The sequence below is a fragment of the Berghia stephanieae genome, chromosome 1 (genome assembly GCF_034508935.2).
Source record: "Berghia stephanieae isolate SIO BIC M18660-M18661 chromosome 1, UCSD_Bste_1.3, whole genome shotgun sequence".
Taxonomy (NCBI): domain Eukaryota; kingdom Metazoa; phylum Mollusca; class Gastropoda; order Nudibranchia; family Aeolidiidae; genus Berghia; species Berghia stephanieae.
Window position 1 is genome coordinate 24336127 of NC_088360.1, and position 62618 is coordinate 24398744.

Consider the following 62618-nt stretch of genomic DNA (forward strand, 5'->3'; position numbering starts at 1 on the left):
TCACAAAATAGAAACTGAGATATTCTCCAGCTACAGGGGCCTATTTGCTCTGAAGGACTTTGAAGAAAAGAACAAGTTCATCAAAATAATCTGACATATTGACTTTTCTAGTAATTTGCTTACTTGTGATATTGAGCAATTTTTATTAAGCAGATAATGTCCTTTTTTTCTTTTCTTTTTTTACATTTTGTTGGATTATCCTGCACGGAGAAATTACCTATTGACTTTATCCTCACCCCACTCCCCTTCTTATTTTTCAGTTCAGCAACTGTAGTGGACGAGCTTAGAAAGGTGGCAGCAGGACCTCGATACATTTCCCGAGCATTGGAGACTGTTTTATCTCTCATGGCCAGATAAATTGATTTGTTTTATTTGTTGTATAACTATTGACGTGATACTTGTTGAATAATTCAGAAAAGTGTTGATAACAACAAGAGATGAAAGTGCCAGAAGACAATAGAGGATAAAAAAAGTTTGAACCCCCATCACCGCTGCGAAAATTGTTTATTCTCTATTGTCTTCTGGCACTTTCCTACTCACTTCATCTCTTGTTGTTGAATGATATTTCTTATCATTTGTCATTATTCACTTGATGAGGCTTATCAGATGTATACATTATAATATGAGGCTGTACGAAAAGGTCAATTCCAAGACAAAGAGAAATCAATATTGAGTTATTTTGAAAACGTGTTAGGTTTTTATTTTCTTCAGATATTCTGGGTTAAATTTAAATGATAAAAAATAATTTAAAAACTGAGGACCTGCCACCACTCAAATTGAAGCAGAAATAGCTTTTTTTAAATGCGTAAAAGAATCAACTTTGTCTCTCAAAAGGATATTTTTGTTATGATGTAGCAGCTAAGCTGTCTTTTTTAAAGATTATTTTTCAATATTTAAAACAGAGAATCTGATGTAAGTTAAACTTTTCAACAGCTTTCAAAATATCTGAACAATAATGATATATTTATAAAGAGGGAATTCAGCATTACTGCAGATCTAGGGGCACTTTGGCAAGAGAAGAAACCATACATGCTACACATAATGGTATAAAAATAATGTGATCTCATATATAACTCTACTCGACAGGCAAATATATTTGTTTATCTTTTATTGTCTTTTGTGTTGAATGTCACCAAATGACCTTTTGTCACAGCCTCTTATACAGTTTCACAATGGGCACTTTAGAAAATTTATATCAATTGAATTTTTTTTGTATATTCTGTAAATACACTTTTGCTTTGCCCTAATGTTCTGTGTATTATGAAAATCAACACCGATTCCTTGGTGATAGACATCAGACAGGTTTTCAGATAAGGTAATATTATTAAGAAAGAAACTCATGGATTTGTATGATACTACTGTACCCAAAGGTATTTTTGCAACATTCAACAAAACAAAAACCAAACGCATCAGTAATAAGTTATTCTTGAAAAGTTGTGAAATTTAGATTTCATAAGTTTGAGATAATTGGATTCAGAAGTCTGATGTCACGCCGCCCGGCAACGGCGGCCATCTTGGTTCTAAACAAAGAAAATCATTACTTTTTATTCTTCATGCTAGCTAGAACTTTTCATATGCCTAGTGATCAGAATGTGTAAAAGTCAAAACATGATCAAATTTATGGGGTTTTTTTCCTCTGGATATGCTTTTATGCTCGCCGGAGAAATATTTCATACGGCGTCCGCCATTGTTCCGATAGTTTAGAGCCAGTGTTACTAAGTTACCGTGCGTCATTAGGAAGGAAGTGACGTTACGACTGTTGAAGAGTATTGAGGAAACAAAATCCAAAACTCACAGTCCAGCACCAAATGAATAGCAAAGATAGCATCTCAGTCTCAAAGGGTCTAAAATAATTGTGGACAAAGTGAAACATTTTTCACACTTTAAAAAGCAATTATTGCTGTAATTATGGAGGCTTATCCTCAATTTTTCGACTATTTCTCATTATTTATCCAGGTAATGCTTATGAAATCTAAATTTTATCAAAAACTTTTCATTAAAAATTAATATTGATGTGTTGTTCTGGTTGAATGTTACAAAAACATTCTCTAAGCACAGCCTCAAATTTGAAATCATTTAACAATGACTTTGCTTTTTTAAAAAAAAAATCAATCTCAATCATGCTTTTTCTCTGAGTTACATGTAATATTATCTTTCACTCATTGAATACGACAACTAGTTTAAATTTAATTTTCTTTTTAACACTGGTGAGATTTAAAACAAATTTGCTTCTGCTACCATCAACAATCACAATCGTAATCTGCCTTTAACCAAATATATTCACTATCCTGTTGTAGCTTGCTTACTTATAATATATAAATTCTATAACATACCGCCAATTGGGGTAACTTAGCCTCTTTGGTTTTGGACCAATTAGAGAATGTTTAGTTTTGTGGCCGTTTCCGTTGATAAGAAATCAAATCTTCAAACAGAATTTTTTAAAAATTATACCAGGATTGAAGAATACCCAAATGGCTCTTTCCACAGAGGCAAAGTTACTCTGATTGACAGTATCTATTGTTTATAATGGTTATGTCATATGAAATAAATATCCCTTCATGTATTCTTGATCTTATTGTTCACTTCTTATCCTGTTATCATCTCTGGGGTTGGGTCTTTTGACCTCCCTTGGTAGGCGGAGATATCACTTTTGCTGTGTCTTTTATCCCCCTTCTTGATGGGGTTCCTGACCTCCCATAGTGGGTAGGGAGGTACTTGCCGTGTCTTCTATCCTCCTGTCTGTTTTCCAATTGCTTTCTATCTTTGTCTTGTAATGAGATTACTTGGTTTTGTCCTGGCCCAGTCAGATGCATAGTTATTGTTTTGGGAGATGATATTATTTTCCTTGTAAATTATATCTTATGTATTATTATATATATTTTGAATGTATAATGTAAGCATTTGAGTGTATTCCTCTTTGTTGGATCTTGGATGAGACTTATAGGTGATCTCAAACTAAGTACATTTCATTGGTGTGCTCTTGGATTATACATCTGATCCCTATGTGTTCCCAGTTCCCCCTTGTCATACTTTCTCTTGGGTGCTTCATTTGTAATTTGAAAATTTTTTACTATCCCATTTTCTTCCTTTTTACTGGCGCTGATATAACCTAAATGTGTTGTAAGCGCTGTAAAAACCCTTAAAAACACAAACATTATCCCCCTTTATCTAATTTCCTTTCCTATCTTGCTTTCTGACCTTGTCTTATAATGAGGTCATCCTGACACTGGCCAGGGTCCTTGAGAGGGAAACTCTGAAATGTATGGGATTGGTTTTGGACAAATTTTGTTCCTCTCACTGGGATTCCTGACCTCCCATAGTGGGCAGGGAGGTACTTACTGTGTCTTCTATCCCCCCATATCTGTTTTCCAACTCGCTTTCTGTCTTTGTCTTGGAATACCATGGTTGAGAGGGAAACAGTCAAGTGTATAATTATTTTTGGGAGATGATATTTTTTTCCGATAAATCATCTCTCTGTGTTACACTTGAGCATGCAAATCTTGAAATCACGGAAATCTCAAACTCTGTACATTTCCCCCGTTTTAATCCCTCTATTTTGTTAGTATTGGCAACATGGAAATCTCAAACACTTTCCGGGGCAACATGGAAATCTCAAACACTTTCTGGGGCTACACGGAAATCTCGAACACTTTCCGGGGCAACACGGAAATCTCGAACACTTTCCGGGGCAACACAGAAATCTCAAACACTTTCCGGGGCAACACAGAAATCTCGAACACTTTCCGGGGCAACACAGAAATCTCGAACACTTTCCGGGGCAACACGGAAATCTCGAACAAACTGGACTTTACCTTGCAGTCTGTTTAATTATTTTTTTGCGAATTGTTTATGTTGAATGGAAAAGAAAGATGCCATCGCTCTCTCTGTAGCGCTAAGTGTCAGTTAATGTGTTACGCATGCGTGTGTGTGTGTGTGTGCATGCTGAACTGAGAGGGTCTTACGCACCCACACACCACCCATGACTCCATCGTTAGCTCACTTTATGGTACTTAATCTGAGGTGCCAGTACCATCGCAATATGACCAGTATCACAGGGATGGCAGACTTGGCAGTAATTGTTACGTATTAAAATGATACAAACAATTACGGGTGGAGTGAGAACAATACCCTTCCTCTCTCTGCTATGGGTAAGAGTAAGAGGGTGTTAAGTGAGGAGTGATAGTAATAGTAGTGATTTTAGGTACCGGATTCGTAGGTAATGACGTCGAGTGCCGAGTGTGTAATCCACAATGCGATATGCTGGATTTTGTCTTTTTATCAAGCACACGCACTGGGAATTGTCATTCCATACAAGACAAGACGCACTAAACGCAACGCCAGTAAAAACTCTCTCAGGGATGTAAATCTTTCAGAATTTTTCTGAATTCAGAATATTTCAATTCATAAGAAAAAAAATGAAAATAAAAAGAATATAAATAGATCAAATTGATAAAACAAAATATTTTAACAAAAACGTATTATTAAATACTACTGTAATATAATATGGTGCATATAGGCCCAGGCATGACAAGCACTTTCTGTGTGCACTGAAACACTCCACTTGCTGTTTGGTTGCGGAAGAGGTTATTTTCACTACAAACGTGATAACGTTATTTCCAGGCCATGAATTCAGACAGAAAATTTCTGACTGATTCTGAACTACATGGCAGTAATAGAGGTTTTTCAGAAAAAAAAATTCTGAAATTTTGTTCGGTAAATAGCCACTTTGGCTACATATCGAACATAATGTATTGAGCAGTAAAGTTAGGTGCCCCAAACGTAAACAAAGGTCGAGAAGCACGTGGCAAACCACATGTTCCTGTCTTGACAGCTCACGTTCCAATGTAAATAATAGAAAAAAATAACCTTTAAAATTTGGCTGTTAGGTGGCAAAAGAAACACATATTCATAAATACTCGATCATGCATCAAATAATGTCTAGATATGGATATTTTATGGAACAAAAGGTAACATTTTCTAAAATTTATCAAAAGTTACAGTCTATCTATTTTTAGACCAGAGCAAATTACTGCGCTGGTGTGAACAAAACGAGAATTATTCGGAGCCTGATTTTCATAATAATTTAGCCTTATATTATTATTTTTGCAACTGTTAGATTTTATGTAAACATATTTTCAATACTGAAAGTGTATTGCCTACAACTCAAACTACAAAATTGGGAGACCTATATTGTGCGTAAATTATTCCGGTCCCTAACGGAAGTCACTAGCAACTTGTTATTGTTTACGTTTGGGGCAGCAAACTTTACTCTTCTATAAATACCACTACCGGATGTTTTGTTTTCCTTTTTCGCAAATCAATGGATGCTTGTTGAAGTGTGGCGGAATTTGTGAATTTCTTCTTGGTTGAAACCCGAAGCTAAGTTGATATTTTTAGCAAATCTATTTTGTTACTGTAGCATGTGTTTGTTTTAAATTTATGTTACATTGATTTCTCTGGTTTTGGATTCGTAATTCTGATACTTAGATAAGATTCTAGAAAATTCTAGGACGATCCAATCACGTTGTTTTGTTTGGGTCTTAGTCTTAGTAAGAGAGTGAACTTACAGAATCAATCACAATCAGTCAATCAGATCTCGGCATCGGGTGATTTTTAAACTGAGAATCCTCAATCTTTATTTTAGATTCACCACTTTTCTTCACTTTAGTTCTTTGTAGTTATAAATTTAGACAGGCGTTTTTGAAAATGGCATCAACAAAGGTGACTGAATCAAAATCAAAACATCGATTTTCAAGTTACATCAGAAAGATAGAGAAGGATGGGTTTGCATGGTGTTGCCTTTGTAAATCTGAGATTAAATATAGTGGAGGTGGTGTTCGATGCCTAAAAGTTCACTCTAAAAGTAAATCACACGAACGTAACAGAGCCATAGATATTTCAAATCAAAGACTCCCAGCAGCCATGCAAGCTACCAGAGACAAAATAGATGGAACATTTTCATCTTCTAGTTTGACAACATTGCCTCTCCCATATGGAGCAGCTCCTAATTTAGATAGTTTAGGACTTGCTAGGGAAGACTCCACTGTGCCTACTGGCCCCAGGCCAGTTTCACAAAAGGATAGAATTACTCACCAGGAGGCTTTCCTGTGTTCTTTTATGGCCGAGCATACTCTACCGCTTTCCATGGCACCTCACCTTATTCAATTTGCACAGGAATTAGCAAAAGATCAAAAATCATTAGCTCAAATGCACATGGAGAGACAAACAGCCACTTACAAGCTCCGCTATGGCTTATCTGAACTGGAGCATGTCCGCCTGGTCAAAGTCTTGCAAAATAGCCCCTTTTCACTTAATATTGATGAATCAACTTCTAAGGGGTCAAAAAAGAGAGTTCTTAATGTTTTAGTTTGTTATTACACGTATTGTAGTCATTTGAAGAAAAGTGTTTGTGATTTATATGCTAGCATTGAAATGACAATTGTAAATGCAGAGACAGTGTTTGAGGCTGTTAGGAACCAGTTTTTAAAAGATCAGATACCTTTTACAAATTTGATTTCAGTGCTTTCTGACTCAGCTGCTTATATGAGGGGCTCATTAAATGGCTTTCAGACTAGATTAAAGGAAGTTGCACCTCACATCATTGATATTGATGGAGATGTTTGTCACCATATTCACAATGCTGTGAAGAAATTCACATCAATTCTTGATAGTAAGGGGATGCTTATCAGGCTCTTGGATGATTTATTTGGTGACATGATTATAGTTCAGATATACGAGATGACTTGAAGGAAATTTGTAGACTGATGGAGTTGCCAGAGCACACTCCCATTCAGAGAGCTGGACATAGATGGATGTCAATTTATGATGCCTCAGTTAGATTCTTAGAGATAAAAGATGCCCTTACAATTTTTTATTCAGTTTGGCTCACTGTAGAAGAAAAGAAAGAACAACAACAAAAAATATCTGCTCTTCTTAGACATGTAAAGAAAGACTCTAAGACTAGGATAATGCTCATTTTACACAGACTTAAAAACAAAAAACTTACACCAGCAGGTAGGGAGAGAAAAAGGAGGATAGTTTGCAAACTCTTTATGAAATCAAAAGAAAGTTTATTACTAGTTAATACCATTGTCAGCAGGTCAGAGGTGATATCAAACCCCCAATATGAAATACTAGGTCCGGTAATAAGAGCTTGTCTTTCTATCTTCACAGGGCCTAGAGTAGAATCATCTTTCAGTGTAATGAATAATATAATCACAGGCACAACAAACAGATTAGATGTAGGGACTTATGAAGCCATCCACAAGATTAAATACAAATTCCTTAAATGTGAAAAGAGCTGTGTAGAGTATTTCCATAGAGAAGATCCTGTACATAGTCCTGTCGATTCAGCCCTTTGCTACTACATGCAAACAGCTGGAAAGAGAATGAAGACTAAACATGAAAAGCCAGCAAAGGCAAAGGTTTCAAAAATTAAAAAAGTATCAGTCCATCAAAGAGCAGATGAAGTAAGGATAGCAATAGAGCAAAATAAGCCCACTGGTCCATTATCTAAAACAGAAGAAAAAGAAATTTCAATGCCTTCTTTGAAAAGGAAATTTGTTGATACTGATGTTTGTAGTAGTAGTAGTAGTAGTAGTAGTTGTGATAGTAGTAGGCTTACTTGTAGTGGTGGTAGCAGTGATAAAAGTATCATAATTAAACAACCATCCAAGAAGATGAAATCAGGTGATGATCTTAGATCTTTCTTTAAAGGAAAGTAGAAATCTCCACTTCATCAATAGGTCTTAGTTTTATGCAGTATACATATTATCATAGTGATAAATTGGCTACACATACTCTACTAGTTAAAATTAGCTTTTTACAAATACATCTGTAGTTTCAATTTTTTTAAAAGGAGTGTGCGAGTTGGTTTCAGAATTTTTTATCATTTGCCATTTACATCCCTGCTCTCTTCATAATTTTGTAAAAGATGGCTGAGAAAAGAAAATTGAATTATCTCACTATTGACTCTTGACAGAGTTCACAACAATAATGGAGAGTCATCATTATCATAATATGACTTGTATCAAGACCACCCACAATTACCTCCCTCATATCCTCTGTAAAATACTCAACACAGAAAACTCGAAAACATGGAAATCTCGAACAAATTGGCCCGGTCCCGACTTGTTCGAAATTTCCGTGCTCGAGTGTATGTAGATATTTTGGTTTATTCTTAACATATGATTTGTAAACATTTGAGTGTATTCCTCTTAGTGGGGACTTGTGCCAGTGTCTGGGTAAGACTTTTAGGTGACCTCAAACGTTGCGGTGCTTTAAAACCCTTAACAAAGAAACAAGCTCTAACAAACACAACACAAGAAATAAACAATCTTCATTTTGATTAAATCCCATGTATTTATATTAAAATATAACAAATTAATCATGAGTGAAAGTTCAGTTGTGCCAGCATTTTGGTTCAAATAATATGACTGCCAGCTGGTATTTGGCTAGCTAACAGAGGTGAATATGGTTTGTTTATCTTTGCAGGTCATTGTTAGGTCATTTGAGATGGTGGCTACTTGTTATAAATTAGCATCTTTCTCAGGCAAACTGGCTTAGCCAGTCTGTCTTTCATTTTCACGCAAATTGATCGCTGTGAACTTTCATCCATGCTTAAAAGATAACAATAACAAATTCGTATTTATATTCATTAACACTCATGCACATAACGCAATGCATTCAATTTGCACACATTTTCTCCATCTTCTCATTCTGTGACTTTTGTACTATGCATAATTACAATTATAATTATATCAAACAAATTTGGTAGCTAGCGACATGATTTTAGTCAGGTCACCACCCTTGCCCCTCAATGCAGATGGGATAGGAACAGTGACACGGTTCCCAATGGGATTACCGTTGTCATCTACCAGCACAATGTTATTGGTGTCAGTCCTGGGTACATTTGGTCTCTGCTTTTGTCGCAAGCCGACAATGTACGCCCTTCTCATCTCCCCTTTGACTGTCACTAGCACTTTATCTCCCAAGTAACCAACCTGAAAATTGAAGAAGAAGAAGAAGAAAAAAAAAGAAAAAAAGTTTTATCTATGACCCATATTTCATCATATATATTAGTCCATTTAAAAAGTAAAAGACAACAACTTAACCCTTAAAAGGCTCATACAACTAAAATTTTCCTACACTTTATCTCCCAAGTAACCAACCTGAAAATTGAAGAAGAAGAAGAAAAAAAAGAAAAAAAGTTTTATCTATGACCCATATTTCATCATATATATTAGTCCATTTAAAAAGTAAAAGACAACAACTTAACCCTTAAAAGGCTCATTCAACTAAAATTTTCCTACACTTTATCTCCCAAGTAACCAACCTGAAAATTGAAGAAGAAGAAGAAGAAAAAAAAGAAAAAAAGTTTTATCTATGACCCATATTTCATCATATATATTAGTCCATTTAAAAAGTAAAAGACAACAACTTAACCCTTAAAAGGCTCATACAACTAAAATTTTCCTACACTTTATCTCCCAAGTAACCAACCTGAAAATTGAAGAAGAAAAAAAAAAGAAAAAAAGTTTTATCTATGACCCATATTTCATCATATATATTAGTCCATTTTAAAGTAAAAGACAACAACTTAACCCTTAAAAGGCTCATACAACTAAAATTTTCCTACACTTTATCTCCCAAGTAACCAACCTGAAAATTGAAGAAGAAGAACAAGAAAAAAAAGAAAAAAAGTTTTATCTATGACCCATATTTCATCATATATATTAGTCCATTTTAAAGTAAAAGACAGCAACTTGTTTTAACCCATAAAAGGCTCATACAACTAAAATTTCCCTACCTCGGATCGCTGAAGTAAGGAGCAAAACTAACTTATTAGTGGCAACTCCAAACAACTATGTGGTCTAGTGGTATGACATTCGCTTTCAGATCGGAAGGTCATGGGTTCGAGCCTCGTGATCGGCGCATAGTTGAGTCCTTGGAAAAGGCTCTTTACTCATATTCTCTCACCATACTCAGGTGTAAAATGAGTACCTGGCTGTTAACAGTGTTGTCTTTGTCCGAAAAATTGTAATATCGCCGAACAGGCGTCATGTCCCATCCTACATGTTAAATGTTGCTGTTGACCAGGGACCCTTTGTAAAGCGCTTTGAGCACATTTAGTGGATATTGCACTATATAAAGCTCAATGTTGATTTTAATTTTAAACCTATTTTTCAAATCATACATACAGCAAATCTGTTACTAGTTATGGAAACCAACATGGTAAGGCAATTATTTAAAAAGTCAATGGGCTAAAACCCCATTTAGTTCCTGCTGACAGCTTCAATTATAATCCCACACAACACAGATAAAACACCCATTATTTTTCAAGACTTTGGCTTTATTAAAACATTGTTTCTATCAGTAAACACTGAAATATAGGAAATCTAATTTTCTTAACAAAGGAAATCTAATTTTCTTCCGTGTGGAATTTCCATTTCACAGCCAAAAAATTCTCGCAATATCAAATGCTCTTGTTTTTGAGATGTGGACTCCAATCACAAGCAAAAATCTAGAACATTGTATTACTGGTGGTGAAAGTTGTGTCTACATGAGAACTCCAGAGACAAATGCATAACTCATTGACAACCCTCTTCTCCAGTTGCCAAAAAATAAAAAGTGCAGAACTCAGCATCCAAAGTAATGGCGTCTTTTGGATATTTTTCTCTTAGTCTTAGATATTTAGCCAAAAGGAAAATGTGTTAACTCACTCAAGCCTAGAGATTTTTGCTACTTTTCAAATTGGACACTCAAATAAAATTGGAAAAAATGTATTTAAAATAAGTATGTGCATAGATAGTTGTATTCAACTACCATTAACATGCAAAAAAACTAAAAACATTAGCTTTGATACTACGCCTATAATTTATCTCAGAAAAACGTAACAAATAGGCATGGGGTAAAAGTAACTCAGGGTATACTACGGATATAGTCGGTTTTAGGGTTGAGTGAGTTAATGCTATGCTGCAAAACATCTGATCGACAAAGAAACAAAATATGCCACAATAGGCCTGTATAACGAGACTCCTCAATGGAGGCATTCATTTTAAGTCAAATTTAGAAGTTAAACTTAAAATTCAATATTAAGTATCAGGTTCATCTGAACATAAAATTGTTATCAGACAATTGGTCACATATCAAACAAAGAAGAGTGTCAATTGTAAAAAAAAAAAGAATAACTTATGACAAACCTGTCTATCATTATAAACTTGAATGACACGGGGAGGTTTCCCTATCTCAGCTGCAGCTTTGCCAATAGCACTGTTATCAACGATTCGCATGCGAGCCAAGTTTCTTATTTCATCTAGCTTCTTTGTAGTGCTGGGGACAAAAATATAAAGCATAGAATTTATAAAATAAAACAAGAAATGATTCTATAAAACTATTGTCAATAATCTGTCATGTTTCACACGATATATCTTGTTGACACAATGTGTATGTATGATTTCAATGGTGAAGACAAACCAATAGTCACTCTCTTCTGAGCAGTTCTATCAGGGCAGGCATGGACTGAAATAATATGTTGCTTAAATCCATTATTAAAAGTAACGGATAGGTTAGTTTTTTGTCTTCCTTTGCTTTCTTTTTTCTTTTTTTTTTTTTTTTTCGTTATCGGTACAATAAAATGACCTGGATTTGTTGCCAAGAATTTCTGTGTTTCAGATGTGTCCAAAAGAAATTTTCTCTTGCTTCTTTTATTTGAATTGAGATTTATATTTTTTTTTGGACTATTATTTAGTAAAGTGGGTTTTTTGTATTTTTAAAGTAACTTTTATGCCCAAAACTAACTGTCTGTAAGTGATTTCTTTGGCAATTGCCAGCTTTATTAGAGCATACACAAATTATCGTTCATGCTTTGGTAACCAGCAGGTATGATTATTGTATTCCATTGCTCTTGGGTGTGCCACCCAAATTGATACAACATTTGCAAACTATCCAAAGCAGAGCCACAAAACGGATTAAAAAATCGAATGACCCTACGAAAGAAATTCAATATAATCTCCATTGGTTGTCATTTGGTGAAAGGATTGTTTTTAAAACTTTTTTAAACAAAACTATTTTATTGTCATTAATCAAATGTTTTTAGTTAGAATAAGTTATCAATGTTAGTGAGGAGTATTGGTGTATGTGTGTGCATGTTCCTGTGTAATATATCTATGTGCGAGTTTGTTTCTTTATATTTAAGTGTTCTCAAAATAGTCAATGAATGACAATTAATATTGTAAAGAGGTGCTGACCACTTATATGTAGAACTTGAGCCCTATATAAGTAACTTATTATTATTTTAGAATCATGTCAATATCTTCCACTCACCTGAAACAGCAAGTTGTGGTTATCCTTTCAGCTGCAGGTTTAATGAATGTTAAAGCCGCTTGTGACATCAACATAGGTGTCGCCATCATTGATGATAGTTGAAACTGAAAACACATTAAAATCTTATGATAATAATGATATGTAGATTGTAAATGACTTTGTTTGTTTTTAAGGGTTTTACGGCGCTCGCAACACATTTAGGTTAGATCAGCGCCAGTAAAAAGGAAGAAAATGTTCTAGAATTACAATAAAAGCACCCAAGAGAAAGTAAGACAAAGGGGAACTGTGAAGAAATAGGGTTCAGATGTAGATTCCAAGAGCATACCACCAATGTACTTAGTTTTAGATCACCTATAAGTATTAGTCTCATCCAGACAAAAGCACAAGATCCAACAAAGAGGAGTTATTTGTAATGATGCTGTAGTTGGTGTTTTTTTTGTTTTTAAGGCGCTTGCAACACATTTAGGTCATATCAGCGCCAGTAAAAAGGAAGAAAAGGGTAGATTGGATCTTTTAAGTTGCCATCTCGGGCCCAGATTCAAACATCAGATTTATAAAACAGACTACAAGACCACGATGTATTACACATTTTGCTGGATGCTCTTAATTTTTTTTTCACCCCCGATCAGAAGGCTTGGCCAATACGTAAATAAAAAAATGGTCAACAAATTTTCTGTTTTGTAATACGAGGGCATAGCATCCAAATAAAATCCACCCTATAACGTGTTCATTCAAGAAATATTGCAGCACCTACAAATATTTACATGGCAATTTAGCGCCAGTTAATTTCTAATTATTTTAGCAATGCTTGCAACAATGTAAGTCATCAGCGCAAATAAAAAGGAAGAAAAGTGAACTGTAAAAACATACAATCTCCCTTAAGTAAAAATTGACCCTTCCCCTCCCACTCCCTGCCAAGCATCTGGATAAAACCAGTGAATCTCATTCCAAGGCAAAAAACAAAGCAAGTTGGAAAACATAATATTGGGGGATAGAAAACAAGCGACCTTCTGGCCCATTTGGAGAGGACAAAAGACCCCATCCAGAGTGCTATTTGAAAGAAAGCACTAGTTCAGCAAAGGAAAAAGAAAATTATGCTACTTGTTCAGAACTTGCACCCGTTTTGTTTTTGTTTTTAAGTGTTTTTACGGCGCTTAAAACACACTAAGGTCATATCAGCACCAGTAAAAAGGAAGAAAATGGGAAAGTAAAAAGTTCTAGGATTACAATTAAATCACCCAAGAAAATGTAAGAGAAAGGGGGAATTAGTTCAAATAGGGAACAGATATAGATTCCAAGAGCACACTATCAAAACAGTTTGAGCTCACCTAAAAGTCTCATCCAGACACAAGGACAGGTCCCCACTAAGAGGAATACACTCAAATGTTTACAAATCATATATAATATGTAAATAAAACATAATACAGTGCATAACAGAGCACCATCTCCTCCCATAACTATACATTTGACTATTTCCCTCCCAACCAGGGTAGCCGGCCAGGACAAAACATAGTAAAGTAATCTCATTCCAAGATAAAGACAGAAACCAAGTTGTTTGTTTTTGTTTTTAAGGGTTTTACGGCGCTTGCAACACATTAAGGTCATATCAGCGCCAGTAAAAAGGAAGAGAATAGGATAGTAAAAAGTTCTAGAATTACAATTAAAGCACAAAAGAAAAGGTAAGACAAAGGGGAACGGGTTCAAATAGGGAACAGATGTAGATTCCAAGAGCACACCGTTAAAGTACTTAGTTTGAGATCACCTAAAAGTCTCATCCAGACACAAGCACAGGTCCCAACTAAGAGGAATACACTCAAATGTTTACCAATCATATAATATAATATGTAAACTAAACATAATACAATGCATAACAGAGAGATGATTTACAAGGAAAAAAATATCATCTCCCAAAACTATAACTATACATTCGACTGTTTCTCTCCCAGTCAAGAAACTCTGGCAAGGATCAGGACAAAACTAAGTAATCTCATTACAAGACAATGACAGGAAACAATTGGAAAACAGGTATGGGGGGATAGAAGACACAGCATGTACCTCCCTGCCCACTATGGGAGGTCAGGATCCCCACCCAGGAAACCAAGTTGGAAAACAGATATAGGGAGATAGAAGACATAGTAAGTGCCATCCTGCCCACTACAGGAGGACAGAAATCCCATCCAGTAACGTGCACCTGCACATGCTAAGTAAGAGGAATAGATTCAAGATACACAAAATAAACAAGAGTTCAATCAAAATTTATTCATACATGAATGGGCAAAGCATAATATAATGACACAATAAACGATATTTAGGCGATATCATTGGACATAATAAAACTATCATACACACATCTGTTCCAAGCATAAGATATTTAAACTTTAATAAATACTTTATAATTTGTAAATTGTTTTTGATGTTTTGTTTTTGAGGATTTTACGGCGCTTGCAACACATTAAGGTCATATCAGCGCCAGTAAAAAGGGAAAAAATGGGATAGTAAAAAGTTCTAGAATTACAATTAAAGCATCCAAGAATAAGGCAGAAAAAGGGGAATTGGTTCAAAAGAGAACAGATGTAGACTCCAAGAGCACACTATCAGTGTACTTAAATTGAGATCACCTAAAAGTCTCATCCAGACACAAGCACAGGTCCCCACTAAGAGGAATACACTCAAATGTTTACAAATCATATATAATACATAAATAAAACATAATAGAGTGCATAACAGAGATGATTTACAAGGAAAAAAATATCATCTCCCAAAACTAACTATACATTTGATTGTTTCCCTCCCAGCCAAGGTATTCGGCCGGGGCCAGGACAAAACCAAGTAATCTCATTCCAAGACAAAGACAGAGAGCATGTTGGAAAACAGACATAGGGGGATAGAAGACAGTTTGTACCTCTCTGCCCGCTATAATTTGTAAATTCCTTTCAAAGATACAATTTATAACAAGATTACTTATCCATTACACAAAGGGATGATGATAATAATTTGTTTGTTTAGAGTTTTACGGCACTTGCGACACATTTAGGTCATTCCAGCGCCAGTAAAAAGTTAGAGTTACAATTAAAAGCACAAAAGTAAGACAAAGGGAAATGGCACAAATAGGTAACAGGTGTAGATTCAAAGAGCATACTATCATTGTGCATGGCTTGAAATCACATAAAAGTCTCATCCCGACACAAGCACAGGTCCACACTCAAAAGTTTAGATATCATATGTTAATAAAAAATACAATACATAACAGAGAGATGATTTACAAAGAAAAAAAATATCATCTCTATAACAATAACAATAACAATACACTAACGGTTTTCCTCCCAGCCAAGAACCCCGGTCAGGGTCAGGACAAAATCAAGTAATCTTATTCCAAGACAAAGACAGGAAGCAATTGGAAAGCAGATATAGGGGGATAGAAGACACAGTAAGTACCTTCCTGCCCACTATGGGAGGTCAGGAACCCCACACAGGTACCCTATGCTAGAAATTATGTTGTTGCAACTAAGTGGTCATGCAACCTATTATTGCAAAATAGAAAAATAAAGATTAATTGAAAAACAGCCATTCTTTGTCTCCTAAGTCCATAAAACTTCCTAATTGTAATATATTATTTCACTAGAGCTAATTGAATGATTCAAGAATACAAAAATGAAATCTAGATACAAAATGTCAAAAATGACATAAGGAACCACAAACTCACAACCTTGACAACAAAAATATTCAAATTACATGTAAAAAGTCAATAACTATAAATCTTTACATATATATCACATACTGCTGGGTGGGATATTATAACAGGGTTGCCGATTTATGAAAATGCTCTTTCAAAAAATGTGTGCCACGATACTCTGACACATGACCAAACACTTATTTAATGAAAATACTGACAAACTCACTCCAAATCCAGAGTGAGATGGAAATCCACAAATCCAAATAAACTTTAAAAGAAACAAAAATCGTTAGCTAATGCTCAAAATAAAAGAAAAGTTATAATACAGACAATGCAACACACAAAATGAAAGAGAAGTCAACAGAAATTTGTAATTTTACACAAAACTGGCAAGCCTGTTATGCAATGGAAACATGCATACAATCATCCGACATCACTTTCATTCCAACATTCACACCTGGCAAACAAATGATCTAACCATCACACTAAACCCTAAACGAAACCTATGGTACCAATGCGGACAATACTTACACCTCACCCATTCCATTAACACCATTCACACCCACAGACTACGCTCTAACTCTTCCTCACAACATTTATGACAGATAGACTCGTCAGTGTCAACTGCAGTTGGTACTGTTGGAATTGCGACATCTGTCAAAACGGTATTTGGTTATGTTGTCACTATCACCTGTCTGTAATATACCCCGGACTTGAGACTTGTCCACTGTCTTTAGTCCGATGCGAGTGAAGTCAGTCTCTACATTGCTGTCGATCCTATGTCTCTTACATTTCGTAAAGTTCTGTCTGTTCCTGGGTCTGTCTTTAGTCTTAATTTTCTGTCATAGACCCAGTCTTGTCGGAAGGGGTCATAGACCTAGTCTTGTCGGAAGAAGTCATAGACCCAGTCTTGGCGGAAGGGGTCATAGACCCAGTCTTGTCGGAAGAGATCATAGACCCAGTCTTGGTGGAAGGAGTCATAGACCCAGTCTTGGTGGAAGGAGTCATAGACCCAGTCTTGGCGGAAGGAGTCATAGACCCAGTCTTGGCGGAAGGAGTCATAGACCCAGTCTTGGCGGAAGAAGTCATAGACCCAGTCTTGTTGGAAGGAGTCATAGACCCAGTCATGTCAAAAGCAGAAGACACTTTCTCAGTCTGAACCGGCATTTCAACAATACTGAAATCTTTGTCTGAAGAGACAAGAGATAAAAACTGTTCCAGCTGCTCAATTTTATGGTTGAAATGCGATTCTCCCATCAACTGGAATACAGAATTTATCCGACTTGTCACTGCAGACACAATTCTGTAGCGTCCTTCCTGTGTGCTTACCATCCTACGACGGGGCACAATATTAGTCTCATGATGCATGTGTAATGGTCTGTCACGGTTGTCTGTAAGTAATTGTCTAGATTTCAGAAACCGAGAACCAGCGAACATGTTCAAAGAATAGAGAGGTAGACCAAGTACAGTTTTCAAAGAGAAAATATGTCGGCATGTCAGGTGGAATTGAGAAAAAAAACTACAATCACATTCAGTAAGATTTGTAGTATAAGAATTCTGCTGTCGCGTATCTCCGGCCACTTGAAATGAATAAGTTGTGTCAGAAGTTGAGGGAGTAGGTGTGTGGGTGTATGTAATACTTTTTGACAAGTGATATTGGTCTGTGATGAGTTTGGCTGCAAATGATGTTAGTAAGTCTGTGATTTTTTGTAAATCTGTGCTGAGGTGTTTGACATTGTAGTGATGTGTGATGTTGAGTAGGTGTGTGGTCATGTCTTTGGTCCTCACATGGTCAGAATTGTATGTCAACAAAAATGAAATAAAGTCCGAAAGTCGAGTCTGGGGTCTAAGAGTCTGTTTAATCTTACCATGGTAACTCTCAATGTAGTTTGTCGTTGTCCCAAAAAATGTCTGGAGGTCAAGAGCTGCATGAGTCGCCCACATGTCTGTAATATTCCACCAGTTCGTGCGGAAATATTCTACAGTCCGGTCAGGTGCATCTCGTTGAATCATGTCAGTCAGTTCATGAAACCTATCCTGTGACTTAGTTTCCCTCTGCTCTTTGAAATAACCCAGGAATGTATCAACTTGCTGTGAAGAGAGCCCATGACTTTTCAGAGCTCTCTTCACCACAGTCGACGAATGGAAAGAACAGAGTCGAACCAAGGAGGAAGGAAAAGGTTCATGAATTGCAGCAATTTCTGACAAGTCCTTGTCAACAAAAAACACAGAAGGACCACAAACATCTTCAGACATGACAGACTTCAAAAATGACAAACAAGATAGAAGATATACACGACTTTCATTCCTCACAAAACCATGGAGCACAGGACGACCATCACCTTCAGCATCGATAGAAAAGACATTAACAAGGGGATACAAATAACGATTAAGACTGTCCTTAACATCCATAACAAAAACATCGCAGTAACGATCAAGGTCACGCTTCATGCTCGCAGAAACAAAAAACAGATACTCAAACTCACCACTCTCACTCTGACCAAATTTCGTAAACCCCCCTTCCTTCCTAATATTCTCTAACACAATCTCGACACTCTCATTATCACTCAATCTCACCCCAGCAGTCAATTTTTTTCTCAAATTGGTGATGTCTTGAGGCAACAACGTTATGTTTTGGGCCCCTTCAATATACTGCCTCAGGCCCCTGTTGCTGACACTGGCAGAGGCCATGGCCCTGATGGTGTCGTTGATGCGTGGCTTACGGTTCTCCGGATACACCGCAGCTGTCTGAAAAAAAATTAAAGAAAAAAAATTATTAAAAATAGAAACATACGAAGCTCAAGGTACCGCGGTCATTGCTCTGAAGACAGTACGACGATGGCAGAAAAAGGAGACATGGTGATGGCTGTGAATGATGTGATGCGCGGACCAGTGCCTGTGATACCATAATTTATAATGTGTCTTTTTGTTCAGTCTCTGATGTGCATTGTTTGTAAATATCTATTTTATCAAATGGCATTTAATAATAAAACAGATCACATCTTGATTAGCTCGTGATTTGTCAGCAGGCTCAGTAATGATCCTGCCTATAGAACCAGGCCTGCCAAACAGCCAATTTCGACTTTAAATGTGACCAAAGAGAACAGGATCTGACAAAACGATACTAACATTTTGACACCCCTTGAAATTGGAACCTTCTGGGTACGAAGCAAAGTCAACAAGGCAAGATATGGTTTCCCCAAACTTTTTTTTGCATGTCAAGGCGTTCAAGAAAACTGTGCTTGAGAGTATTTATCTTCCACAATCTTTGAACGTAATGGCTTGAAAATGACAGTGCAAGAAATTTCACATGCAAGTACCTTTCTTACATTCATTAGAGAGTGCAGTATTTGTTTACCGACAATCTCTGAACTTAATGGTTTGAAAATGACAGTTCAGGAAATTTCCCATGTAAAAAAAAAGCCTTCTGTAAATTCATTAGAGAGTTAGAGAGTGCAATTCAGCAATCGAATTGCCGAGCAAATAGATGCTTCCCTAGCAATTCTTCAGCAAGGTATTCTCAAATCCCTTGCAATAACATCTTCCATTTTGGACGATGGATTCGAGTATTTACAATTGTTCAAAGACTTTTGGGCATTCAGCTCAATACTCTATAGGAAGAAACAGAGATGGAAGACCAACGAGGGCCATAATGTTATTCCCATGCAGGGAATTTTTTAAAATTTGAATTACAAGAAAAAAATTCTGTATCAGTCTAAAATTGGTAATACAACATTATTTCCACCAATCTTTCATCAAAATATTTAACCTCTAGAGCAAATTTTTTTTTTTTTTTTTTTAAACCCAAAAAACAAAGAGCTGAAAATAAAATCGGAAAAACTTGACAAAAATGGGACCATAATTCGATTCTGTAATAAAAGCATGTCACTTACCATTGCATCCACTGGATGATTTTCATGTGTATGGTCAGCTCCAGTGATCATTAAAACATGCTGACCATTACACTCAGTCGCAATGATTCTAACATAGGCTTTGCAGCCACACTTTAATGTTCTGAAGGAATAGAAAGACAAAATATAAATATAAATATAAATCACTATGCAATTATCAGATCTGTAAATGCTGGAAATAGTCAGAACTTCAAACTTAGATAACTGTGCAAAAAATGCAGTCCCTTACTGTAACCATAAACCAGCCTCTCGTCACATTTGTTACGGATCTGTAATTTTCTACACATAATCACAGAAAAAGTCACCACAAAAAAACAATAATAATACTCAGGTTGCAAGTGAAAATTTTTCCAGATTCACCTGGAAGAACAAAAACCAAATAGAAATTTAGAAAGTATAATGGAGAACAAGGTTACTTTGTTGGCATTGTAACTAACTGAAATAGTGTGATTCATTTGAAACACTCTTTCTAATTTGTTTTTTTTTTCTGTGCACATGTCGCATTGACCTAAATATAGAGTTGACAGTCATTTTGGAACGGGTAACACCCTGGTTCCCAAACCATGCAAAGTACTGGGAATCAAATTTTTAAGAGCCAAAAGTGAATCAAAAATGATAAATTCAAATCCATATTTACCTTTGGTTGGGTCTAATCCCCTTGCTTTGAGTTGCTCTTTTTTTCCCCTGTTTACAAGCGTAATGTACGAATTCATACTGTAATCGCTCAAACTGAGGGTGGTATATTGGCAACTGGAAAAAAAAAAGAAAAAAATGAAATATATAAAAATTTGTGATATCAAATGTAGAAATATTTCCGATTCATGGATGTTAGCACCAAAGTATCGAAAAACCTTTCTTATGGGCAAATTGGGTCACAATTTGACTCCCACTGCTGCTACTCACTAAACAGCCTAGTATAAGTAACGCATTTATAACAAACAAAAGGATTGACATTTACCTTTCTCGATGATTTCCTTGTATAAAGAATATTGTTTGCAGCCTGAAATTCCTCCAATGTCTTGTGGAAGTCCATAAAAGACAGGAATATTTCACCTTTTTGAAGAGCCATTATCTGGATCATCATGAAAGACAAAAAACAAAAAACAAAAAAAGAACATATTAATTACTGGGCAAGAAAAACAAGACAAATTTTTAAATCTTGAACAAACATAAACTCAACCATTTTAAACTATTAACACGACTTTCAAGAAAGCATTCAAAATCTAACACAATGTCATCTCAACGTGGACTGCTGTGAAGCATCTCTAATTAGCTTCTAGCCTAGTGACATCACAGAGATTCAAGTCCATCCAGCTGGAGCCAAGAGATTCAAGTTGATTACTATTAAGCAATTTCTGCTTCTCTCCCACATAAAGACAAAATTCAAGGTCTTATCATTGTGATATGGATACATAGACACTGCATTATAACTAAACCACATTTTATGCTGCTGTTTGAAAACTGATTATTTTTTACAGTGCCTGCAGTGGTTCTTTGAATTTGAAGACATGGCTTAATTAAACAGCAATCAAATGGAATTATTACTTCTAAACTATATTATTGCTGCCTCATTGCAAACTATAATTTTTGACAATTCAGAGAAATTTTAAAAGGAGTGTCTACGTACAAGGTAACTGGGCACCTCGCCTCAGGAACTATGTACACGGTAGCTCCGGTAACTGGTTTGTCGCTACAATACAAGTGATGGATGGACCGCACTCTGTGTGTGTGTGTGTGTGTGTGTGTTATTTTAAAAAATCAAACTATACAATTTAACCCATTAAAGATGAGATTCAATCTTACTTTAACCTAACACCAGATCATAGTCTTAATGTTACCATTCAATAAAAGACAAGCTATGCGATTATAGCTTAATTGGTGGAAACGATTTATTCTGCATTAATAGGAAAACTATTATCTGGATGAAAAAAATCAGTGTTACTGTTAAGAGGTTAAAATTGCACGAACGACGTGACGCATCGTAAGGCACCTCCGTAACACCCCTTTGATCTATATCATCAGGCGACCCATTCTTTCATCTAATAATAGTAATAATTATTTTTTTTAAACATTAACAAAAACAAACAAAAAATATATATAATAATAATAATAATAATAAAAATAGTAATAATAATAATAATTATTATTATTATTATTAATATAGTTTATTTATTGGGACTTTGATAAAATTTTCAAACTCACAATATCTTTAATTTTACCCAGTCAGGGGGATGGGACTTGAAAACAACATAAATTTGATGCCTTATTTTTTTCTCTACGACTAACGGTTCCAGAGTTATTTATATTTTTCTGTTGAAATTTTTAGTCAATTTTTACAGAGAGAATAATATGTGATCTCACTGCTGCCTCAAAACCAGCATCTCGTTTGGGTTTTGCAGTCAACATGGCCGACCTATTGTTTTCAGTAGTTTTGTTTTCAATTAAAAAATAAATGGCAAGTGTTGAGTATCATTTTAAAGGTAAAAAAAAAAAAGCTTTATTTCATACAAACATTTTCGCGTATGGAAAGAATGAAAAAAAGGAAGGTTAAATGAAATTGGAGAAAATATGAGGTTTTAGTCCCTAAAAAGTGGGGTTGATGGCGAGGAAAATAAAATAGTGAGCGAGTGTATCAATTTTGATGAAATTTGGCAGATATATTCAATTAATTGGCTATCGATATATCAAGTATAATTACAATATACATAATTTAAAAAGTTCTTATAATTCAAAAAATGTTAATTTTTTACTTCATTCGCTTCACTTTCTTAAAAATACAATCAGGAATTAAGAATGAAATACATCGTTAGAGAGCTTGTTTTGTGCCCTTTAGCTCATTAAAATGATACCAAAATTAGTCACATAGGTTCACAAATAACGCCATGGTGACCAAAACAGTAAAGGGCCAAAAATAAAGTTCCAAAAAACGAGTTTTACCTTAAACAGTGAGCCTGTCGGCGGCGACTGGAGTTATCAAAATGCCTTTAGCAGTTATATTTTGCGCCCAACCTTCTGCCTCTACTCTATTACTATCGTGTAGGAACGTATTTATTGTTGTGTTTCAATGTGTTCCAGTTTGTTGTTGTTTGGCTATTAAGTTGTGAATTGTTCTCATGTTGGGTAACCTTGGATGTCATGGTGAGTTCCATTCACTGTTGTCTCTGTGTTGTTTCTTCCCGTGAGTTTTTGACGTTACAATAAATAAAATTGGGTATAAAAACGGGGTTACATTCATATTCATATTCATATCCGAAGCTCTTTTTACTACGAAACGGATAATGGATATTTGATTGAAATTAGTCAAGTGTTTCTTTTACCGGATGAAATTACCCGGACTAATCGTGTAACTACCCACTCATGTGGAGATACATGCCCTATTATTTATTTTATTTTTCATCGTGAATTGTGAATGAGATGTGTAAAAATCTATTCACGACAATTGTCTAAATAAAGCTCTCGACTAACTTGCAACTGAAATTAATATCTATTATTTGCGCTACTGCAAATAAATAATACGAACGCTATCTACTAACTAATACTAATAGTAACGAATACGAACGCTATCTACTATTCGCAGTACTACTGAGTACTACTCCACTCACTTTTCTGAATTAAAAATTCACCCCATACACCGGAGCATACTCAATGTCTCAATCGTTTCTATGTTATATGTTTGTGTTGAGAATATTGGCTATTAAGCTTAACTGCTGGTCAAAATACTTCGCGATGGTGGTGGGCGAACGAATCGGCGGTCCCAGAAGTGGGTGAGAGAGGGATCTAGAAATGACTTGGGTTTGAAACGAATATATTTGTGTTCGTGGATAGCTCACACGGTAGAGCCACGCTCTCACCTGCCAGGCGGAGTTGTCGTACCAATAAGGTCGCAGGTTCAAACCCCACCACCGCCGCGGAAAATTTTTATTCTCTATTGTCTTCTGGCACTTTTCTACTCACTTCATATCTTGTTGTTACCAACATAAGTGCCTGCTCCACTCACTTTTCTGAATTAAAAATTCACCCCATACACCGGAGCATACTCAATGTCTCAATCGTTTCTATGTTATATGTTTGTGTTGAGAATATTGGCTATTAAGCTTAAATGCTGGTCAAAATACTTCGCGATGGTGGTGGGCGAACGAATCGGCGGTCCCAGAAGTGGGTGAGAGAGGGATCTAGAAATGACTTGGGTTTGAAACGAATATATTTGTGTTCGTGGATAGCTCACACGGTAGAGCCACGCTCTCACCTGCCAGGCGGAGTTGTCGTACCAATAAGGTCGCAGGTTCAAACCCCACCACCGCCGCGGAAAATTTTTATTCTCTATTGTCTTCTGGCACTTTTCTACTCACTTCATATCTTGTTGGTACTGAGAATAGAGGAATTTATTATTCGCAGTAGTACTGCGAATAGAGGAAATCACTATTCGCAGTACTACTGCGAATAGCGGTGGCCTCTAAAAATAATATAAGATCACGAATAATAAAAGATATCTAACATTTACCTTGAAGATGACTTTCTCGGTGATGAAAAATGGCAGAAAATTGCTAAACTTTGCTTTTGGTTCGGAGATACGCGAACCGTGGAAAATGGAGAATGGTCGGCATCGGTCGAAATGAGAAACGGAAATGGAAAAACTGTAGGAATTTTCAGAGACGGGAGAGCGCTCCTACTACTGCGAATAGTGATTTTACCGTGAAAATCACTATTTGCAGTACTATTGCGAATAAGCACTTCGTTTAATTTCAAGTTAAAATGATTAAAATTAGGTAGACAAACTGACTCAACTCAATATAGATAGACATAGGCATTTAACTTTAACTCAAATTGTACCGATTAAGCATAAAATTCAATTTTATGCATAAAACTGACATAACACTATTTTGAGATGATTCGTCACGTATGTTGTAGTATTAGTTTAGTAATTGACTTTTGCTAGGGTTATATTGCAGCTGGTACTAATTTTTGTTGTATCCCTGTGCGGGTGAGTGTGTGTGTGTGTGTGCGTGTGTGTGTGTGTGTGTGTGTGTGTGTGTGTGTGTGTGTGTGTTAACATTGGGCAAAGATCAAGGAAGTCTACATAACAACTTGTCACGAGGTATTGGGTGTAAAGAAATCGGAACATAAAGAATGGTTAATGAACAGACTTGCAGAGAAAGCAGAAGCAGCAGCGACAGGAGGACACATGAAGATCCTTTATCAAACTACCATGACACTTGCTGGAAAATATGGGAAACCAGAGTTACAGGTCAAAGACCAGCGGCGTGGCATGCTTACAGTTTAAAGTGGTGCCAGACGAAAATGACTTACACATGCTACATGTGTAAATATAAAAGAAAGAAAAAAAAACAAACTTACATACTTGTAAAGTAAATTTGCATGGTGATGTTTCTATTCCTGCAAATCTTTTCAATAGTTTGTTTATATAAATCACGAACGAATATATTGATTGGAGTTTGGACACTGAGGGAAATGGCTAAAGGGACACATGCAGACATTGAATGTCAATCGAACAAAGGGTAATTTCAAAACTTACAAAGCGTAAGAATGTAAACAGCCCATGGCCTATTAAAAGAGTACTGTAGTTACGTCATGAAACAGCCCCATTCCACTTCGGAAATCAAACATGACACCATATAAGATCTCTCTCTCTCTCTCTCTCTCTCTCTCTCTCTCTCTCTCTCTCTCTCTCTCTCTCTCTCTCTCTCTCTCTCTCTCTCTCTCTCTCTATCTATCTATCTACCTATCTGTGTGTGTGTGTGTGTGTGTGTGTGTGTGAGATGAACGCGCACGCAGACACACACACAAAGTCAAACACGCATATTCACGCGAAGATCATGCATTTAGCATATAGCATCACTATCAAGAAATGTTTGACTTAACTCGTTCACATTCCTTCATATCAATTTTTGCAGCAATAATAATAATAATAATAATAATAATAATGATGATGATGATGATGATGATGATGATGATGATGATGATGATGATGATGATGATGATGATGATGATAATAATAATAATAATAATAATAATAATAATAATAATAATAATAATAATAATAATAATAATAATAATAATATAATAATAATAATAATAATAATAATAATAATAATAATAATAATAATAATAATAATAATAATAATAATAATAATAATAAAATTAATATATACAATAATCACGACACAGAGAGAGAAACAAATGAACTTGTTAATAATCGTGATTTCGATAATAATAAAGATGGTCGAAGTTACCATACTATGACTGGGACGTAAATGACCAACATTAGCTATTTTTCCCCAGTCCAACAGAGTTGGAGCAAAAATTTCTCGGCACCTGAGGCGGTTTTTTTTCTCGTATGTGAAGATGGTAAAAATTCGAGCCAGGTATTCAATGTGGCAACATTATAGTACATTATAGTAATAGCCTTAAATGGTGCCAGCAACAGTCCGCTCCTTGCAATCGTTTGAGTGGGGAGTGGGGAAATCCAGTCACTCGCTCAGCCATGGTACACAGTCGCTGACAGTCATCAACGGACTGTGTGAATCGGGAGAAAAGCGTGGATAGAAGGCGTTGTGACAGAAAGGGAGTCTGTTTCGCACTGTTGATAAAAAGAGATATATACCATTTCTCAGTTTTATATATTTTAAAAAATGCTGTTATCCATTTTTAAAACATGGATGTGGTGCCAGGCACCATTTGAACCAATAGCCACGCCCCTGTCAAAGACAAAGATGGAAAAACTATTTTTGGAAAAGGGGCTCAATCTAAGCGATAGAGGGAACATTTCAGCTGCCTTCTTAACAGACCAACACCAGACAACCCGCCGGAAATTTTGCCTGCAAGGAATGAGCTACCAATTAACTGTGATCCACCATCGATAACAGAGATTGTGGGTGCCATTATCAAGATGAAAAGGGGAAAGCTGCTGGACCAGACCAGATTCCACAGGAGGCTCTAAAAGTTGATTTGATGCTGAAAGAAATGCTGAGGCCCTTCACCCACTATTTGAGAGAATCTGGAATGACAGAATAGTCTCAAAGGATTGATAGGAAGGCCATCTTGTCAAGCTTCCAAAGAAAGGGGACCTCAATAACTGTAATAATTGTCGAGGAATCACTCTTCTCTCTATCCCAGGAAACTTTTTTCAATCATATTATTCTAGAGAGAATTAAGAATGCAATAGATGCTAAACTGCGGGAAGAAGAGGCAGGTTTAAGGAAAAACCGTTCAACTATCGACCAGATTGTCTCTCTGCGAGTCATAATGGAACAGGCTATGGAACTCTCCTTTTATTGTCAACTTTCTGGATTACGAGAAGGCTTTCGACAGTATTGAAGAGCAACATTGTGGAAAATTCTGGCACATTATGGACTCCCTGAGAATTTAGTAAACCTCATTAAGGAAATGTATGAAGGATCAAGTTGCAGGATTGTGCATGAAGATTACCTTACTGACAGCCTTGAAATTAAGACTGGTGTCAAGCAGGGATGTTTGCTCTCATCATTCCTGTTCATCCTTTCCATTGATTGCCTAATGAAGAAAACCTCCCCCCCCCCCCCTGGACACAGTTGGATGATCTGGCTCTTCTGTCCCAGATGCAAGCAAAAGCCACAATTCAACCTGCAAAGTCAAAGGTCTTAAGGATAGTTATACGCCAAAGGGAGCCGATCAAAGTAAAAGATCAGGAACTTGAAGATATAGACACTTTCTACTATCTCAAGAGAATAATTGACAAGGATGGAGGCACGGAAGCAGAGGTGAAAGCACAGATAGGAATTGCAGGCTGCATTCACATCTTTGAACAGAGCTTGGAGAACTAAAGACTTCTCAATTCGACTAAAGCTAAGACTTTTCAACTCAAACGTGAAGTCTGTTCTATGTATGGATGTGAAACTTGGAATGCATCGCAGACATGTATAAGGAGGATACAGGTTTTCTTAAACAGATGTATGCGTAATCTACTCAGAATAAAATGGATGGATAGAATTAAGAACAAAGAAGTATGGAAAAGAACACAGCAGAAACCTGTGGGAGAGGAAATAGGAAGAAGACAATGGAGGTGGATTGGACACACCCTTAGGAAGAAGGACTCCACTATAACAAAGAAAATATTGGACTAGAATCCTCAGTGCAGAAGTTCAAGGGGAAGGCCACGAGGAACATGAAAAAAATTAAAGAAGCTGATATACAGAGAAGTGATAAGACATGGAACGAGATAAAAAAGTTAGCTCAGGATAGAGAAGGATGGAAACTGTTTGTCTGTGGCCTGTACGCTGACCCAGGGTGAAAAAGGCAATGATGATGATGATGATCGGGTAAAGATTTGAAGAATTATTTGATATGCTATGAGCACAAGGATACAAACAGATATATATATATATATATATATATATAATATATATATATATATATATATAAATATATATATATATATATATATATAATATTATATATATATATATATATATATATATATATATATATATATATACATTATAATTCAGGACACATGTTCATTAAGAGCTTTAAATTTTAAATGTTTAACGGCTTGAATTGACAAAGTTTTGTTAACTTAGCATTCTGCTAGGGCCAGGAGCATTCTAATTAGAAATATGGTTAGGTTTATTTCTACTTCATATTCACAAAGTGTTGCCTGGTCTCTGGTGTGTAGCAAAGTGTTCAGCAACTTGAAAATCAAACAATAAAAATGTCATTGCCTTTGCTGACCCTCAGTCGACTCAGCTGACTGCACATGAGCAGTGTAATATAAAAAATAACACTCCCTTGTTCCAATCGGGAAGAGAAGAGTTGGTATTGACGTGCACATATTTGCAGGTCTGGTAACTGAACGCAATTATTATGGGCTTGTTTTAACATTGTTGTAATGGACAATATTTTGCATTGGTTTGAGAGTATTTCCATTACAACAATGAGCCCATTAACCATTTTGGTTATTAGACCTGCAAATTTGTACATGTTGGTTGGTATTTAAAAAAACTATACAATATAATATACTAAATCCGTTCCTAAAACATCTATCCATGCTAGCAGTATGAATATTCAAATCATATTTTCATATTGCCTAAGACTAAGACTGGTTATGAAAAATCAATGTTGCAAAACGCATGTTAAAGATTTCTAAAATATATTGAATATTTAACAACTGAATTTGAAACAAATACACACAAGTGTAATGGCACTGCAACTAAAAAGAAAAAATCCCTTTGATTCGTTATAAAAAGAGAGGGGTCTTATTATCATACCATAAAAACAGACACCTGAAAAGAGAGGGGTCTTATTATCATACCATAAAAACAGACACCTGAAGTAAAATATTTGCTTTTTTAAACTGTTGCTATGACTGAAATAAATATTATTTCAACAAGAATTATATGCATTTCACCACACAGATCATAAAAAGATGTTAAGTTTGATAAATAATGTAATTATACCTACTGTACTTCAAATAGTCTAGAAAATGCGGGATCTCTATTTGCACCTAAAAATGTTAACATTCTTATTGTGATAGATGGTCATAATACAACAACAAAATGAATTGTATTTTATTGTTTTAGATCATGTAAAAGTGTGAATTTTGGTATATATTTACAATATGTTTTACTTCAAATCACAGGGATTCGATTTGCTTCGAATACCTACTCATAGTGACAAAAATCAGCATGCTTCAATAATATACAGTACAACTCAGATCCAACTAACTCGGACTCAATAAACACCTTGCTTTCATCGAACTGAACCCCCCACCCTTTTTTTTTTTAATTTTGTCTTTATTGACTTTAGTAAAGTACCTCTTATTGAAACTAATCTCAGATTCAACTAACCAGTAGTATTGGCAAATTCACTTCTTTTCTTTTTTTTAAATGCTCCTATTTTCTACTGAAGCATTCAGTTGAACTTCAAAAACTCAAAATCTATGTCGGCATCAGGATAGAATGGAGACTACCTCAGGCCTCATCCTACCATGTGTTGGGGGGGGGGGGGGGGGTTGGATAATTTGTGCATGAGCTCTGCCAGGGATACGGAGAGAAAATTATAAATTGATTACAGGGGAAGGTGGGGAGGGGGGGGGGGTGACCCTAGAACGACCGAGCAGGCACTTATGTTGATAACAACAAGAGATGAAGTGAGTAGGAAAGTGCCAGAAGACAATAGAGAATAAAATTTGCGCCGGTGATGGGGGTTTGAACCCGCGACCTTACTGGTACGACAACTCCGCCTGGCTGGGGAGAGCGTGACTCTACCGTATGAGCTATCCACGATCCCAAACAAGATCGTCTCTAACCCTAGTCATTATTAGAGCTCTTTCTTTCCAACTACTTGAAATCACGGGTCCAACACACACAACCTACGTGAAGTTAGTTGGCCAGCAATTAAACTTAATAGCCAATATTCTCAACACAAACATATAACATAGAAACAATTGAGACATTGAGTATGCTCCGGTAATTGGGGTGAATTTTTAATTCAGAAAAGTGAGTGGAGCAGGCACTTAAGTTGATAACAACAAGAGATGAAATGAGTAGGAAAGTGTCAGTCAGAAGACAATAGCGTTTTTGTACACCTCCAAAGGAGGTGCATAAAAACGCCATTTAATTTGTTTAGGAATAAGAACTCTTGTCTGAGTCTGATGTCTGGCTGCGGTCTCTAGGTAAATAAATAAAGGCTGCCTCTATTCTCATTCCCCCCCCCCCCCCCCCCCCCCCCCCCCGGCCGATTGGATTACCGAAAAAAACGTCGCAGGCTTTTTGCGATTTGGATTTGATTTATTTATTTTTTATAAACAAAGCAAGGTAGCGGCAAGGGCCTCGTTGCCATAACAATTTGTTGGTTGGCAATTAGCATATTTAGTTTAGCACTCACCTGTATATCTGATCACAGCTTTTGTAAGTAATTCAAGAATTTTCAACAAGTGTTCCTTTGCAACGACCTTGTTCTCCTACTTTTACTTTCGGTTTGAAGTTTGAATTGATTGATGACATTTCTTTTATACACGTATTCTGAATTCTAACAACAATCAGGACACTACTTCTTTCTGTCGGTTCATTTGAGGGGGAGATATACACTTTTGGGAAATAAACCGCATTTTCTTATGTTCAACATAAATTTTGATTTTTTTATCATTATGATGTGTTAATTCTTGAGATCAATAGGCTGCAAAAGAAACATTGGGTTGTACGGAAAATATGATCTTGAATAGTTATTAAATAGAGAACTTATCATTCGGCATTCTGGTATGGTACTGTGTATTGAGTCGATCAGTGGACCAAAAACACAGCTGTGTATTCAGTCCACTGGAAATAAAAATATCTTAAAAGGACAAAATATCGCCTATACTTGTTACCTTAATCAATACGGACCACGTTGATACTGAGCCTATTATAGGCATCATCAGAAATGGACAGGCATATAAATTATGGCAATTCAATGGCTTAATGATATTATTTACAGCGTTTTATTTACTCTCAGGAAGTCTTGATTGAGAATTGTTCGAAATCGGGCGCCTGAAATAGATCTCAAGTCTCAATACCGATATATCAATTATTGACGAGATTCTTACCGTGGCTGCCAGATGGCCATGGGCCTGGCCAATTTGGCCAAAATTGGCCACAAAGAGAATATTGTTTCTACGGTCAATTTGAATTAACATTTATATATATTTTTTAAATTTTCCTAGTCCCTTAGAATTTTTGTGATTATCAAAACCGATGAGATTTCCAAGGAGATCAGAGTGTTAGTATTGTTTTCCCAAGTAAGGTTCTATTTGGTCACTTTTCCCCCCCCCCCCCCCCCCCTTCCGGTCCGAAGGCAGGTCTCTAATCACATGACCACACGAATAGGAATAGCTTTTCTAACTGATGAAATAATATGGACAAAGTTGATATTTTGTCTAAAATTTTTGACACTTTGAGGTGTTCAAACTACGTACGGAATTCACTTGGTCATTGCTCTTTTAAGAATATTTGTTTAAATTATTCAACTCGGAGGAACGTATCTGACTAAATCTAAATCTACGTGTACATATTTGCGGTTTCGATAACCGAACGCAATTATAAGCTTCTCTTAATGTTGTTGGTTGGAGAGTATTTTTCATTTGTTTGAGAGTATTTTCAGCACAACAATGAGTTCATAACAATTTGGGTTATCAGACCTGCAAATAAGTAGATCTACATGTCGAACAAATTCCTTCCAAACGTTGAGTATTTTAGCGCAATATCCACTTAATGTCTTTAAAGTGCTTTACAAAGGGTACCAAGCCAACAGCAACACTTAACGTGTTATAGGGCGAGACATAACACCAATAAGGCGATATTACAATGGTTTGTTTTGTTATTTTTTTCCGACAGAGACAACGCTGTTAACGTCCAGGTACTCAGAAACTCACACTTGACTACGCTGAGAAGATGTGAGTAAAGAGCATTCTCCTAGGACTAAACTTTGCGTTGCCCAGAGCGGAATCGAACCCGAGACCCAAGTGTCCGAAGGCGAGTGTCATACCACAATACCACAAAGTTTTCTAACAATGTCAAATGAAAAAAAAAATGATTGCCATTTCTCGTCCCACATGGTACAGATTGCTGTTTATTTGGGACCCTTTTGTAAAACACATTGAGCTCGTTTAGTGAATATTACGTTGTAGAAATGCTCCTGTTTCGGTGTCCTTTTGTTTTGTATCGTTACGAAATCGACCTTTTGTCACAGCCTCAGTTATGACATTCTCGAATAATCTAATCAAATTACGTTCAATGGGCATGATCGATTTCATTCCCTTCCATGTGCTCGAGGTCATTGGTCACATTGGAAAGCGTGCTCAAAATGACCCACATAGTGAAAAGTATTCACAGCTTAACATCACGATTGGTCATTTTGTTCAGCTTGACACACGGGTAAATTTACAATTTTCATAAACAAAGCAGCGTGTTTACATTTGTTAAGGAATATCCAATTGTATGGACAGCAACAAATCATGTGATTGATGACTCTGTTGGACGAAAACATGAATATAGATCGCTCCCATTAGTTATACTATAAAAGTAACAGTATCCAAGGATTTCAAAGCTCGATTCAAGTCATGTGAAACAATATTAACATCAGGGCACGAATATCATTCATTGTCGTCAAGGGTTTCGAATTGCACAGAGGGTGAAACAGAAATCATGAATATTGTTGTTATTATGATCGGACAATCACCAAGTGGAAAACATATCTTATGGAATCCCTCCGCGACAGGTGCAACTATCGAACAAAGGTAGGAATTGATGCTATGAGTTTAGTTAAAATATTCAAAACATCCGTCATCCGGATATGACGTACCAACACACAAAATAACTATGTGCAGCGGCGTGGCATGCTTACAGTATAAAGTGGTGCCAGACGAAAATGACTTACACATGCTACAGGGGTAAATATAAAAGAAAGAAAAAAAACTTACATACTTGTAAAGTAAATTTGCATGGTGATGTTTCTATTCCTGCAAATCTTTTCAATAGTTTGTTTATATAAATCACGAACGAATATATTGATTGGAGTTTGGACACTGAGGGAAATGGCTAAAGGGACACATGCAGACATTGAATGTCAATCGAACAAAGGGTAATTTCAAATCTTACAAAGCGTAAGAATGTAAACACAGTGGCGTGGGGCCATTGGATCGAATGGTACCAGGCACCGCACCAATCTTTTAAAAAATCATTAACAGCATAATTTATTTAAAAATAAAACAGAGATTTTAACTCCACTGTCTTTCGCCCACCCGCCAACAACCAGTGGCGTGGGGCCATTGGATCGAATGGTGCCAGGCACCGCACCAATCTTTTAAAAAATCATTAACAGCATAATTTAATTAAAAATAAAACAGAGATTTTAACTCCACTGTCTTTCGCCAACTCGCCAACAACATACTGCCTTTTTAGTTTTCACTCTATTCAAGATTCCGAGTCACGCACTGCGCCGACTCGTGTGTTGGTGACATCACTCCGCGAAGTAGTGACTAAATCAAACACCGTGGTGCAAAGCAATCCGAGCTCCAATTAATGCTATATCCATTAGTATCGCGACAGCTGATTGAGCGAGAAACTAGGTCGAATTATACTATCTTCAAATAGCGGAAAACCCCTCGACTTGTGCCAGGATCTGAGAGCTCCACCGTTGGACTGGGGGGATGCGCCAAATTAGGTTCAAAGTTCAAACACGTTTATTTTAGGCAATTGCCAATGTAGGGTAACTTCAGCCATCCAAAATATTACATTAACTGTCAAAAACACTGATCATTGTTAAGTTTATTTGTAAGCAGCAAAGAAAAACATCATAAAACTTTAAAATATGACATACCAAACCCCCCACCTCTTTTTCACGATTATTGAATAAAGTAATTCTTTGCAACGAAGCATTTGGACGAATTTACCAACATTTTTCTTGCTTGTAGTGCCGAGTTGATGGTTACGTGTGTATGAGTGTTTATTTGTGTGTGTGTGTGTGTGTTGGTGCGTGTGTATTTGTGTCAGTCAGAGAAAGAAAGCGAAGACTGTCAACAGTTATACTTTTGGTGTGTTTTTAGATTTTTAAGTACTTAAGTGGAGTGATTTTTTCTTTGTGATGCTTTAAGATCTGAATCTACCTTTTATTTGTGCAATCATTAATCGTATTCCACTGATTTCCATTATTTGAGATATACTTTGAAGTTTTGTTTTGTTAAACAATGAATTGCAATGAATCAAGTTGACTCTTTACTTCACCGACCGTTTGGGAGATTGACACTAGATGACAAATTAGAAATAAAAAGACTAGTTCCTCACCAACCAACTGATTTTGAATTAACACAGGTGTGGAAATCTCGAAAACGCTCTTTTTCAGTGACATGGTATGACAGGCATGAATGGCTCACAGTTAGTTTAGTCTTTTGTTTTTATTGTCTACTTTTTACAGATACAACAAACACTGACAAATCATGGACATCTATAGGCTATAGTGACCTTAACCACTTCCATCGTATTTCTTAACCTCCTGAACGTTGTTTTAGCACCCTTAAAAGAGTGAAAAATTTTTGTTGCGAATTCAATGAAACAGGAGCGGTTAAATTCATTAATGATTCTGTCAATTCACAAAGCTGAAATAGATGCCATTCCAGATTTCAATAAACACATTATAAAAAGATTTGCAGAGATGAAACATCGCAGTGCAGATTTTTTTTACAAGTACTAAAAGTAAGTAATTTCTGTCATAGGTTTTTTTTTTCTCTTTTGATTTACATTTATAACATATTGATTGCATTATCTACCAAATCCAATCCTTTAAATGGTGGACAAAGAATAATTACAAAGACCTTTTCATACGGGACTTGTATCTCAGTGTTGTGGCTTGTTGTTTTCATGAATTATTTGTTTTTGTAAGTTTTGTCCACTCGTAGAAACCATCGACCCTCCCCCACCCTTCCATAAAAGAGAGTTTTTAATATGTCGTGCTCTCTCCTCTTAACCGTGTTCACTGTATTAGAATTTTTTTTCTAATCATGGCACCACCATATGCCGTCAATACGCCACGCTGACAGTACTCCATGACGAGGACAAAATCTCACAGCAATGTCTATTGGAATTAATTATCCCCCTATTTCAAGTGGCTGTTCATGAATTCGAGAACAGAATACAAAGATGCAACGAGTGACATAAAATCAAAGTAACAATGAGGGAAAGGATTAAACAAATAGGTTGTATGTAGTTTGATTTCAGTCCTTATTTCAAAAGGCAAGACAAAATGTAGTGAAAAGTGCATGGTAATAAAAAATACAACTATAATAATAATAATAATAATAATAATAATAATAATAATAATAATAATAATAATAATAATAATAATAATAATAATAATAATAATAATAATAATACCGTAATAATAATGATCAAACAGTCCATTCCAATTGCACTCAGATGTCAAGCATGCAATTACCTGCTAACGCACCAAATGAAAATTTAAAGCATAATAAGCAAAGGGAAACTAATTTGACAGAGAAAAGAAGTAGGTATAACATAGATCCAAGAGCAAAGCAATGTCCTAGCAGCTAGACCGAAAGCTCCTTATTGGCAAATCAACTTTGCTATTCCATCAAATAAACTGTTCTAACAAAACAAACAAAAATTTAAAAAAAAATGTAGTACATGAACAAAGCAATATAAATAATAGTAAAGCTGCAGGAACTATCTTTCCTTGGCGATTGACGAACTGGTTCTACTGTGCAAACATTTGTAGTTGCCTATTTTGATCCTAAGACCCTCCGGATAATGCCGCTCATCATTCTTTATGAATTTATTTGCGTAGGATACAGTGCTGCCACCTGTTGCTTTTACCCACGTTTCACCTCTTCCTTTCCTTAGCTCGAGAACTTTCAGGAATTCATCTAATGTTTTAACCTTTCTTCCAACATACAAATCAAGCGAAGAACTCGAGGGTTCATGCGTCTGAGTAGCCATTGTTCAAATGATAGACAATGAACAATGGACTAGCTATACAAGACAAAGGACACGGAATGGTTTTGAAAGAAAGGATGTTGAAAGATGACAAAGTGAAGACTGGGGGGGGGGGGGGGGGGGGGGGATGAAGGCCTTAGGCCTCAAGGTACGGGCGTGCTCAAGGCCAGTGATCAATGTGAAAAGTGACCAAATAGAACCTTAGATGGGCAAACCATGCTAAAACTGATCTCTTTGGAAAACTCATCGGTTTTCATAATCACAAAAATTCTAACCGCCTAGGTAAAATTAAAAATAGATATAAATCTTAATTTAAATTAATTGTAGAAACAATATTCTCTAAGTGACCAATTTTGTTCAAATTGGCCAGGCATATGGTCATCTGGCAGCAAGCTAAGAATCTCGTCAATAATTGATATATCGGTATCGAGAATTGAGATCTATTTCAGGAGCCGGATTTCGAACAACTCTCAATCAAGACTTCCTGAGAGTAAATAAAACGCTGTAAATGTTATTATTAAGCCGTTGAATTGCCATAAATTATATGCCTGTCCATTTCTGATGATGCCTATAATAGGGTCAATATCAATGTCTTCATTATCGATTAAGGTATCAATTATATACGATATTTGGTCCTTTCAAGGAATTTACCCAATGGAAACCGTACGGTGCTCTTATTGGCTAAATTTTTTTTTTTTCGCGGCGGTGGTGGGGTTCGAACCTGCGACCTTATTGGTACGACAACTCCGCCTGGCAGGTGAGAGCGTGGCTCTACCGTGTGAGCTATCCACGAACACAAAAATATTCGTTTCAAACCCAAAGTCATTACTAGATCCCTCTCTCACCCACTTCTTGAGACCGCCGATTCGTTCGTACACCACCATCGCGAATAATTTTGACCAGCAGTTAAGCCCAATAGCCAATATTCTCAACACAAACATATAACATAGAAACGATTGAGACATTGAGTATGCTCCGGTGTATGGGGTGAATTTTTAATTCAGAAAAGTGAGTGGAGCAGGCACTTATGTTGGTAACAACAAGATATGAAGTGAATAGAAAAGTGCCAGAAGACAATAGAGAATAAAAATTTTTCGCGGCGGTGGTGGGGTTCGAACCTGCGACCTTATTGGTACGACAACTCCGCCTGGCAGGTGAGAGCGTGGCTCTACCGTGTGAGCTATCCACGAACACAAAAATATTCGTTTCAAACCCAAAGTCATTACTAGATCCCTCTCTCACCCACTTCTTGAGACCGCCGATTCGTTCGTACACCACCATCGCGAATAATTTTGACCAGCAGTTAAGCCCAATAGCCAATATTCTCAACACAAACATATAACATAGAAACGATTGAGACATTGAGTATGCTCCGGTGTATGGGGTGAATTTTTAATTCAGAAAAGTGAGTGGAGCAGGCACTTATGTTGGTAACAACAAGATAGCTCACACGGTAGAGCCACGCTCTCACCTGCCAGGCGGAGTTGTCGTACCAATAAGTTCGCAGGTTCAAACCCCACCACCGCCGCGAAAAAAAATTTTTTTTCTCTATTGTCTTCTGGCACTTTTCTACTCACTTCATATCTTATTGGCTAACCAACCAGCGGCCTCGATGAGAAAAATATCCGCCATTGAGACATTGGCTGGGAATCGCGTTACCATAGTAAACAAGCGCTGATCGGCCGTTCATGAAATCAAAGAAAATAACTTCCTCCTCGCTCGTTTAACTCAAAATTATTCAAAACGATGTCTCTAAAATGATATAAATGTGACTTCTTGCAGTTTTCTTCACGGTCAAAACCACACAAGATTCTATTAATGATTACGTCCTAGGCAAAAAGGAATATTGACAGGTCGACCGAGAGTTGAACTCGTCAGACGACAAACATCAATGCGAAGTGAAGAGAGAGTCAATCTCTTGTTTGTCTTGTCCTGTTCCATATAGAGAAAAGGATAAATAGTATAGCCTCGTGTGTGAGTGGTTGCGTGTCATAGTCATGTTTTTAAATTGTTTCTGTTGTTTATGTGTGTAGTGATGACTCTCACACTCACTGCATCATCATAGCAAAGAGACGCCAACTTTAAATTTGGCTCACAGGAATTTCAGACACCACTCGTAGGAATTTCAATGCCGAGAGAGGTATTCCCGCACACAAGAAAGGGGAATTGGGGTGGTTTTTGGCATACATATTTTATAGTATCTAGTTTTTAAATAGATAACTGATTAGAATTATATGATATATAGACACAATGCCAAATACAATTCCGACGTTTCCTTATTTCAAATGAAGTAAAGCTCCAAAACCTAATGGTAGTGATTGTAGTACTGGTGGTAGTGAGGATGATGTGGTGTTGGTGGTTGTTGTAGTTGTAGTAGTGATAGTGATGATGATGTGGTGGTGGTGATTATTGTAGTTGTAGTAGTAGTGATGATGATGTGGTGGTGGTGGTTGTAGTAGTAGTGGTAATGATGCGGCTATGTGGTCTCGTAGTATGACACTCGCTTTCGGATTAGAAGGTCTTGGGTTCGAGCCTCGCGCTCGGCACATAGTTGAGTCCTTGGAAAAGGATCTTTACTCACATTCTCTCACCGTACTCAGGTGTAAAATGAATACCTGGCCGTTAACAGAGTTGTCTTTGTCCGAAAAATTGTAATATCGCCTAACAGACATCATGTCCCATCCTACATGTTAAATGTTGACCAGGGACCCCCTGTAAAGCGCTTTGAGCACATTTAGTAGATATTGCACTATATAAAGCTCAATTTTAAAAAATTCAATGATGATGATATGGTGGTGGTGGTTTGCAGTAGTAGTGGTAGTGATGATAATGTGGTGGTTGTTGTAGTTGTTGTAGTAGTGATAGTGATGATGATGTGGTGGTGGTTGTAGTAGTAGTGGTAGTGATGATGATGTGGTGGTGGTGGTTGTAGTAGTAGTAGTAATGGTGATGATATGGTGGTGGTGGTTGCAGTAGTAGTGGTAGTGATGACGATGTGGTTGTGGTGGTTGTAGTAGTAGTAGTGGTAATGATAATGATATGGTGGTGGTGGTGGTGGTTGTAGTAGTAGTGGTCGTGATGACGATGTGGTTGTGGTGGTTGTAGTAGTAGTGGTTGTGATGATGATGTGCTGGTGGTGGTGTAGTAGTGGTAGTGATAATGATGTGGTGCTGGTGGTTGTGGTAGTAGTGGTAGTGATGATATTGTGGTGGTGGTTGTAGTAGTTGAGGTAGTGATGATGATGTGGTGGTGGTTGTAGTAGTAGTGGTGGTGGTGGTTGTAGTAGTAGTGGTAACGATGATGGTGGTGGTGGTTGCAGTAGTAGTGGTAGTGATGACGATGTAGTTGTGGTGGTTGTAGTAGTAGTGGTAGTGATGATATTGTGGTGGTGGCTGTAGTAGTAGTGGTCGTGATGATGATGATGTGGTGGTGGTTGTTGCAGTTGTAGTGGTCGTGATGATGATGTGGTGGTGGTGGTTGTAATAGTGGTGGTGGTGATAGTGTTGTAGTAGTGGTAGTGATGATGATGGTGTGGTGGTCGTTGTAGTGGTGATGATGATGATGTGGTGGTGTAGTGGTAGTGATAATGATGCAGGTGGTGGTTGTAGTAATTGTGGTAGTGATGAAGTGGTAATGGTGGTTGTAGTAGTAGTGACAGTGATGATGTGGTGGTTGGAAAACACATTATAGGTTATTATAATACATGATTACACACATTCTCTAACTTCATTTTTTGACAGCTTCATTGTGGCATAAATATACGCAACAGTTCTGAACCATTTTATTGTGGATTTTGATATTGTTTATTGTTTTTCTTGTGTCGTTATGTTGACATAGAGACCGAATGAATGGTAATGCTTACATTCCCAGCCCAAGATATAATGGCGCTGAATGCTTTCATTGGTGGACACTTTTTAGGCTTCGTACTTATTCTCATTCGTTTAATTCTATGGGTCCTTTTTATTATTTTTATTTCCGGTGGACTGAATACACAGCTGTGTTTTCGGTCCACTGGTGGACTGAAAACACAGTTCCTTGCAAAAAACAAAAAGTCATCCCCAATCCCCAGATTTTGCGAAATAAGAAATCGAAACTTGGCCGAAAAAAAGATAAATTGAAAATGTTGTCAAGGGTAAATCCTTCGCTGCCTCTTGTAGTTAGCTGTTGTAGCCGCTGCATTTCCACAACCGTCATCAAATATGCTGATAAAAATGAATCTATACGGAAATTTAAGAAATGGGACAGTCGGAAACCATGGGACAAACGATTCCCTGTTAATCCAAAAGACGTCGGTCCGACCAAAGAGGGTGGAAGCAAGGAGATGCTCAATATTCTTCCAGAAAGATGTAAGCTTACATATTCTTAACCTTATCATGTTAAAAAAAAACAAAAAAAACATAAACAAACATCTATCCTCTTTAACATTAGAATGAACTGAGGCCATTGCTCAAATGATCTTTTTATTCAACTTTATTCAACTACTAGCGTGGCTCAATGACAATGGTCTGGTATGGTCTTTGCCAACTTTGCTTCTATCTACACTACACTACTGTAGTCTACTACACGAAAGGTGCCGAGTTCAATCACCTGCTGCTGCGCTGGGTGGCCTTGAGCAAGTCACCTCGCCCTAGCTCACTTTGCGGCCCTGCTCTGCGGCTAATGCCTGGGTTATTCCAGTCTTCCCTTGGAATAGACCCTAAAGACAAATTTCCCCTTGGGAATGAATCTAAACTAAAGGGAATTTTATTTAGGCAGTGTCTAGTCTACGTACACGGTAACTGGGAACCTAGCCTCAGGATCTACATACATGTTTACTGGTTTGCCGCACAATACAAGCAATGGATGGACCTCTGATATATGTGTGTGTGTTATTTAAAAAAATCAAACAATACAATTTAACCCATAAAGGCGAGATTCAAGGTTACAGTGTATAAATGTTACAGCGTACATAGATCCTGAGGCTAGGTGCCCGGTTAGTAACAAAAATAATGATACCAAAATATCTGCGATGTTCCTCTTTATAACGAAGCTATGCATCTTTAATTGAACCCCCCTAAAACTGTTAGTTAAAGCGAAAGGCAATTTCAAGTCATAACTTTCTTATGGGCGAGTTGGGTCACAATTTGACTCCCACTGCTGCTGCTCACCAAACTGCCTAAAGTTACCGTGTAAGTAGACACTCCGTTTTATTTATTTTATTTTATTCAACCAGCCAGTTGAGCCAGTCCTCAAAATACCACTCAATTGAAGTATTCCCATTTGACTTTGGGTTAATTAGAAGGTAATATTTTTTCAGAAATAAAAATTAATAAACCTTGACAATTGACAAATCATCAGTTGCCAAGGTCTGTGTCAGTTCATCAACTATGCAAGTACTATTAACTGCCATGGAGTAACGTTAGTCAACAATTATCTACTATTATTAACTGCCACGGAGTGATGTCAATAATAATAATAATAATGCTCTCATTTTCGCCTTTCCCTCTCTCTTCTCTCTCTCTCTCTCTCTCTCTCTCTCTCTCTCTCTCTCTCTCTCTCTCTCTCTCTCTCTCTCTCTCTCTCTCTCTTTTCGTTTTTATATGATTTTAACTCGTCTTGGAATTCATGAAAAGACTTAATAAATTAAAAACAAATGCCGATGAGTGTACTCAAATTTTTCCTCAACGATTGACAACAAATGAATGATTGGAAGAAAGTGATGAGATGTGAGATTTGTATGCACACAAATCGAAACTCAATTGAAATCACAGCGTGCACCTGAAGAGTTCCAATTTGACTCTTTGGTAATTGATGAGCCGTCAACTACCAAGGTTCGAACCCACATCGCCGCCGTGTAATTTTTATTCTCTATTGTCTTCTGGCACTTTCCCTACTCACTTCATTTCTTGTTGTTATTGTTATCAACATAAGTGCCTGCTCCACTCACTTTATTGTATGTTCCAACTGTCCTTGATGGGGTTTTCCATTTTTGTGATCGTATTTGACCGATTTTTCATGCCACCTTAACCACTCCTCAGTTTGCTTTTGAAAACCGATATTATTTTTTGTATGGCTTTTTTTTCTTTCTTATTTTGTTGTTGTAATTTTGTATCCGTGTCAAAAATTACAATGTCATGATTGGAAAGACCTGGTGACTTATGTTACTATAAATGATGAAAAATGTTTGGTTTCGAACCTTTCTTATCTGTTTATAACAAAATGTGCTGTTATATAAATGAAACTAAGTCGAGCCTTATTGAATTCCTCATTTAAAGCAAGTTCCTCAAAACTGAAAACAATATAAGCTGAGTTGGGTTTGTAAGCGTTAAAAGCATTACTTTCACTTTTACTTTGTGTGGTAAGACATTTGATTTCTGAACAGTCGGTCCATGGTTTGAGTCCCAATCATGCTGTGGGTTGAGAAAAGTTGGGTCCTTGGAGAAGGCTGTTTACTCATAATTGGTAACAGTAACAGCTTAATCTCTGTATAGTAAAATAATAATTGTGAGAGAGCCTTATAGTTATAGGCATCATGTCTTGCCTTACAGGTCAAGTGTTGTTGTTGACTTGGAACAACTTGGAATTGTAAAGGTCTTTGAGTGCATTCAGTGGACTTTGCGCTCAATAAAAACTCAAGATTGTTTTTTTTTACATTGATGACCACCCACAATAGGCATACAAAATATAGACTCATCCCTCTTTCATTGATATTGATCTATTTATTTATTTGTTTATTTTATATAAGGATGAATTATTATTATAATATTATTTTTCAGTGGTGGCACCAACAGGCATTGTAGACAAACAGACAAATGATTTCATTCACATTCCAGAGATGGTGCCAGAGTTTGTGGTTCCAGACTTGACAGATTTTCCAGTAAGTAAAGCAAATGTGTATTGGGTCTTTTTTGTTGAGAGGTTCTCACTATACTATCTCTAGTGCTCTGAATTAATGAATTAATGGAATTGTCCACAGACTGGGTGGCGTCTTTTGACCTCCCATGGTGGGCAGGAGGTCACTTGCTGTGTCTTCTACCCCCCTATTCTGTTTTGTGAGTTGCTTTCTGTGTTTGTTTTGGAATGAGATTACTTGATTTTTCTTGTTCTTGCTATTGCTAGAGTCCGTGGCTGAGAGGGAAACAGTTAAATGTACAGTGTGTTTTTTAAATTATTGACACATTTCAGGTTTGTGCGGCTATGTGGTCTTGTGGTATGACACTCGCATTCGGATCGGAAGGTCCTGGGTTCGAGCCCTGCTCGGCGCATAGTTGAGTCCTTGGAGAAGGCTCTTTACTTACACTCTCTCACCGTACTTAGGTGTAGAATGAGTACCTGGCCGTTAACAGCGTTGTTACTATCCCAAAAAATTGTAATATTGCCTGACATGCATTATTTCTTATCCTACATGTTATGTGTTGCTGTTGGCCAGGGACTTTGAGCACGTTCAGTGGATATTGCGCTATATAAAAGCTCAAGTTTTTTTTGTTTTTTAAAGTTTTAATTGATATGTTTTAACAATGTGCGCCCTTTGGTAGCTGAGTTATCACATCATCAGTAGAAAAGGGTAATTTTGGCATAATCGTAATTTACCGTGTTTTGTTTTTAATCATTGACACATTTCAGGTTGGAATAGCTCAAGAACAACTGCAACGACATCAATTTGATTTTCAACATAGTAATCCAAATTTATTAACGTTTTTTTTGTCTATCTTACTAGTGATCGTGTGTTTACGCAATTGTCCTATTTAAAGCTCCTCGTGACCACCATCATTTTGAATGACAAGTCACAAGCATCTCTCCAGCTTGTCCCACGTCTTTTGCAGCATGATTAATGTGACAGAGCGAATGGTTTCTCTTATTTTTGTCTTCAGGTCACGCATATCTCTCACGGGGGTTCTGAACATTCTGCTCTTCACAATTTCCTTTAAAAAGGTCAAGTGGGGTTAGATCAGGTGATCTTGGAGACCAGGAAAATGGACCATTTCGGTCGATCCATTGGTTTGGAAACTGTTCATTTAAAACTTCCCTCAAATTTAAACTTCACTAGGGGGGGGGGGGGGGGCCCCCTCCTATTGGAAAAATATATTAGGTTTAAGATAATCAAATTTAGGGACTCTGTACGGTTTTTCATGGCCAAATAGTTTGTTGCTGTCACTATCAGTCATCAAAAAAGACAGGACCAACCGCTGTTTCCCTGGTCAGTTCACACCTGATATTGACTTTTGGTGAGTTGCAACGACACTTGATAACTTCACCTGGTTTATGTTTCCTCCAATGTCGAACATTGTGTTTATGTACATGCCCGGACACGGAAAAGGTTGTTTCATCTGAGAAGGCAATGTTTTCAGTGAGTTGTTTGTCAAGGTTCGAGAAATATGTCGGACAAAGCCAAAATAAATTACTATTTCTGTCAAAATTACCTTTTTCTACTGATGCCATCAAATCTTTGCTAAAAAGGGCGAACAGTGTTAAACTTTATATCAATAAAGACTTGAATAAATTCTGCACATATGGCAAAAAGAAAACGTGTGTTGAAATCTTACATAGCTCTCGAGTTATTCAAACCTGAAAATAAAAAAAACACTGCATAATGTAAACTTTGGGAGATGAAATTTTTTATCTTATAAATGTTTGAGTGTATTCCTCTTATTGCAATCGTGAAAATTTTTAGGTGATCTCAAACTTAGTACATTGATTGTATCCTCTTGGAATCTACATCTATTCCCTATTTGAACCAATTCCCCTTTGTCTTACCTTTTCTTTGGTGCTTTAATTGTCATTCTTTATTTTTTTGACTATCCCATTTTCTTCCTTTTTACTGGCGCTGATATGACCTAAATGTGTCACAAGCGCTATAAAATAAAAGTTAAAAATGAAACAATAATTGTCCACAGGAAAAAGTGATCTGGGCAGAATGGGCAAGTTTCAGTGATTCTAGAACTAAAAGGAAAAATGAGCTTGAATCTGTTATGATAAAGTACTTTGTACAAATATATACAGTGCAACCTCGATATAACGACATCATCGGGACCTGGAAAACGTGTCGTTATAGAGGGATGTCGTTACAGAGAGGTTTCCTATGTGTGTATATCAGGAGGTGTTTTGGGTCTTGTGTAGTGAATGTATACCTTTTCATTTTCCCTCTGTAGTTTATCCGGGCTTGGGACCGGCAATGAATGGAGAGTGGACAAGGGATTTATAAACAGTCCAGTGTTGACCTGTCACAGGCATTCATTAGGTGAAAGGCGAGCCTTCTGATTGGCTGTGGTGTTGTACAAATGTGACTATTGATTGGCTGAAAGAGAAGCGTTTTCATTGGCTACAATAAGAACTAGCTCTGGACTTTTTACGAGTAGACAACATACATAGAATGGAAGATACCACTTGTAATAGTTACGAACAATTTCATGGTAGACAAACACCTTCAAGGTTTGTCGGACCAGAAATGTCGTTATACAGGGGTTTTGCTGAAATGTACGTCGCTATAGTTTTTATTACTAATGATATATAGTAAAATAAAATGGGACCTGAGTACCATGTCGTTATACAGGGAATGTCGCTATAACGGATGTCGTTACATCGGGGTTGCACTGTAGATAAAATCATTTTTTCTAACTGGGAGAGAGTGATCAAAGTAAGAAACAGGGGGAAAAATTTTAAAAATTTATCGGAGAAAAAAAAAAAGAAAAGGAATGACATCCAATCAACTTTTTCAGAACTGATCAAATAGGTTGAGCTGAATTTTTTTCTTCTTCTAATTTTTCTTTTGCAAAACGCTTATAAAATTAAGTGGCAATGTGGTAAACCTGGTATTGTCACAATCATATTTTCTCTGTAACTGACTCCCACTTTGATAATCAAAGTTTTATGTCTTCACTATATTTAAATATATGTTCTCTGAGGATGGTACCGTGGCAAAGTAGGTAAGGCTTGGTGCAAGTCTTTCTCTGGAGGTGTTGTTATTTCTCAGACCAAGAACTTTAGGGTGTATTGTGCGGCTGATGCTAGGGGGGTTGTCTCAGCGGCTGATGCTAGGGGGGTTGTCTCAGCGGCTGATGCTAGAGGGGTTGTCTCATATTGAATTTCAAGTTGAAATAGACTCTATTAAAAAAAATATTTTGGATGAACAAAGGAATTTTATAATTCAAAACTGTTTATATCATAATTTATTTGTTTGTTTATTAATTTATATCTATTTAATCCTTTCTCCCTTCACCCCCCCCCTCCCCAATTTTTCAGCTGAAGCCCTATGTGACGTACACAGCCAAAGATATCAAACAGAATGAGCTTACACCAAAAGATATTTTCAATTCAGTTTATGCTGCAAATGTTGAAGAATCTGTCAGGTCGGGAAAAATCAAGGTACAAGATGGCAAAGTTCATTTAGAGGATGGCGAAATTTTAGATCTGGAAACTGGACAAAGGATCACGTAGCTTTACATGATGAGTTTATGTTGTTTTTTTCTTCTTTTCTTTACATCAAAATTTGAAAATTGAAAGTAACTACAATTCAATCAGGAAAAAAAATAGCTATCAAAGGTTTACAAAGTAATGGAGATAATTACTTCAATGTATATGATGCCCTTTTGTGATATCTTCATTATTTTGTAAACCTTTAGCTATTTTTTTTTTCTTGAATGAATTGTAGTTACTTTCAATTTGCAATCCTTGTCAGAATTCTCATACAATATAAATTGAAATAAAAAACAAACTCTTCAAAATCGACAGATTCATACACGCAGCATTCACCATTTTGGGGCAATTGATTTAAAAAAAAAAAGTATAAGCAGAACTAAATCACACTTTTGTTTAATGTGTTTAACTCAATAAAATTTGTGACACATTTCACTAAAGTCTGTAATGCAGTATATATCACTTTGAAGTGAAACGTCTCATTAATTTGATTAAAAAAGTATGGTAACAATAAAGTTGAATGATATGATAAAAATTGTTTGTTCATAAAAACTCCAAAAAAATTAAAATTCCCCAATTCTTGTTAGTTTGACTTGATCCTCTCCTTATCACCCATAGGAAAATCGTCACAATCATTACGACACAACCAACATTTTTCGTATTCAAATTTCTCTTGCACATCATAAAATTGAAAGAAAATGAACAGTGTGTTGTAGAGCATGATTTGCTAAAAAAATTATCTATCGCAAAAACTCACTGCTATTGTGTTTAAGTGATAGAAAATATATTTTTGTGTTAGTTGGGTGTGAAGTTTGGGGAAAATCCTGAAAATGGCTGGTAAGGAGAGAATTAAACCTTAATTTCCTTCATCTCGGTAATTTTGACACAATAAATATAATACTTATACACACCAAATTAACGCGAATGGTCAAATGTATACACGTTCTTTTATTTTAATGGGATCTTTTTCAAGATATCAACATGATATGAAAGTGAATTGCTTGTAAACCTAAGGGATACAAAATGAATCAGGAAATAAAAGAAGACCTTATAAAATGAAAAATACAATGTGTTTCTACATTATTCATTGTTTTGTCACGTCCACTTGTTTAAGTGTTGCCATTGGCTTATGACCACTTTGTAAAGGGCTTTGATCACATTCAGTTGATATTATGCTCTATAAAATCTCGCGGGGGGGGGGGGGGGGGGGGGGGGGGGGGTTTGTGTATGTGTGTGTGTTTTTTTTAAAATTATTATAATTGTTTGATTCTGTGTCAATGGCCAAAAAGAACCCCAAAAGACAAGGAGATATAAAATTATGTCTGCCAGTGTTTGTGCGGCTATGTGGTCTTGTGGCATGACACTCGCTTTCAGATCGGAAGGTCCTGGGTTCGAGCCTCGCTCGGCACGTAGTTCAGTCCTTGGAAAAGGCTCTTTACTCACATTCTCTCACCGTACTCAAGTTTAAAATGAGTACCTGGCCGTTAACAGCGTTGTCTATGTCGGGAAAAAAATGTAATATCGCCTATCAGGCGTCATGTTTCGTTCTACATGTTACATGTTGCTGTTGGTCAGAGACCCCTTGTAAAGCGCTTTGAGCACGTTTAGTGGATATTGCGTTATATAATAGCTCAATTTTTTAGTGTTCAGAAACTATGATTTATAAGATGATGTCAGGTCCCAATAGCTCAGTTGTTAGAGCACTCGCTTCACACGCAAAGGGACTGTGATAAATCCTGGATGAAGTCGAGATTTTAAAAAAATCTTTCTCCCTGTCCACCTAGCAGTGATTGGGTAGCTGGGTCTGTTAGACATGGCGGAAAGTACTTTTCAATATACTAGCGTCCTAATTAAAGGGTCGGTAGCAAGCGATAGCTATTTCCGTTTCACGCTATAGAAACCTGGATAAACTCCGGCTCCATGGCCCTTATGGCCGCGAAGGACTATAGAGAGAGAAAAGGGATGTTGATTCTAGATTGTTAGTATGTCCAATATACAGTGGACTCCGGATAAGACGATGCCCAGGGGAACCGAGAAAAAAATCGACTTATCCGAAAATCAACTTAACCGGAGGGTAACCAAATGAGCAAAAACGCATGTGAACAAAGCAACCCAATCTAGAATAAGTATGTCCCTTCATATCGCGCGGTCTCTGTAGTGGTCATCAGAGGCTCCTACCCCCAATAGCCCCATAGAGGAATCAGAATACATAAAAATCGGAATTTGAGATTTAAAAAAAGCGGAATCAACTTACTGTTATTGACTATGGCATGCTTTGCAGCAGAAAATGTAATAGACAATCCAAAAGTACTCAAATGATTAAAAATATAAAATGTGTAAAAATGTACAGATTGTGTAAAGACTAAGAATGGGGTCAAATAATAATAGAGAACACACAGGTCCTGGCCGTCTCATGGAGAATACAGGTGTTGAATGGATGGATTTAACCTTGTCAGGACCCCCCCCCCCCCCCCCCCCCCCCCCCCCCCCCCCCCCCCACCCCACAACACAACGCACACACCTAATCAAACAAAAAACGCGCGTGCCGGTACAGACACACACACACACACACACACACGTACACGGGGCTAAAATTAAATAGGGAAAGAAGCTGACCGTACTCAATAATATTATTACCGATTGAACCCAACATATAATATTACCAAGGTCATTGACCTCACGAATTGGAGGCACAATAATAATAATAATACTTCGGTCAACCCCTCTCCCAAACATAATATAATATTATCCGACATCAGCAGCACACACTTTGAAGGGACTAATCATACACAAAATGTGTGTTGATTGACCATAGCATAGGAGATGCTGACGAAATAAGCCATAGCTCACTTTTTTTTCACTAGAGATTTTTTTTATAATTTTCCTCGATGGGGAAAGGTGGAAAGCGGAATTTTTGCTTTGAATGTGGAATGTATACCAATTAAGTGAAATTATTCCGCGAAAAGCGGAAGGGTAGGAGCCTCTAGGTCAAGGTCATGCTTCTTGTAAATCGTTGAGACAGAAATAGCTGGTATGCCAATTTCCTATGCGATGATTTTCTGTCGCATGCCAAACTTTCCAAATGCATCGAATCTTCCTTTTCCGGGATAGGTTTGCTATTGTAGTTGTAGACTTGACTTGAATTCTTCTTGATAAAATTGATACTAATTAAGAGGGCCATTACATAGGATGGCTTGGAATTAGAACCAAAAAAAATCTTGAACTTGAAGTTGCGACAATGTAAAATTTGAGATGGAGAAATTAAAGTTATTCAATACTGCGTAAGTACATTGAACACGGACGTCAGGCAAAGCACCTACATCACATCGATGTGCGCCAATCGTTCGCGGATATTCTTAACCACTTAAAATTGGTAGCTTTTTTAACCAATGGAAATACTTGTTTATTTGTGATTTTATTGTAGTCATGAGTGATAAGAACATCGACTTAAGCGACATCGACTTATGTCGAGTTTGTTTTTTTTTTACTAATGTTATATACGAAGAAGGGGGAGGGACCAAGAAAAAAAATCGACTTGGGTAAAAATCGACTTAGGCAACGTCGACGTATCCAGAGTGCACTGTATAACAGTAATAACAGATAATATTTGATTTGGTCACCAAATAGTAAACAAGAATATGGTTTTGAAAAGTGTTTGCCAAATGATAGAATTTTGCATATTCCTGTCACACAAGTGTGCATAAAGCGCATCTTAAATAGATGGAACGAAATTTACTTCACTCAGCTCTTTGTTATTGTTTTTAGACAGCCATTTCAATGATCAGTTCTCACTAAATATATCAATCAGACTATAAAGCTTTAAGGTTACACATAGTTTTGTGTGTTGGTTCGTTATGCGGCTGGCGATATTGTGAGTATATTACCTACGCGCATAGCATCAATCAACATATAGGCGGATAGGTTATGACTGATATGGTGTAGGCCTGGGATTCATTTGATTATCGATTTATTCCTTTTGATGTAATGAGGCTATATGGACTGTTTTGTCCTGGCCCTAGCTGGGATCATTTAAAGGGAAGGAAACATTCAAACTTATGTTATCTGTGGTTGAGATTAAATCCTATAAATACGAACTCAAGCCATGTGGTATAACAGAAATATGAAAAAAGCAAAACAACAAAGCAGAAAATCGGAACGAAAATGGCATAAATCACAACTCATCATCATATCTTGTCGCGCCAGTGAGTCAGCCAGTCCCGGGCAGTCTGGTTGCATTCCCTCAGGTCAGCATTGGTGCAGTGAGGTCCCAGCGAGCATTCGGACAGGATGTGGTCCATGGTCTGTCTGGGGTGACCGCATGGGCATTCAGTGCCCGGTGAGATTTTCCATTTAAAGAGGTTGGTGGCGGTGTTTCCCACCTTCGCTCTAGCTCTGTTCAACGCTACCCAGTCTTTTCTCTTGAGGTCTGTGCCTGCTGGGAGCTTTTCTGTTGGGGGCTGGAGGGCATCGTTTGCTGTCTTGTCCCATTCTACCTATTTGTCCAGGCGGGAGAATGCTGAGTGGTCTGGGTGAAGGCTCTCTACTGTGAGGAAGCTTTTCCTTGATTTGAGCCTGCTTTTGGGGCAATTGCGGTCATGAAGGGGGGGGGGGGGGGTGTCTCTGGTCCATTTCCTGTTTGTATTTTTGTATTTGGGCATGAGTTTCCCTCCGGATGTGAGGTGGGGCTATTCCTGCTGCACGGTAGACCAGTGGTAATGGTGTTGCTCTCAGCTCGCCCGTTACGATCCGGCAGGCGTTGTTGAGCTCAGGGTCTAGCTTGGAGGCATGGCATGATCGGGTCCATACAGCTGAGCAGTACTCCGCAGTTGAGTAGCTGAGGGCCAGTGCTGTGGTCACAACTACCAGCTTATATAGAAAAATATTTAATAGACAAGAAAAAAAAAAGAGATCCAAAAAAAAAAAATCAAAAAAATCAGCGTGTTGAATTACCACCTAACAAAAAAAAAAAAAGATAATTTCGGCTCGAAACAGGGGCACCGTCCATTATGCGCTTGAGAGAGTTATCCCCATTACCTCTCTCTTTGATCTTTAAGCCAGTTCTTTATAATCGGTTCCCACCAGATATCAGGGGGACTGAATTGTTTCCACCATCCGGCCCCATTCTCTAGGCGTTGTTGCCATCGATACCGACACTATATTATTATGCATGAACTTGCGAAGTTTTACATCCACCTTCTCAACGTTCGTGATTCTACCCCTCACTTGAACGCAATACTCCGCGGTGGAATGGCATAGTGTCAGGACGGACGTTCTCGTGAGCGCCAGATTAGCACCACAAGTTGATCCTGTCAGCTTCCCCAGAAGACTGTTGCGTTTATCTTCCGGGAAACTCCTTAAAGATGCACCTGATTGGTGAAAATGCTGTCCAGCGTAACCTCCAGGGACTTCAGATTCGGCTCGTAGGGGGGAAGCTGCTGGTCCCCTCCCTTCCCTGAAGCCCACCTGCTCGAGTGGCAGGGCAGCGTCTAGGACCGGCCTCGATCGGTTCAGTAGTACAGGTTGCTACCTGATTGGATGTCAAGGTTATACACGCACTTGCAGCCATGGAAAGTGCTGGGTGCGCTCCCTGTAACATATATTGTTTGTTGTTACGTGCAGTATTTGCAGGTCATCATACCGTGTGCTGGATCCATTTCATAGCCTCTGGGTTGGAAGTTCTTAAAGTCAGTGTCAGTGCACGTCCGTCCCAAGTGTTCCATGGACAGAATTGGTTGTCCGCACGTACATTGACTGTCCGCCGAAAGTCTCCACTTTAACATGTTCTGTCCGGTTTCCCCCACTTCAGTTCTTGCCCCGTTGAGTGCGCCCATTCTCTTCTGGATAGTTTTGTTCCACATGGAAGGTTTTCCGTTGGGCTCTGGATGGCTTCATTATTGTAGCTTTCCCAAAACTGAATTTGCGCGAACGGGGCCGATTAGAGACTAGACGACGATTGGGATTGTTTGGAAGCTTTAACTCTGCCCACTTGTCATTATGACATCCGAAATGCTATTGTCGTCTACATCTACGCCAGAATAGAAAGAGAGGATGGAGCCTGCCATGATATGACACTTTATGGAGCCCTAATTTCATAATAAAAGTTCTGTCCACTGACATATCGCTTTCCAGAACTTATGTCCTTATATTATGAGATCCTGAGATTTTTGACCAATCAACGATTGTTCTTTTGATAGCTCGCTTGTCAACATGTGTCAACTCAGCCCTTGATTTATGTACATGCATCACAGGCGGTATATGTTGTGTAACTTCAAAAACCACGGTTGACCGAAAGCGATGAATGTGGCGTGGAGAACGAAATGAAATGTAAATCAAGAACATCGACCAGAAAATAAGGAAATTATCATAAAATTATAAAATTTGAGAAAGCTATTTTCAAAATCAAATCTGTTACAAAAAAGGTTATTTCTCGACCGATTTTTATGAGACAAGTTTTGTCCATTTTTCAAGCTGATTCCAACAATGAGGTTTTCAAATTTATCGCAATTAGATTATTTGTCATTATTTATTTTTTAAAATGCCCAAATGACTGCTCAGGTAATGCATTTCCTTTTGTGTCTCTTGAAGACAAAGTATTTCAGTCTTGAGTCTTGAGGTCAGCAATGATTTCTATTTTTGTTGTTGATATTCCTGTTGAGGTTATGTTATGGCAGCCCAATAATAATCAATGAAAGATGATAACACAGAAGTGACGATTTAATTCGAGTTTATTAAATAAAACTCATGGTGATTTTCATCTGTCTAACATGGACAGGAAAAAGGCAAAAAAGGAAGTGAAAGTAGAATCTATTAATCGGTACATAAACAAAATATTCGTATAATGATAAATTCGCTCTATTATTCATGGTAATTAATCAATGATGGGATCATACTCAACACCCTCCATGATCTCAGCATTGTGAGCATTTAACAAAATAATTGGTATTCATCAATATATATACCCTACAAGAAATACTAACTTAGCAAAATGGCATCTGTGCTTGTTACTTGTGCAATATAAAAAAAATATATCTACCTATATACCTATTTACTGAAAAATTTGGAAATTAGTAATACAAATAATAAGCATATCAACAGTTTCATTGAATCAAAACTGTGTTAATTATTGTGTTAATGTCTAAAAGGACTTTAAGACAATACATTATATTTAAATTTAACATAAGTAGTAAATGCACAGAGTGACCATGAATCAAAATAATAATAGTAGTGTGATCATGAAGTTTTGCAACTTTACTTTAAATCTTGAATAAATGATAGTAAAGAGCTAAAATAAAAATGGGATATTTGAAAAAAAAAAGGAGATAAATCAAACAAAAGTAAATTAATAGTAGATACTAACAGTATCATGCATGTTATTTAAATCATTTAGTTTTCTTTATGCAAATGAAAACAATTGGGTTATCTACCCCATAATAGCAGTTTTAAATTCTTGCAATTTGGCCTTAGAAGCAGGTTTTGTAAAAACATCAGCAACATTTGAATCTGTTGGTATGTAATAAACAGACAATCTATTCTCAGATATCTCATTTCTAATGAAATGGTATTTTATATCAATATGCTTTGATCTTTGGTGCTTTACTGGGTTTTGAGCAAGTGCAATAGCTCCTTGATTGTCACAGAAAAGAGTGAATTGATTTTCATTTAGATCTGATATTTCTTTGAGAAAAGATGTCAAATATTTTCCTTCTTGGATAGCTGAAACAAGAGACATGTATTCAGCTTCACAGGTTGATAATGCAACTGTTTGTTGCTTTCTGGATTTCCAGGAAATTAAGGGACCAGTTTCTGAAATTCTATAACAATATCCTGAAATACTTTTTCTGTCCTGGGAAGAGTTAGCCCAGTCAGCATCACAAAAACCAGTAATTCTAAGCGGTTCCCCTGATTTCCTGAAGATCAATTTTTCATTAATTGTACCTTTTAGGTATCTTATTACATGTTTTGCCATTTTCAAGTGACATTGTTTAGCATTAGACATGAATTGAGATAGCCTAGTAACAGTGAATGAAATATCAGGCCTTGTGGCTGTCATGATATAGATAAGAGCACCAACCATAGATTTATACAATCTTAATTCATTGTTATCAAGTGGTTCAGAATCATGTTCATACTCAGATGGTTTCATTTCAGATGGAATGGCTTTAGGCTTACAATCAACCATTTAAATCTTTCAAGTACATTGTTAATGTAAAGGCTTTGGCACATTGTTATTCCCTCATTTGTCTTATCAAACTGAATTCCCAAAAAATATGAAACATTTCCAAGATCTTTCATTTTAAAATCTTCCTGCAAGACATTCTTGACTGAGTCAAGGTGACAGGGTTTAGCTGCAATTAGCAAATCATCTACCCATACTAAAATATAGATCTTTTTGTTTGGATCAAAATAGAAGCATGGATCATTAATTGACCTTACAAAACCTTCATTTGTCAAATGTTCATCAAGAGTGTTGTTCCAGTTTCTGCCTGATTGTTTCAGACCATATAAGCTTTTCTTTAATTTCAAAACATAATTATCACCCTTGACTATGAACCCTTTGGGTTGTTCTATATAGATTTCACAATCTATGGGCGCATTGAGATACGCAGCCTTGACATCCATTTGATGGATCTCTAGGTCATTTTGCATGGCAATTTGTGTCAGTATTCTGATTGAACTCAGGCGTGTAGTCAGGGAAAATGTCTCAAAGTAATCAATGCCTTCAACTTGAGCATAACCTTTGGCAACAAACCGTGCCTTGTAAGTTTCTTTCCCTTCCTTGCTTGTTTTTATAGCAAATACCCATCTTCCACCAATGACTTTCCTGTCTTTTGGTAGAGGCACAATTTCAAATGTGTTGTTATCTTTAAGAGATTCCATTTCAGAAGTCATTGCTTCTTTCCATTTCTCTGCGTTGTCGCCAGAGATGGCTTCACAATAAGATTGTGGTGCATGGCTAAGACTATAACAAAAATGAGTATAGACATGGTTATTCATTTCATCATCACAATAATAATCATTAAGGTAATTTGGCTTACGCCTTTCTCTCTTCATGGGTACCCCATCTGAGGATGATGATGCTGATTGGTTGGGTGAATTACAAGAATGTTCAATGTCGTCATTATTTATTTCAATTTCATCAACCGTATCATCATTCTCATATGGTGGTGTCAATGGTTCAATGTAATCAGAATTGTTTTGTGACTTATCAATCAGAACAGTATTTTCATTATCATTGTCATCAGTGTTTACACATGGATTTGAATCAAAAAATTTGACACATCTTACTTTCCTTACTATTTGTTTCTCAGGTAGGTATACAAGATAGGCGGGGCTATCTCGGTCATAACCAACAAAAACGCCTCTTTCTGCTCTTTCTTCCAGTTTCTTTGGGTTTTGGTTCAATGTATAGCAAGTTTGGCCAAAAATGTGCATATTGGATATGTTAGGTTTAATGTTGGTCATGGCCTCAATAGGAGTTCCCCCTAACCTTCGGTTAAAACACCTGTTTCTTATATATGCTGAAGTCATAACAGCATAAGTCCAAAGGGACTTTGGTAATTTTGCCTCAATTAGTAAGCATCTTGCCATTGAAAAAAGCGTCCTCCAATTCCTCTCGGCCGTACCGTTCTGGTGAGGACTATGGGGGGCACTTTTCTCATGGCGTATGAAATTATCAACTAAAATTCTTTTAAACTCATTGGAAACAAATTCACCACCGTTGTCACTTCTGATTTTACACACTTTACCATAAGGCCTAATGTCAGATAGAAATTTCTTAAAGGCTTCCGCTGTATCAGACTTTTGCTTAAGAAAATATACCACTGTTAAGCTGGAAAAATCATCTACACAAATGAGTGAATATCTAAATTCTTGAGCTGCTGGTTCAACAGGACCAGCTAGATCTAAGTGCACAAGTTCTAGGGGCCTTTTTGCCCTGGTATCAGGTTGTCTATTTCGATTATCACACATTTTACCTAAAATGCAAGTTTCACAATCTAGGTTTGGGGATTTATCTCCAGAGATTTTCATTCCATCAACTTTGTTTTCTAAACTTATGATGTCGCGCACATTTGAATGTCCTACTAAAATACTGTGCCAAACATTGAGGGACTGATTGTTTATTTTTGTTTTCTTCAACATGTTCAGGTAGAATAGATTGTTTCTTTTCTCAATATCAAACGCATGTCCATCCATCTGAACGACTCCTTTGTCTTTTGAAAAATTAACGAATGCACCAGCTTTGGTTGCAGCTGGAATAGAAAATATGTTTTGATCAAACGATGGGATTAAGAGCGCATCTTTTAAAACAATTTCCCTTTTTTGACCTTGCTGATCTTCGAAATACAATTTAGCATCTCCTTGTCCCTGAACAATGTTTTTAGCTTTTGTCCATCCGCTAGTTGAATGGTATAGGACTCTGGGTTGAACAGCTTGTTAAATCTTATGAACTTTTCACTTTCTTTTACGATATGTGTCGTCGCACCACTGTCAATAAGAATATGATTATTTTCACCACATGATGACTTGCTCAGGTTATTAACGCCGAATGTGAAATGATGATTTTCATAATTAGTATCAGGATCTGTTGTTAGTGACCGTACCGACTGCTGTTTGTTTTCTCGTTTGAATTTGGACCTGCAGTATTTCGTTTCATGTGTATACGAATCACAAAAACTACAAAATTTTGGTTTGTTTGAGTTTGCATGTGGGCGAGGGTTGTTAGGTTGCCACGACTGTGGGCGTGGGTTGTTAGTTTGCCACGACGGTGGGCGTGGGTTGTTATGTTGTTGTCTAGGTTTCTTGAAGCATTCACTGGTATGGTGAGATTTTGTCTTGCAGAATGAACACCAGGTAGAGAGCCTTTGAGGCTGTGGCTCAGCGGCCATTGACATAATTGAAGACGATGTGGTTTTATTATTGTGTAAATTCTCTTGGTCTTCGTAATTTCTGAGAAGAATTTTGAAATCAGCGAAATTTAAATCACTTTCTTTTTGATTTATTACCGCTGTAAACGCTTTGTACTGCGATGGAAGAGCTTTCATGATCATGGCGATCAGAAGACCATCACTTATTATTTCGTTCGCATCGCGTAATTGTGCAGCAATTGTTTCAGCTCTTATCAAAAAATCAGTTAAGGATTCCTTTCCAAGTTGTAAACTAGTAAGCTCAGTATAAAGGGTTATAATTCTTGGTTTACCCTTTGGGAGGTAATGTTCCTTTAGAATTTTCAGGGATTTTCTTCCATCATCGGTTGCGTCTCTCATAATACTGAGTTATAGTTGCTCACCGAACGGACACCGAACGAACGACTTACCGATCACGTGATCAGTTTTTTCTCGCGTCCTCTCGTCTAATCTCGTCACTCCGGAATAGAAAGAGGAGGCGGAGCTTATATGATATAACGCAATGAAAGTTCTGTCCGATGACGGGTGGGGGGATATCACCTCACCAAAACTTACCTTATTATATGAGATCTTGAGATTCTTATCCAATCATCGATTGCTCGTTTGACAGTTCGCTTGTGAACAGTTAGGAGACCATCTCTTGATTTATGGGCAGGCGGCTTTGCGTAAAGGCGGTGAGTGTTGTATACATCAAAGAGTACCGCTGACCGATGGGTAAGTAGTGGTTGTGTAACCCAAAAGCCCTGCCGACTCGACTGCAAGGTCTTGTATGTAATAGTTGCGTCACCATCTCAACGCTCAGGAATTAATTAATGAGGACTCTCAGTATATATATATAGTAAAAAAACAAACAACGCTTTTGAATCACACGAGATACATCAGTGTGCTCGTCGCATTGAGAATTGAAAAATGAGATATAAATCAAGAAAACGACCGGAAAATAAAGAAACTATCATTAAATTAAAAAAAATTGAGCAATATTTTTTTCAAAATCAATCTACTAGAAAAATTTTTTATTTCTAAACCTATTTTTGTGAAACAAAGATAACTGTTCTCCTTTTTGCAAGCTGATTCAACAATGTGGTTTTCAAATTTATCGTATACGTAATCATTTGGAAGCTCCCAAGAAAGGTATTTTTGTGTAATCTCTTTCACACACACGCGCGCGCGCGCCACACACACACACACACACACACAAACATATACAAACAATACACATCCCTGGTCATCTATTGCCTATATTATTAATGTTAATATATACATCCCATGCTGATTGTCGCTACCCCCCAACCATTTCCACCATCCAAGTACCGGCGGCCTTTTCTCTTTGATTTCGTATCATGGTCTATCCGAAGCCCAACACCTCGATCGTTTGTGGGTCACCCCCCTCCTCCCTCCCCCCACCTTCGCCCGTAATCAATTTATAATTTTCTCTCTGTATAGAGCGCCACGTGCACAATTATTATTGAATGACACTGACCTTGCCCCTCCCTAACACAAGCCAACAGCAACCCAAGCTATCCTCTATCACGTGACATTAGATCCGATGCTGCATACCGCTTGAGAGTCTTCACTATCCAGATCTCGTTCATGGTCACGTGAGAAGGCTATATCCGTTCGGGTTCGGCGTTCGGCGTCTCGTTCGACCCGATTTCGTTAAAAGCCCAATGAGGGACAATGAACGATCATCTAAGCATTGGATGAGCTCCGCGAAGCATTCTGCGTTTTTATCCGTATCTGGAGTTTCTTCATTGATGAAGATGTGGTGTAGACCTTTAAGTCTCATAAGACCTAAGAACTTCAGGTGCCACATTTCGAAGTTTCGTTCATCGCCGTTAAAAATTGGTGTTTTGTAGGCTGCCATTGTCTTATATTTTGTTGACATTCGTTTGTTCGGTTATTTTACGTTCAGTATCCTTGTTCGGTTATTTTACCTTCAGTATCCTGGGCCCATAACCTGTTGAGGTTATGTTATGGCAGCCCAATAATAATCAATGAAAGATGATAACACAGAAGTGACGATTTAATTCGAGTTTATTAAATAAAACTCATGGTGATTTTCATCTGTCTAACATGGACAGGAAAAAGGCAAAAAAGGAAGTGAAAGTAGAATCTATTAATCGGTACATAAACAAAATAGCAAGAGCAAGAATAACTCAAGCCAAACAGGCCTTCATGGACCTGGGAAACATTTTGAAAAACAAACAGATGTCGTTCGGGATTAGATTCCGAGTCTTGAAGTGCTACGTGTGGCCAATCTTGTTATACGGATGCGAAAGCTGGACTACAAATGCAGAAACACAAAAGAACATTGAAGCTTTTGAAATGTGGTGCTTGAGAAGGATGCAGAGAATATCGTATACTGCACACAAAACGAACGAAGAAGTGCTAAAACAAACATACCAACAAAGGAAACTAATGCCCTTAATAGTGGATCGACAACTATCCTTTTTCGGACACATAGTAAGGAAAGATAAGAAGGAATACCTGGCAAGTTGTGGAAAAATACCTGGTAAACGCGCCCGGGGGAGACAAAGAAAAACACTCATAGACCAACTGAAGGGCTTCACCAACCTAACAATCCAAGAGCTGTTTGAAAAAGCAAGAGACAGGGAGGAATGGAGAGAGATAGTTCATGCAGTATCCGAAGCCTGGACCAGGCATGGAACCTAGAAGAAGAATAAACAAAATATTCGTATAATGATAAATTCGCTCTATTATTCATGGTAATTAATCAATGATGGGATCATACTCAACAATTCCTTCTGCATTGACGTATAGAGCAGAATTTTTTAATTCAGAAAAGTGAGTGGAGCAGGCACTTATGTTGGTAACAACAAGATATGAAGTGAATAGAGAATAAAAAATTTTCGCGACGGTGGTGGGGTTTGAACCTGCGACCTTATTGGTACGACAACTCCGCCTGGCAGGTGAGAGCGTGGCTCTACCGTGTGAGCTATCCACGAACACAAAAATATTCGTTTCAAACTCAAAGTCATTACTAGATCCCTCTCTCACCCACTTCTTGAGACCGCCGATTCGTTCGTACACCACCATCGCGAATAATTTTGACCAGCAGTTAAGCTTAATAGCCAATATTCTCAACACAAACATAAAAATTTTTATTCTCTATTGTCATCTGGCACTTTTCTATTCACTTCATATCTTGTTGTTACCAACATAAGTGCCTGCTCCACTCACTTTTCTGAATTAAAAAATTCACCCCATACACCGGAGCATACTCAATGTCTCAATCGTTTCTATGTTATATGTTTGTGTTGAGAATATTGGCTATTAAGCTTAACTGCTGGTCAAAATTATTCGCGATGGTGGTGTACGAACGAATCGGCGGTCTCAAGAAGTGGGTGAGAGAGGGATCTAGTAATGACTTTGAGTTTGAAACGAATATTTTTGTGTTCGTGGATAGCTCACACGGTAGAGCCACGCTCTCACCTGCCAGGCGGAGTTGTCGTACCAATAAGGTCGCAGGTTCAAACCCCACCACCGCCGCGAAAAATTTTTTTATTCTCTATTGTCTTCTGGCACTTTTCTATTCACTTCATATCTTGTTGTTACCAACATAAGTGCCTGCTCCACTCACTTTTCTGAATTAAAAAATTCACCCCATACACCGGAGCATACTCAATGTCTCAATCGTTTCTATGTTATATGTTTGTGTTGAGAATATTGGCTATTAAGCTTAACTGCTGGTCAAAATTATTCGCGATGGTGGTGTACGAACGAATCGGCGGTCTCAAGAAGTGGGTGAGAGAGGGATCTAGTAATGACTTTGAGTTTGAAACGAATATTTTTGTGTTCGTGGATAGCTCACACGGTAGAGCCACGCTCTCACCTGCCAGGCGGAGTTGTCGTACCAATAAGGTCGCAGGTTCAACCCCACCACCGCCGCGAAAATTTTTTATTCTCTATTGTCTTCTGGCACTTTTCTATTCACTTCATATCTTGTTGTTACCAACATAAGTGCCTGCTCCACTCACTTTTCTGAATTAAAAAATTCACCCCATACACCGGAGCATACTCAATGTCTCAATCGTTTCTATGTTATATGTTTGTGTTGAGAATATTGGCTATTAAGCTTAACTGCTGGTCAAAATTATTCGCGATGGTGGTGTACGAACGAATCGGCGGTCTCAAGAAGTGGGTGAGAGAGGGATCTAGTAATGACTTTGAGTTTGAAACGAATATTTTTGTGTTCGTGGATAGCTCACACGGTAGAGCCACGCTCTCACCTGCCAGGCGGAGTTGTCGTACCAATAAGGTCGCAGGTTCAAACCCCACCACCGCCGCGAAAATTTTTTATTCTCTATTTGTCTTCTGGCACTTTTCTATTCACTTCATATCTTGTCGTATAGAGCAGTAAAGTTAGGTGCCCCAAACGTAAACAATAACAAGTTGCTAGTGATTTCCGTTAGGGACCGGAATAATTTACGCACAATATAGGTCTCCCAATTTTGTAGTTTGAGTTGTAGGCAATACACTTTCAGTATTGAAAATATGTTTACATAAAATCTAACAGTTGCAGAAATAATAATATAAGGCTAAATTATTATGAAAATCAGGCTCCGAATAATTCTCGTTTTGTTCACACCAGCGCAATAGTTTGCTTCTGGTCTAAAAATAGATAGACTGTAACTTTGATAAATTTTAGAAAATTTTACCTTTTGTTCCATAAAATATCCATATCTAGACATTATTTGATGCACGATCGAGTATTTATGAATATGTGTTTCTTTTGCCACCTAACAGCCAAATTTTAAAGGTTATTTTTCTATTATTTACATTGGAACGTGAGCTGTCAAGACAGGAACATGTGGTTTGCCACGTGCTTCTCGACCTTTGTTTACGTTTGGGGCACCTAACTTTACTGCTCTATATGATCTTGGATCCGGCTATGGTAGAGGCCGAGGGGATATCC

The 62618-nt window shown here is 37.3% G+C and overlaps 3 protein-coding genes and 1 pseudogene across 4 annotated transcripts in view; 2 read left to right on the top strand and 2 right to left on the bottom strand.

Annotated features, from left to right (window-relative positions):
- LOC144970763 (uncharacterized) overlaps positions 1–2563 on the top strand; it is a 39209-nt gene extending 36646 nt beyond the window's left edge. Inside the window, exon 22 of the mRNA XM_078910761.1 lies at positions 261–2563. Within this exon, the coding sequence (XP_078766887.1) occupies positions 261–357 (97 nt within the window). The 3' untranslated portion in view covers positions 358–2563. The remainder of the gene's footprint in view (positions 1–260) is intronic.
- Positions 2564–8337: 5774 nt separating this feature from the next.
- LOC144970769 (uncharacterized) lies at positions 8338–24612 on the bottom strand. Of its 2 annotated transcripts, XM_078910782.1 has the most exons (8): positions 24410–24543; positions 20867–20980; positions 20546–20658; positions 19891–20011; positions 18575–18745; positions 12325–12428; positions 11202–11331; positions 8338–9002 (listed from the first exon to the last, which is right to left on the bottom strand). In XM_078910782.1, exons 2-8 carry the CDS (start codon positions 20975–20977, stop codon positions 8760–8762), a joined length of 993 nt encoding a protein of 330 aa, XP_078766908.1. In that variant the 5' UTR covers positions 20978–20980; positions 24410–24543; the 3' UTR covers positions 8338–8759. The 2 variants fall into 2 exon arrangements, with proteins under 2 accessions (XP_078766908.1, XP_078766901.1); XM_078910775.1 differs by lacking the exons at positions 8338–9002; positions 11202–11331; positions 12325–12428 and having other exon boundaries at positions 14561–18745; positions 24410–24612.
- A 15603-nt stretch (positions 24613–40215) lies between these two features.
- Positions 40216–47841, top strand: LOC144970781 (uncharacterized). Its single transcript, XM_078910793.1, has 3 exons — positions 40216–40732; positions 43142–43242; positions 46605–47841. The coding sequence occupies exons 1-3, from the start codon at positions 40231–40233 to the stop codon at positions 46797–46799; spliced, it is 798 nt and encodes a 265-aa protein (XP_078766919.1). The 5' UTR covers positions 40216–40230; the 3' UTR covers positions 46800–47841.
- Positions 47842–54198: 6357 nt separating this feature from the next.
- Positions 54199–54921, bottom strand: LOC144964421 (uncharacterized; annotated as a pseudogene).
- Positions 54922–62618: the final 7697 nt, after the last annotated feature.

What these genes read in the sequence shown, in the direction of transcription:
- LOC144970769 (XM_078910775.1), bottom strand. Translation starts at nt 20,977, where the DNA reads ATGGCTCTTCAAAAAGGTGAAATATTCCTGTCTTTTATGGACTTCCAC. An exon ending in GGGATTAGACCCAACCAAAG is followed by an intron (nt 20,012 to 20,545) that starts GTAAATATGGAT and finishes CTATTCCTTCAG; the next exon opens with AACATTAAAGTGTGGCTGCA. An exon ending in ATCATCCAGTGGATGCAATG is followed by an intron (nt 18,746 to 19,890) that starts GTAAGTGACATG and finishes ATTTTTTTTCAG; the next exon opens with ACAGCTGCGGTGTATCCGGA.
- LOC144970781 (XM_078910793.1), top strand. Translation starts at nt 40,231, where the DNA reads ATGAATGGTAATGCTTACATTCCCAGCCCAAGATATAATGGCGCTGAA. An exon ending in CAATATTCTTCCAGAAAGAT is followed by an intron (nt 40,733 to 43,141) that starts GTAAGCTTACAT and finishes ATTATTTTTCAG; the next exon opens with TGGTGGCACCAACAGGCATT. An exon ending in CAGACTTGACAGATTTTCCA is followed by an intron (nt 43,243 to 46,604) that starts GTAAGTAAAGCA and finishes CCAATTTTTCAG; the next exon opens with CTGAAGCCCTATGTGACGTA.